The following is a 55,652-nucleotide window of genomic DNA, read 5'->3' on the forward strand; positions in this document are numbered from 1 at the left end:
TTAAAATTTGTTTTTAAACAGTTAATGAAGAGGTTCACATTTAACAAATAAATTGACAAACTTTGTGTACTTCACTTTCACCCTTTATCTTATCTCCCTTAGACAATATGTGAATCGTATGATAATACAGATAATAATATCACTATGTATTATGATATATCCTCGATTTGTATACAAACAATTAAAAGGGTAATTTCCCTAATTCTTTTTATTCGACTGTTTAATGAAAGTGTATTTCAGAGTTTTTAACCTTGAATATTCGATCATGATGTTTTAATCTTATGCTCAATCCATTTGAATTTCTTCCAACTTTTTTTTTCAGGAAGTTTAAAACAGCCATATAATTATCTTTACAAAAAATATGAATTACCAAATTAATAAGTACATGTAACTAGCGATTAGATTCAGTTCAGTTAAGTTTATAAAAAAGCAGGGTCAAAATGTCATAGCTGTCTTCATTAAAAGGGTGCACTTTTATTGCCTGGAGTATTATAGTTTACCATGTATTATTGAGTCCAGTTAATGTTTTAAAGGCTAGCATTTGTGACCATAAAAATACCATATATATTTTTGATAAAGTAAAATATTAATATGAATTGTAATAACATGAAAATATGTCAGCTTTCTTTAACGTTAATGCTTTAAACAAAGTTTTCTCTATATGTGGGAAAATAAACATCTATGGGCAGAATTTAATGTGCATACTTTACATTTAATTAAAAGCACACAAATCTTTTTTTAAGTCAAGTTTGCTTCAATATACATAAAGGAAATTCAATGGTATTTACTAGAATATCGAAATTATTTCCCTATAATGATTTATTACCTGTTTATATTTTATCACCGAAGACAAAATGTGAATCGAAAGAATTATTGATACAGATTAAAATTATCATGTCTTTCTATATCTTTCATGTGTATCAAAATGTAAATCCCCTGACTGTTTTTAAGTCTATCAGTGGTTTTGTGACACATTTAAAGGGAATAAATCTAATACAGAAAACTTACAATGTAAGCATAGAACAGAGTAAATTTTGTCCAATTTAAAGTATAACTCAAAGCATCCAACGCAACATTCGAGAAAAACACATTTTGATACTGTTTTTTTATAACCCCTCGCTTGGAAAATCGCCGTCTGTCTGTCTTTACGTCCGTCCGTTATGCCTTGAAGTACTCATCTCTTATCTGCACTTCATCCTTTACCACTGAATGAAATTTGATAAACTTTCACAGAATCGTTTTAACGTAGTGCCAATGTGCACCTCATATTTATCTTTCGGATTGGACATATATTTCAGGTTTTAAATGGCATTGACTTGATTCTTTTTTGTAATATTGCGGGGTATCCATCTCTTATCCCAACTCTTCCTATACCACTGAACAAAATTTAATGATACATGTACTTTCACAGATTCCTTATTCCACAATGTCATTATGCACCTCCTATTTGCTTTTTGATCTACCATTAATTTTGGGATTACTAGAGCATGACATGGACTTTACCATTATAATCATATGGGTGGCAGGAAGTATCATTTAGTGAGGCCAGTGCTCACAATATCTCTAGTTGCATCTGTGTTAATTTACTTTGCAGATATTTAATTTCCCTCATTTAATTGTAACGAGTAAGATATATTTAGAAAGCTTAAATACAAGGTAAGTATAGTTTATAAAAGAAAGCATGATCTGGCTTACCGGAAAAGAAATTTGAAGTCGTTTTATTAATTTTTATTTATGCATACAAATGCTTAAACGGGTTGTCTACAAAGCCATAGAAGGAAAAGATGTTGCAAATTAAAATGCATATTTCAATTTTTTTAATTAAATTGTATTTTAGTAAAACAATTTTTCACTCATTTTTCATTATTTTTGTCTTTGATCCATTGACAATATAAATTGCTGAAACTTTTATACATGACCTTCATATAAAATAGTTATCATGTTGTAAATCATGAATGATTCTATTTATTTTTTTAAGACAAAAGATATGGATTTGGCGAAATTTATGTTGAAAACTCTCTTTCATTATATATAAAAAAATTATTCTCTGCACTTGACATTTATTAAAAGGACATATAACTTAATAGATCCATAATCACTTCCGCCTTCTTACGATACCTTTAAATTATTTTTATTAAAAGTACTCTTTTTGAAATTTGTTTTTCCAGTATACATCAATGCCTTAATTGTAAGATACACAATACTTGCACGTTCTTAAGAACATTGGTAACGTAATTTTAATTTCAATACTTATTTCCAGTAGAATTTAAATGAAGAACCTTTATGAAAAATTCATAATGCTTCAGGGAGTTGAACATTTTTTCCAAATTAAGTCTTACGGAAAGAAATAGATAAACCTTTTTATCTTCGAATATCACAAGGGTTTAATGATCTGTTTATAATCCTTACTAATTAAAAATGATTTTTGTGTTGTATTTGAACGTTTGAGATATTATTTTAATTAAAGGATTTCTTGAAAGGTATTATATTTAAGGGAACATTATGTGTATAATTATAAAGATTAAAGAAATATATTGATAAAAAGATGAAAATTTTTTAAAAGAGGTAATAAATCAAAACTTCATTGGCATATATTGTACCTTCAAAATAAAACTACAGATAAAAATTGATAATCAAATTGTTATAAATTTATTTCTAAAAAATCTGAAATGTTTATTTAAGCAATACAAATAATTATTTCCTTTTGAAAAAATTCCCATGTTATTTTTTATGAGAGATATTTGATGTCTGAAAATATATTTTATTTTAAATAAAAGATATCTAACCTCAATGTGTACCTGGCTAGTTTGACTTGGTCCTCGTCCGAGCTATGAACGCGTAAACAATTATCGAATGTGCTCAACCTTACTTATACTGTATTGATGTGGCTATCAGCAGAAATCATAAGCTATGTTTTAAATTAAAATTGTTTAGTTTAGTTCAGAAACTTCGATTGATTACCGGTATATGTTTAAAATCAAACAGTTAAGTGGATTTAGAAGATTTGGTGACGTCAATTTTAATTGAATTGAAATTAATTGTATCAATTAGTGAGAATCAATAATGACTGCTATTCCTGATGTGTTACAATTGTAATACTCTTGCACAAAAATTTTATATTCCGCATGTCTTATTGTGTCCGGATTATTTTATCATCATTTCTTTCACTTGGAGAAAATAATATCATTCTGCAAGACAAAGAATTATAACTTAGATAACAAATTTCTTTAGTAAATAAATTATCATTAAATACTGTAGAAGTACTTTTTAAGTACGTGGTATTAAATTACGCTATGTACGCGGTCACAAATTTTCCGCGCAAAGAACGAGTGCACTTATGGGCCCCGGTAAAATGTGAAAAAATAAATAATCAAATTAAGCAAAAATTTTCATCTCAAATAATTAATTGATACCTAACCATACGATTCAACACGTTTTACCGCTGAAATCCACGAATATACAAAGAACAAAACTATACAATGTAGATGGGGTCAGCCGACATTTGTGGTTTTCTATAGTAAATCGAGAACGGTCATTCATTTCAAAGCTTTTGTTAACTGCAGACATTTGCACGTGATTAGGCTGGTACTTAAAATATTAAAAATGTACAAAAAAGAACAATGCTTTTCCTATAGCAAGTGAGAGCTATTTACCTGTATGTCCCACGTTGAACCCACGTGTGGAATAAATTATTTAAAATACTGATAGTCACGTGAGATCTACCCAGGTTTTAAACGTTCCTCAAATGTTCTCACTGTAAAACATAGGCAGGTTTTGTATCAGTAAGTCAAAGTTGTGCTTAGAGATATCTGTATGTACTTGTTTTTAAGAACACCGAAGGGTAAAGAGAGTTTAGTGTCGTTCATAAAAGTGTCAAACACGTTTAACCTTCATGCAAGACGATGAAAAAGTTATTGAAAGCCAACTAAACACTCCTTTATAATTTCGAATCCAATGAAACTTATTGTAATATTTCAAATGCAAGAGTACCAATTTCTTAGTTTAATCATTATAGCTACAGGCAACTATACAACCTCATTCAATACTTTTAGAAGTTAGTAACATTCTGTAAATGCGCCAGACTATGATCCACCATCAGATTGTACAAGTATCGATTTGAATATCTATTCACCTACTTGATTTACATAAACAAATCTAAAAGAAGGTTCGGTACGACTTTTCCGGATTTAAGGTATCCGTCGGCATTCAAAAATATTCATTTTTTTCAAATCGATGCTGCTTTAAGTGATATTTAACATGCTTTTTAATTAGAAATATCCACTAGTATCAAACTATGACCAAAAGAGAACGATTTCGTAATATATTCTAAAGTAAAATGGCACATAAAAAGGGCCCATTAAGTATTGCTTAAGTGCACTTGTCCTTTGTCCCATCGAACTTAATGCAAATATAATGCATATAAGGAGTCTAAAGATCTTCCAGCGGACTGAACTGAAAAAGAGATTCCGCGGAATTATGACCCCGTGGGAAAAAAAGTACGTCTACAGTATTTAATTTCAAATAAAGTGATTAAAAAATGAAGTTAAGTGAAGTATTCTTAACTGTAAATTTTGTCCTTAATAATGCATACAAGAGGATTAATTCAATTTACTTGAAGTAACTGTATGTACACATGTTCTGAGATATAAAATAGAGCCAACTTGCATCAAGATTAAATTTGTTCTCCAGTTCACGGGCTTATTCTTTAAAAAGCAATTCTAATATTATCATGTTTTAGTTGTCATCTGATATTTATAAATTTATAAAACAAAATGTGTTTGATTTTTATCATTCTAAGCCTTCCAAATTCTTCTTGATTTTAGATATTCGACAGATTCTATCAATTCTTTCAATAAAAATACTATTTTTTAGATAACTATTTTGAACTTTTTGGATTTAAATAAAAATAATGTACATTGTACTTCTTTATTTTTTATTCTCTAACTTTGTTGTTGTGGATGTCAAGCTTTACAACAGTTGACCACCATAGGAACTTTGAAGCATTAGCCTTTTAAAAATGTTAAAATAAGGTAACTTTACAAATTGACCTATAAATATTAATCATGTGAATTGCATAAAGTTTAATTTTTATTGGATATCCATTTTATGATTATAAGACATGCTTGCAAAACTATCATTTAGACATTGGAGGTGAATAGATCCTCCTTAGACATAAGAAGTGTGCACATCATTTGTTTTAAAAAATATTAAAAATGGAATATCCTGAAAATATTCTGCAGTTAAACCTCGTTATCTCGATGGGACTTGCTTCTTTTTTTAAATGTGTAACTACAAAAAAATCAAAACATTTAATCATCAGTTAACATTAATTTTTAGATTTTATGAAAAGATTTATCTACTTCAGCATGTTTTAAGTCGATACTCTTTGGCATTCTGATGATTGACGTTCTATTGTAATACTCATCTGTTTTATACTACTATTACAGATACAAAGTCCTTTTTTTGCAAACTCCACACAATCAAGATATCAAATCAACTTGGACAAATATATGTTGTTTTATATGGAATTCAGATATGTCCAAGTAGTTCACTATTGCATCATCAGTCAAAAAGAGAAATATTCCCGGGTTTGACATATTAAAAGAATACGGCCTTCGATATATTCATGACATTCGAGATATACGTTTTCAATATATAGTGAGGTTTAGGTGTTCTTCTCAGTCTAAAAAATGAAATAATCCTGTTGAAGATTTTACATTTAGTTTACATAAATCAACTCAAACGTTAGTATCCCTCAATGTTGCTCGAATATAATTTGATTACTTTAATAAGGATCCTCTTTAGGGATCAGAAATAGCATTGAGCATTATATATGATATGTTGCATTTAAGATTATTTTCAATGATAAGGTTTTTGTCTTTTATTTATAGAAAAGATTTGTAGTGATAAAATTTTAATTTTTTTCTCCATTCTTAAAATACATAACATATGACTGTAATCTGCTCTCGATGTATCCCTCAGAGCTGCCGTTTTCTGTTATAACATCAAACCGTTCTTCCCACCATTTTAACATCGATAGCAAGCCAATTACACGTGGTCTGTGTCAAAATATGCGAAGAGAGTCCAAGGATGAAGACCCAGGGAAAATATTGTACCAACATTTATTCGCGTGCGACAAATTTTCGCGAAGTTCGCGAGGGCTTCGTTATTGCGAATATTTTACGCCGCTAATTGGTGCTGAAGTAACTGTGTCTATTAACTACAAATTAAAAAAAGATAAATGAATAAAGTAGTAGCTGTAAAAAGTAGTAATTTTTCAGATTTTAAAAAAATCATCAATAGAATCTTTAAAAAAAAGTAATGATTGTCAGACTTCTTAATTTTATTAGTAAAAGGGTATTATTTAGATTTCTTAATTTTAGAAGTAGAATATGGAGATAACGAACAGTATTCAATCTCAAAATCCATAAAACAATACAAAATAAGAGCAGAGCAAACAAGGAGCCCTGAGACATAAGTGGTGGGATCAAGTGCCATGAAGGAGTGAAAGCTGTTAAAGGTAGTAAATTGTAGACTTTATTTCTATTTTATCAACAGTAACAGTAATCAAAGAAGTAATTTTCAGACTTCTCCATTTTATTAGTGATGGTTCCTCCTTCGATATCGCCGATGACCATAATAACATCTGGTTCTATGTTTTGTCATACGATGCTGTGTATATTTTTTTCAGTATAAGTTGAAAAAAGGTGGTTTTCAGATATCTCTTATTTATCAGGCCTTCTACTATCAGTAGTAAGTGTAAAATTGTAGTATATTTTAGACTTCTAAACATCATCAATTATAGCTGTAATAAGGGGTAGTTTTCAAACTTATAAATCTACTTTATCAGTAGAAGCTCTAAAAAAGTAGTAATTTTATCAGTTTTAGCCGTAAAAAGGTACTATTTTTCATACAATGTTCAATTTTAGTATTAGTCATTGTGTTCAAAGAAATAATTTTTAAACTCTCTTTTTTGTTAGTAGTAGGTTTAAAAAAAAAAGACAAGAGCTAAGACATAAAGTAACGTAATAAAAGTACAAAGAGCCTTAAATACCTTTCGTCAAAGAAAGCAAATTAATATAATTTTAAAATTTAAAACATATTAAGCTTGAAACATTTGAGTAAAAAGATACCCTTTAAATTAATTAAATTGACTTTTAATATTAGATGTCATGTAGAGAGTGTAGAAAAGAAGGGGGATGAAATATTTTAATAATAACATCGCTATAAAAGTAACTAATAAAAAATAAATATGAATTTCCATAATGAAACTGATTATAAAACCGACTTCTAGCGTAATGCTTGGCGTCACAGGCACTTGATATAAAATATATACAGCAACTATACGTTTAATATACTGAAAAAGGTTTGTATATAATTTCTCATTAATAATTTTCCCCTCATATTGAGAACACACCATTTGCCGCTAGATGTCTTTAAAATTTTGATTTGTACGTTGAACTTAAAGCTTCTTCTGCTACACTTGTATTAGATCAACTCATTAGATTGATGGTCCCGGTATCTCAGTGAATTTGAATATGATATAAAGTAAAGGGGTACCCGCGTGTCACAGTGGTTAGAACGTCTGCTCTACAGTCGCGAAGTAAGGAGTTGAATCTAACGTTGCGGATTCTGATGTATGTTTAACCTCTCCCAATTGTAAATTCTGGGGCATGATTAAAATGGGTACATTATTTCCTAAAATTATACAATAGAAGGAACCTTCAACAATGTCTTGCCAGTACTGAAATAAATGGAAAGCGACTTTATTTTGAATATCGTTTTTAATGGTGATGATTATACATTCGAGGTTGTTTCTCCAAAATCATTTGTTTCTCTGACGGAAAGGACCGAGATAATGCGATTGTCACCACCCCAAGTTCTCTATATTACAAGAAGCCTTTCCTAGGAATAGTTTCTCGCTAAGCTGATAAATAAATGTGGAATTTATGATAAAATCTTCTTCTCTACTTTGTATTGTTAATCTGTCAAAAATCCAAATAAACCGAATTGAGTTTTTCTATAAACACTAATTATTACTATCAATCATTTTCTGCATGCTTTTGAAATATAGTTTCAAACTAAAGTAGCCTCACCCTGTCTGCTCTACAAAGAGCACATATTGGTGCTTCTTTTATCTTTATTAGCACACCTATTTATGCACTAATATGAAGCAGAATTTGTTCTTAACTTATGCATGTCAAGAAACCGTCACGGTAGTTCAATCAGTTGGGCATTTCTTCGAATCCTTTAAAAGTAGAGAGTCAATTTCTTTTTAGCTCACCTGAGCCGAAGGCTCAAGTGAGCTTTTCTGATCAAAATTTGTCCGTCGTCTGTCGTCGTTGTCGTTGTCGTTGTCGTAAACTTTTCACATTTTCATCTTCTTCTCAAGAACCACTGGGCCAATTTCAACCAAACTTGCTACAAAGTATCCTTGGGTAAAGGGGATTCAAGTTTGTTCCAATGAAGGGCCACGCCCTTTTCCAAGGGGAGATAATTATGAATTAGAGAAAAATTAATGGCATTTTTAAAAAATCTTCTTCTCAAGAAACACTGGGCCAGGAAAGATGAAACTCATGTGGAATCATCCTCAGATAGAATAGATTCTAGTTTGTTCAAATCATGACCCCCCGGGCTAGGGTGGGGCCAAAATGGCCGACCAAAGATTTACATAGGAATATATAGGAAACATCTTTAAAAATCTTCTTCTCAAGAAGCACTGGACCAGGAAAGATGAAACTCATGTGGAATCATCCTTAAGTAGTGTTGATTCAAGTTTGTTCAAATCATGACCCCCCGGGCTAGGGTGGGGCCAAAATGGCCGACACAAGATTTACATAGGAATATATAGGAAAGATTTTTAAAAATCTTCTTCTCAAGAACCACAGGGCCAGGAAAGATGAAACTCATGTGGAATCATCCTCAGGTAGTGTAGATTCAAGTTTGTTCAAATCATGATCCCCGAGGCTAGGGTGAGGCCAAAATAGCCGACCCAAGATATCCATAGGAATATATAGGAAACATCTTTTAAAATCTTCTTCTCAAGAACCACTGGACCGGGAAAGATGAAACTCATGTGGAATTAACCTCAGGTAGTGAAGATTCATATTTGTTCAAATCATGACCTCCGGGGGACAAAGTGGCCGACCCAAGTTTTACATAGGAATATATATAGGAGAAATCTTTAAAAATCTTCTTCTCAAAAAACGCTGGGCCAGGAAAGATGAAACTCATGTGGAATCATCCTCAGGTAGTGTAGATTCAAGTTTATTCAAATCATGAACCCCTGGGTGGGGTGTAAGGTAAAATTCAAGCCCCCCCCCCCCCCCAGTGAACTTTCAGTTCTGATCTGATAAGTGCTTTTTCCTTGCCGATGCTCTCAGGTGAGCGCTGTGGCACCTGGGCCTCTTGTTTGGGTGATACCATATCCATCAAGAACGAAGTTAAAGAAAAGTATAAGATCAAAGTAAGTTTAAAAACAGCTAATTTTGTTTCCTTTCCTTTTTTCGTTTTTGTTTTATAATGATATTGTAGAGTCAACCTTCATGGCCGATTTCTAAATGTTTATTTTATTATTTATGCATATGATCCTGATGCTTAGCGTATTGATTTATTCGGAGTTTCATATTTTTGAAATATTAATACAGCGAATTTTGTAATTGTTGAGGCCGAACAATAGAAACTTTTTACTGGAAAAACAATTTGAATACATTAATACTTTAGCGAATAATGTTCTTGTTGAAGTAAAATAATTCAAATAAAGCAAATGAACCCTTATAATTTCACTAGAATTTATATCTGAATAATTTGAGTTTAATGAACTAAACAGAAGTCAAAAAGTAATATCTTTTTGGCGCTAGTACTGATACAGTGGAGAAGTCTAAAAATAACGTTAAGTAAATGATTAATTGATAATATTGCTAGGGTACTTATAAAATAAAAAGAATGTTTCAAAATACTACCGTTTTACGGCTAATACTGATCAAATTGAAAGTCTGAAAATGACTAAATTATACGCTTATTATTGATTAATTACACAAGTATAAAAACTACTACCCTTTTTCATATGATAAAACATTTAAGTATAAAATTACAATTTTTTTACAACTTATACGTAAACATAAGAAATGTCTGAATAATACTGCCTTTTTACACCTGCTACAAATAAAAAGAAGACACCTGAAAATTATTTCTTTAATTGATGATACAATATATTGATTAGATTAAACAATGTATGAATTTACTAGCTTTTTACCGCTATAACTGGCAAAATTACTAGCTTTTTAGATCTACTAATGACAAAATAGAGTAGGCTGAAAACTACCCCATTTTACAGCTATTAACTAATTATAAATTTTACGAGTCTAAAAATATTACCTTTTTACACTTAAAAGCTTACTACTGATAATTTTTTTAAAATGATAAATTAAAATCCTATGTCGGAGAAGTCTTTGTCAAGGGGACTTACTAACTTTTCATAATGATAAATGAACACTCGCTTATCAATCTGTTAAAAGCACATGACATGTTTTCTTGTTATTAAATGAAGTGCAGCCTATTTATAATGGAATGATAATTACATATTGCGACTTCACAATTTCAATCATGTCACGCAAAGAAGACACAAAAAGAAAGAAGAAAAAAATAGCACAAAATTTCTTCTTTAAACATAGTTGTTTTTATTGTTTATTTATTGAACAATATTACACATTATTTCCTGAGAAAAAATTCTTGTTTATTCAATTGACATAAAAGATAGCGACGACGTATTGTTAATTAACAATGGTCATTTCCATTCCTACGTCGATACGATATATCCGGGTGAGCTTGAGATAAAAGATACCACAGAGTCTGTCACATGCGTTTCATACTTGGATATTTTACTTGAAAAAAAGTTAATGTATAATTGTTTTATGGACTTTGATATTGAATACTGTTCGTTATCCCCATATCCTTCTTGTTTTAAGTAAAAAGAAATTTTAATAACGATAGAGAGATAAGAGTTTCTAATAAAAATTAACGTTTAATTAATTCTTTAGTCATATCAGAACCTAATAAGAAAATACAATTTTTCATTTGGTCGCCTTTCGTATCATTTATACGCTTTGTTTTCACACAAAGAATTTGACTAGTGATTATCTCACCTTAATTACCCTTAATTAATTCTTTAGTCATATCAGAACCTAATAAGAAAATACAATTTTTCATTTGGTCGCCTTTCCTATCATTTATACGCTTTGTTTTCACACAAAGAATTTGATCACTGATTATCTCCCCTTAATTACCCTTAATTATTTCTTTAGTCATATCAGAACCTAATAAGAAAATACAATTTTTCATTTGGTCGTCTTTCGTATCATTTATACGCTTTGTTTTCACACAAAGAATTTGATCACTGATTATCTCCCCTTAATTACCCTTAATTATTTCTTTAGTCATATCAGAACCTAATAAGAAAATACAATTTTTCATTTGGTCGTCTTTCCTATCATTTATACGCTTTGTTTTCACACAAAGAATTTGACTACTGATTATCTTCCCTTAATTACCCTTAATTAATTCTTTAGTCATATCAGAACCTAAAAAGAAAATACAATTTTTCATTTGGTCGTTTTTCGTAACATTTATACGCTTTGTTTTCACACAAAGAATTTGACTACTGGTTATCTTCCGGTCTAACATTAATAAAGTAGGTTTTGACTATACAACAGAGCATGTTTCCCCTGCTAGGTACATGATCCTAGCTATTGTTGGGGGTCCATTTTTGTTCTATACCCTAATAATAGATTTGTATAATTTAACGACTTTTTTATAGACTGACCACTGTTTGTTGTTTTCAGTATTTTTTCTCTGAAAATGTTTTCCTATTTTAATTACGTCAAATAAAATAAGTTGTTACTGACTACTTTCAAGGTTTTAAAGCATAAACAAAAGTTGAATCAGGAATTGGACAAATCCATATATTAAACTATTAAACTGTTGTTCCTATGACGTTTAAATATCTAAACTGTAATTTTTCAAGGAGAAGAAAAATGAATGAAAAAAATTAAAACTCGCTTATTTAAGGACAACTTATTCAAAACATATGACAACGATTAAATAATATATATACTATTAAGACGTGGACTATCCCTTTAAAAGAACCAAACATTTCAGTTTTATATTTGAAACATCAAACTAAACATTTATGGTAATTCATATCAAATCAATATTTTAATGAATTAAACATTCAGAGTACGTAAGAATTAGCCAATCACTCTTTAGCAGCTGGTATATGTTTTCCTATTTATATTTGGCGTTTGGTATTCCATTTGGCAAATTCATACAGGTACCCAGCAACGCAGCAAGTAGCTTTAAAGAACAAATTACGATATGGGCCCTCTTTGGACTATCTATTTAATGTTTGTCTCCTTTACCTTGTCTGAGTGTATCATTACTTCGCGTAAATATGTCGCAAAACTGGAACTAAATAATAAGATATCAAATGGCGAACTCTTAGGAGAATATGGATCTACATCGATGAGGGAGTGTGCAGCTCTCTGTCAAGGGGCGTGTAGAATCTACGGATTTAATCCCCAGATGAAGAAATGTCGTACACACAAGATTTTCACGTCTGAGCTGTCTGATGAGGCCGGCTGGATATACTACTCCTTTGACTGTATGTATAACTGTTATTTTTTATTTCCCTTAGATCTAAACATCATTAGTTTCTATCGCTGAACATTATTGGTTTTAAATTATAGTCCTGTCCATTTACTTATTATTTTAATTAATTGGATTTCGATTGAAAACTCATTTACTTTGAAGATATTATATATATTTAATTTATTTACTTCCTGTTGGAAAACCTTTGAGAAAAATGCAAGCAACATGTAGTAACCCTTCTGGAAGCTGAGATGGAAACCATGCGCCATGGACTACTATGCATTCTCTTTCGCCTATAGTGGGTTTTTTTTTTAAGAAATAGATCAAAACATAAGACACATCTACAAAGGAAAATTATTTTAGGTAGTGAAGAACAGTTAAACATAATCCATTTTGTAGTTCACAACATAAGGTAAGTTATTAAACTCAATTTATCTTCCAAGTATAATGAATATCTTCTTACTACCTGTAGTTATAAAAACAATATGATTCCATTATTTGGCTTTCTTCTGCCTTAGTTACTCCTAAGGACTGCAAAAACCTTCGAGATAATGGTCACAGTAATACAGGGGTGTATGAGATTTATCCTTTTGGGATCCGCTCCCGTGCTGTCAAGGTGTACTGCGATATGAAGACATTGGACGGGGGATGGACCGTATGTAGTTTATTTCAATAATTAAATGCTTTCTTTGTTTGTTAGTACGGGAATGAATGTCGCAGCTATTGCAGAAAAAAAAATAACCAGTTTAAGCAAGCAATTGCTGTGACGTTAATTCCCGTGCTAACAAACAAAGCATTTTTATTATTTATATTTACATCTGTATCAATAATCCTTCAAAGTAAATTTATTGTTTTTAAGATGTATATGTCTGTGTATGTTAAACTGATTGAACAAAGATTGGATCAGCCATTGTTCAAAAAATCTACACACTTGGCTAGCTCAGTGTTGTTCATGCACTGATTAATGGCAATGGTCTTGATACGAAATAAATTGAAAAATATTCGGGGATGTAAATATTCTACTCTTAGTGTACATTATAGAATTTGGACTCAGTGCCTGTTTTTTCTTTTTAAAATAAAGGATGATAAAATTGAATATTTTTATTTAATAATCTCAAATTTCTTAATCTCTTACTATCAAAACATATTGATCATACATTTGTTAATTACACTGATCTGTATTGCTATACATGTAAAATTTTATAGGCAATCCAAAAACGTGTCAATGGGTTCCTCAGTTTTGACAGAGGTTGGACGGAATATAAGAATGGTTTTGGTGACCCAGAACAAGATTTCTGGGTTGGTAAGTGTTTATCTCTTTTAATTTCAACCGCTTCAGAACTAACAATGTGTCTTTACTGTGGCAGATAACAAAATGAAAGAGTATAAAAGAAACATCTGATCTTATGATAGAATAATATGTTTTGACGATATCTACTTATATTATAGGATTAAACGTTCTTTTGTTCAGAATTTATCGATGTGTAAACTCTGCCTTTTTACTCACAAACTGAATAAAAGTGCGAAGCACTTTTATGTATAGTTTGTGAGTAAAAAGGGACAGAGTTTACACATCGATAAATTTTGAAAAAAGAACGTTTAATTCTTATAATTCCAATTACAATTTTTTAAAATTATTAAAATTATTTCCCTTTGAGGCCGCCATGCAATCCGTTATTATGTACGGCGTAGGAATACTTTATGCCGCAAAGAAACGTATACAAGGTGAATATCGATAAAATCCAACTGAAATTGTCAAAACAATCTATAAATAAACTTAGAAGGACTCATTGAATGGTGTTTAAGTCAACAAATATCGTAAATACACGTATTCTCCAGAATAATTCGTCCTTGACCATGGCCATGTTGACATTAACAACAACGTCATAACGAAAGATGCAGACCGACGACGTCCTCGATTTGCTCTAGCTTGTTCAAATATTTAGGGAGAATATGGGATCTGTAGGATGTAAACAAATGAATTTGATGCTAAAAAGGCAAGAGTCTGAGGTACGTTTCTTTTCCCTATCACAACGATACCAACTGAGCTGATATGGAACGTCGAGAAAATGACAGCATGATCAGCGATTTTTTTAAAATTCACACTCGTGATCCGACAGTGACATAAACATAATATTTCCGTCTGTCAGTCCTGATTATCTCCTTTTCATTCATTCATTCGATCATTCATTCGTTCATTCATTAATTCATTTTTTATTTCAAGTTTCTTGTAATCATAATTTAGCTAAAACGGACTAGAAGTATAGATCTGTTTTCATTGTTTTTACAACAGTCAAGAAAGTAGTTCTGATTGAAGAATTCATCGATGTGTAAACTTTTTCTTGAATTTGTTTTCGTCCAATCAAAACACAGGGAATCAATAAATAAAATTTAGATTGGAATTATATAGTTTTTAATTGGAAAATAATGAAAAAAGAGGTTAAAATAACTTATTTGCATGGTCTTATTGAAACCACAGTTAGCATCAATGTCTGCGTCAAAGAAAATAATCAGAGACTTTTCATTAAAGTATATTCATATTGAAAATAGAATTATTGTTTTGTAATAAACTTCACAATTGAATTTGAATATGTCTAAATTCAGGAAATGACGTAATACATCAGTTAACAAAAGAAAACAACTCGCTCCTCTATGTTTGTATCACTCTCCAGAATGGCTCAACGCTTTATGAAATGTACGATCGGTTCTCGGTCTCCGATGAAGCAGGAAAATATCAACTCTTTCTTGCTGGACCTGCCTCGGGATCACTAGGTAAGTGTGTTTGACCTAAGTTTGGTTCAAATCAAGTATATAATCATCTTCTTCTTTGCATAAAAGATCAACAGGTTGAAAAATGACAAATATTTTTATCTAATATTCCGTAAACGTCTTTGATTCAACGATTTCACTTTTTCCGGATTTCGCTGAAAATAATTTGACATCGCTAGGAATCTGGAATTTTTAATTAAATTATATAATTTAAACCATAGTAAAATATGTTAACTTATTCATTACTACCATAACTACTGTATTTAGTAACGACCTTTTGATCCGTCAATGTTATTTTTTCTTTTGGCTTCTTTTAGTGAATATCAATAATTCACATTTTAAACTACTACGAAATAGGAAGTGTTACGCATGTAATTAAGGTCTTCCGTCTTCAGCGGAAGACCTTATTGTTATTCTTAGGTTTCTTTTTCACTTTTATTATTAGGGTCTTCCGTCTTCAGCGGAAGACCCTTCTATTATTCTTCGGTTTCTTTTTCACTTTTATTATTATTATTATTATTCTTTTTTCTCCTTACCGATTTTGTGCAGAAGATTTCTCGGAGATGGCTCGATCGATTTGGTTCAAATTTTCGGTGTTGATGTGCTTCTATCTGAAGTTTGTACCGGCGCTTCGATTTTGAAAAATTCACTTCCGGTCGGAAGTTATCGCCCTTTAATCAAAATTTAGATGACCTCCATGTCTGTGATGGAACTCAAAAACGGGTCAAGCTAGAAAGCTGAAATTTTCAGGGATGGTAGAGGACATGTTGCCATATTGCACCTGGGTCAGGATATTTTCCGGAAGTGCCTAGTATTGGAGCTCGGTAGGGGTCAAAATTTAGGACACGAATCATGACCGATTTTTTGAGACATTTCGCATCATATCTTTTAAAGTATAAATATTTTGTTAAAACATACTGAACATCATTTGTGCAGAACATCGAGATCTTTCATATTATACCAAGAAAAAAGTGCTGACTCGTCACATTAAGGGCAAAAAGGGGCCAGAAGTCTTCAATCGATAACTCTTTAACAATCAATATTTTGGTATACTTTACTGAACAAAAAATGTTAAGCTTAACAATCTACAACTATATATTATGATTTTCATGTCGTATGGTACATAATTAGGGGCCACAAGGGGCCAGAATACAAAATTTTTGATGCTTTATATCTGGAAAGGGAGAAATATTTTGATAAGCAATAATGAACAAAAGATGTTTAAAATAATGTTCTGAACAATATGCAACCTTTCATTTTTTGCTAAACGTCCCCATTAAGGAGTTGAAGGGTTGGCCCCTAAATATTTCTTTTGCTAATAGCTCAAAAACGAAAAAGAATTTCTGAATAGTTATTGAACAAAAAATGTTTAAAATTTTAAGATCTTTAAGATGAGATCCCGAAAAAGGGGCTGGGCACTCAAATTAGGGGCCAAGAGGGGCCAAAAGTCTTTTTTCGATAACTCTTTATCACTTAATATTTTGTAATACATTACTGAAGCAAAGATGTTTATCTCAACCATCTACAACTATATATTATGGTTTTTATGTCGTATGTTACATAATTAGGGGCCACAAGGGGCCAGAATGCTAAATCTTTGATGCTTTATATCTCGAAAGGGAGAAATATTTTGATAAGCAATATTGAACAAAAGATGTTCAAAATAATGTTCTGAACAATATGCAACCTTTCATTTTTTGCTAAACGTCCCCATTAAGGAGTTGAAGGGTTGGTCCCTAAATATTTCTTTTGCTTATAGCTCAAAAACGAAAAAGAATTTCTGAAAAGTTATTGAACAAAAAATGTTAAAAATCTTAAGATCTTTAAGATGAGATGCCGAAAAAGGGGCTGGGCACTCAAATTAGGGGCCAAGAGGGGCCAAAAGTCTTTTTTCGATAACTCTTTATCACTTAATATTTCGTTATACATTACTGAAGCAAAGATGTTTATCTCAACCATTTTCAACTATGTATTATGGTTTTTATGTCGTATGTTACATAATTAGGGGACACAAGGGGCCAGAATGCTAAATCTTTGATGCTTTATATCTCGAAAGGGAGAAATATTTTGATAAGCAATATTGAACAAAAGATGTTCAAAATAATGTTCTGAACAATATGCAACCTTTCATTTTTTGCTAAACGTCCCCATTAAGGAGTTGAAGGGTTGGCCCCTAAATATTTCTTTTGCTAATAGCTCAAAAACGAAAAAGAATTTCTGAATAGTTGTTGAACAAAAAATGTTCAAAATCTTAAGAGCTCTAAGATGATATGAATAAAAAGGGCCGATTCCTAAAATTAGGGGCCGTTAGGGGCAAAAGGCCGATTTTTTAAGTCTTTAATGTTCAATGTCGTTTTACAGATTGTGGTAAATCATTATTTTAGAATGAAAATCTCAATCAAAATCTTATCTCATCTCATCAAGAATTGGACGGAAGACCCACTCGTTGCTCGCAACGAGATCGTATCTAGTTATTATTATTATTCTTTTTTTTCTTACCGATTTTGTGCACGCGATTTCTCGGAAATGGCTCGATGGATTTCCATCAAACTTTCAGGACTTATGTAACATTACTTGAACCTTATGCATTTTTTTTCGATTTGATGACGTCACTTCCGGTTTGGAGATATTGTCGATTTTGTGATTTTTGAAGGGTCAGGTTGTCCGCGAACGTTCTCAGAAATGGCTATAGATAGAAACGTGAAATTTTCTGGTATGATAGTCCTAAGTCTATAGATATGGGAAAATGATTTCATTTTTTCGGAAGTGCCGCACGTCGGCGCTGGTTATGGCCCAAAAATTGTCCTTTCGCGAATTTCAAAATTTTTGACACCTTTTCTACGATATCTTTTTACCTGGAAATATTTTGTTAAAAGATATAGAACAAAAGAAGTGTAGAATCCCAAGATCTTTCAAATGATATCTCGAAAAAAGGGCTTTCCCCTAAAATTAAGGGCCTAGAGGGGTCAAGCGTTTTTGCTTTATATCTCAAAAAGCATTGAGAATTTGCAATACATCAAAGAAGCAAAGTTGTTCATAATGTCAAGCTCAATTTACTGAGGGAGAGAAAATACGTCCGGTGTCGTCACTTCCGGCCAAACCGGAAGTAGTCATAAAACACGTTTTTTTGCCGTTCTCGACAAGTTTTTGGGTCACATTTGTCTCTGGGAGCATAAAAAGTATTTTTTCCGTCCGTCGTCGTCACTTCCGGTCAAACCGGAAGTAGCGAAAATGGCTTAGTTTTAAGGTTTTGATGCAAAATTGAAATTATAAAGTCACTGGAGACTATTTATCTCATTGCTTTCTTTTGTTCCGTCACTTCCTGCACTTCCGGTCAAAACCGGACGGAAGACCTACTCGTTGCTTTGCAACGAGCTCGGCTCTAGTTGATCTTTATTGTTTATATTCTCATAAAAGCTTGATGCTCAAAGAAAATTCATTTGATCCAAACATAGTCAAATTAAAACAAATTCAAATCATCATACATTTTAAAGGCACCGTCTCTAACAGATTTCAATTTTTCAATTATTAATTTTGTTCTAATATTTCCAGTGACCTTTATTACCGGTAATTATTTCATATTATATTTCATGTTCCTTAGTTCTCCTGCCAGACAACTGAGCTTGTTTTTTGGCTAAAGCAGGCAAAAACTAACAACATCATTGAAGTGAAAAATGTCATTTATTGAAGTAAATAACGTAAAAGTAGTAGAACATATTTACAATACAAAAAAGGGGGTCAGGATAGGGGACCTAAATATAAAATATTACATATCACAATATTGCACAATCTGACCCCCAGCACCATAATGTCATTGTAAATGATATACAATAGAAAAAAGGGGGATCAACCGGTAGACTTATTAAGAAATCAAAACCTGGAAAAACATTGTCATGTATAGTATACATATTTTATTTATCTACAGTTGACCCCCTATTAAAGATAAAAAATTCTAAACACACATGAAAATAAATGTGCTACATTGCTGCCTTCTATCAAAAAAGACGCCTGGGATTAGAAATGGTGCTTAATGAATTGCTCTTTGTACTGCAGTATGCTTTTTTTCACATTATCTTTCTTTACAGAAAACAGCATGAAACGTCGTCTATCTTAGACACACTTGAGTATTCAGAAGAGAAATGTGATATAAATCAATTAACATGGTGGTATATTTTCCTATGATTCTACAGGTGACTGTATGTTAGACACTGGTGTATCTACCACAGATCTATCTGGGATGTCCTTTTCCACCCCGGACAGGGATAACGACAGGTATAGTGGTGGTAACTGTGCTTCTATGTACCATGGAGGTTGGTGGTTTAATGCCTGTTACTGGGCCTTTCTAAATGGTCCCTGGTCCTCATCAAAGTGGAATTTTTTAGAAGGTGCTGGGACCTCTGTCAGAGAGACCACAATGTTAATTAAAGATCACTAGGTAAAAATATCATTAAATCTAAATAACCAGTTTTTTTTTTAATTTTGGTATATTGTATTCCCATGAACATTTACAACGGTAAGAGAGAAATATTTTGAGAAACTTGAATTTATCTTTTATTTTTTTACAGATGAAAGACCACCAATCAATCAGGTGATTTGTGAAAAAGGACACAATTTTTTGATAAATCTAGATAATGTTGATCGTTTTGAATAATGTTAGACATCAATGACTTGTAAATAAATATGTTTGTAGCATAAGTGCGGGCAGAGTTGAACTATTCTTTAAAGCATAAATTATTGTATTTTTTTTACTGAATGTATCTAGTAAACGATGCAAATGTGTTGAAATAAATTTGAATTTAGAAACACGTCGTTCTCATTTACAAACGCTGCCACATGAAGGAGTGTGGACGGATAATTAGGATGAAGATTGCTTTATTGTGAAACGTATGGCTTTACCTTACAAAACACCATAATACAGACCGGTGTCAAAAGGTTATCGTATGCGTCTATTTCGGCGTCATAAAGGTTCAATACCATGCAAGTAACATCAGCGAAAATCAAAATTCAAACTTCAATTCATTGTAACTTACTTGTACCTGAGATATAACACAAATATGTATTAAAAAAATCAAATTTGCCAAACAAGACAAGGAGTTGAAAATAAAAAAAAAGCATTCAATTTTTTGAAGATGCAGTATCATAGGTGATCGCGTGTCTTTCAATTTTTGCACATACCGTTGCAATTATGAGACTACGTTTTAAAATAAGGATTTAATGCTTGAGTGTGTGTTAAGTCAAGTAATTCTCTGATATGCGGTAAATAGACACTGAAACATATTTTACAACAAAAATATATAGACTGCATTTTTGTACTTGTAGCACAACTAAGAGTAAAAAATTTTTTAAAAGGCTGATGAAAAAAAAACAAGATGTAATTGTAAAACAATGATGCTCTCTTATAAATGCATATTTGCATAGGTTGTCATTTGTTGCAAGTCAAACTCTAAGGTCAAGAGAGATAGAACATCGTCATTGGTACTCAATGAAAGGTCTTGTCACAAAAAAAAATAACCATTGTTACAACGCACTTTGAAAAATTGCGCACTTTGAAAAAAATTTCAAAGTGCGTTATATTTAGAACCAAACCAACGCACTTTGAAAAAATAAAATTTCTTTTCAAAGTGCGTTAATATCGACCATATTAACGCACTTTGAAAAAATGTGTATGGATTAGTCAATATTCTTGCAAATCTTAATTAAATAAATAATTGAACCTGTTTGATAACTCTTCTGTGATGAGCAATTTTGATTTTTCCATACTTTGAAAATTCGTTCTCGCTTAAATGCTTTACTTTACTTAATTTTTTTCCAGTTTGCATGCATTCTATGTAAACTTAAATTTAAATTTATTGAAATTTGTCAACGTCATATGAATTATGTAAATACATATATTTGGGTGTAGCATAGGCAACAGTACCGGGAAGGGGGGGGGGAGGGTCACATGTAGGCACATAAATGTTTTGCAAAGATATGCATAATATATGTATGCATTAAAAATTGGGGCTTACCTGGGGGGTCAACTTTCAATTCGCTACCGACGGCTATGTACTATGTTTTAGAAAATAGAATTGGGATGAGAGACCTTCTACTCGTTTTCTCCTTGTTCTCAATGAGGTTAAATGAGTAAATGTAAATTAAAAAGGTTTTCGAAAAATATAATTATTACAAATTGATTCTCTCTTTTTCTAAAAACTAAATCTAATTTTTTTTTGTTTCATACATTTTTTTCAAAGTGCGTTAAATGCCTCTATGGTAAAAATGTTTATGTAAACACTTAACGCACTTTGAAAAATTTTTCGAACTGCGTTGATTTTGTCCCAATCTTAACGCACTTTGGATTTTTTTTAAAGTGCGTATTTTTTTCAAAGTGCACTGCCACAAACCATTAAATTATAATAACCATCAAAGAAACAAAATGTTTAGCAATGATGGCCAAAATTAATTTTTTTTAAAAAGAAAGTCAAAACTTATCAAGGTCAATGAGCCAAAATTAAAAGTACAAGAAGTAATTCAAAAAGAAATGCACTTGTGAAATTTGAATATTTCAGAATCAGTCATTTAAAAGTTCTGAACAAAGTTTTTGAAAGAAGGTCAAAGTCTAAGGTCAAGGTCAAAGAGTTAAAAATGTTGTTATTAAAGAAAAGATCTTGTACATATATGAACTAAACCGTGAAAATACATTTGAAATTTTGAAACCCTACGACAAACCACTCAGAATTTATTACTTAGTTTAATGATTTTTCAAACGTAGGTCAAATTCATAAGGTCAACAATATAGACAATTTGACCTTGACCTTATGAATTTGACCTACGTTTGAAAAATCGTTAAATTAAGTAATACATTCTGAGTGGTTTGTTGTAGGATTTCAAAATTTCACGGTTTTGTTCATGTATGTACAAGAGCTTTTCCTTAATAACAACTTTTTTAACTCTTTGACCTTGACCTTAGATTTTGACTTTTGAAGTTTATAGTCCTTCAAGACAGCAAATATTGTCAGAGGCGCGGCCGAAATAGTTGCTGTCGAGAGGGGGGGGGGTTATAAGCGTCCTATTGTCCGAATAGTCAGTAAAGAGGTGTTTCATTATACCGAAGACAACTCTATTTGTGTAAGGTCACAATCCACGTAAAACAAGAGGAGTTCTGAGATGAAAAGGGAAACGGAATGGCCCGGTTAACTTTTTCACCATGGGCAAATAGCACTTAAACAATTCCAATTGTTGAGGCTCAAAAATTCAAAAAGGTATAATAAAATGTTCTGAAGTCCATTCATATACTGTGAAATCACTTATTTTTGTACAGGTTTAATTTTATTTGTTTTTGAGATATGGAGAGACCCACAAACATATGTCTACCACGAAATGTACATTTTTTAAGCAATACCACTCAACACTTCTCAAACATCGAAAATTTGACTCCACGATAATATTTTTACTGATATGTTTGATACCCTTCAAAAACTTATAAATAGTTAAAATTGAATTTATTTTCTACAGCTAACAAATATGCAAAAGGGACGTATTCAATATGTGACCTAGGTAAAAAGAAAATAAGTTTTGATAATCATAAGCAGACATAGGCATAACTAAAATTTAATTTGAAGAACAAACGAAAATAAGTATTGTTGGGTTGTTTCAAACCATATCCATTGTCTTTCAAATGAATAAAATAAGTGTAAAATTACAAAATGTATACAATGCAATAATATCTGTTTCCAAGATTTCGGACGAAGTCTGTTATCTAAAGACAACGTCACATAAAGTTGCGTTTACACGGAGCGTAGGTGATATTGTGTGACATACAGAGCATCAATCTGAGAAGGAGGTGAGGCAAAGAGAAAATTTCAAAAATCAAGAGTTTTTAAAACAAAACCTAAGTGCGTTCTGTTGTAGCAAAGGTTCTTACTAGATCCCTGAAAGCAATCAGAGAATTACTTTCTTGTAACTTAATTAAGGATAACGTTTACTCAGGTTTCAGAAAACAGAAAGGGAATATTATGAAATATAATAATGTTAAATCAATATTTGTTCTAAATGGATAAAATTATCAAGTTTTAACTTAAGGTATATCACTCGTGAAATTTGTTAAATCAAGGATCATTTAAGAAGAATATTTGGATAGTGTGACAAAAAATCGCAGAGAAAATAGGGGGTCAGTGTGCATCTTACTGATCTAAAGTACAATGAAGTTGACCCTTTTGCACCTGTATCAGATGTAACCATGGCAATTAATTTTATTTTACATAAAATAGTTTGAATAATATTTATCAATGAACAAATCTTGCAAATTAATCGCGTATATTATTGTGTGACATTTTTGCACTAAAAAGTAACATATTTGGGGGTATTAAAAACTAAATAAGTAATAAAACATTTTATTGAATCAAACTTTTTACGGCTTAAGTACTGATAAGACGAAAGTATCAATTTTTTTAAATAACGAGAAAAAAAAGTTCGTGTCATTGATGTTAATTTTGAAGTATTGTTCAAAATATGTGATTTTCAGGCGAAAAATGGTATGAACGTATCTAGACCTATTTGATATATCTTTATTTTTTGGCAAAGTTTGTTGAAGGAAGGCGTAAAACTTGTTCTAAAAATATAAGTTAAGACCAATATTAAATATTCCTAGCAATATCATAGCGGAAAATGTTCTCCGGGTAAAAGCAAGTGAGACTAAAGTTCCAAGATATAAAATATAATTTTTTTGAGCAGTTTTTTTTTTTAAATGTTTAAACATTAACATTGTCGAATTCAAATATGTTATAAAACTTGAATTTAAATAGATAGTTTTGAAGCAAGAGGATCTGCGTGAATTTTTTTTTTTAAAGCTGATTAGTTACATACCTTAAAATCAATATGAAAAATTAATATCTTATTATTTGAAGAAAATATACGGGAACAAAAGTCAACGTATAGAATGCAGAGGAAATTTGGTCTTTTATTAAATTTTTCAATTTCATTTTCAATTTTTTTAATGAAAATTTTCAAAAACATCGATCCATTTTTTTTTACTTTATAGCAGGAAGACAAATGATAAAACCGTAATGAAAGTATTTCACATAAATTAGGACGCACAAGACGCACAAGAAAGATATTTTAAAAGAAGAAAAAAGAAATTGTTTGCAAAGCAATCTAGCTTAGTGTCCATCAGCGTGATTCCTGTAAAATATAATGAAAATAGTGTCATTAATGCAGTGTGTATATTATTACTTTTTTGCCTCGATGTAGATCTGCTTCAATTTGAAGAAGAAGAGTCTTTGATTACCAAAATCTATTGAGGAGTTTGATTGTAGCATTCTAGAAGACTTCATTCAGTTTGGAACATGTGAGAATTGTGAAGTTTTGGATCATGGTTGTAGTGTTGGCAGGTATGACAAAAAGTCATCGGATTCCTTGAGATTCTTTGCACGGAAACCATCATCTTCTTCTCCTACATGTACTATATGTTCTGCCAAAGTAGATAATTTCAAATAAAAGTTGATTTTAAGTACAATTCGACAGTTTCTTTTGATTTGCTGAACTTCATTTTGTTATAGATATGACATTTTCTATTTGTAAGCAAAAACAGGGTAATAGCCTTGTTTACATTTTATATCTTGTTTGTTAATCAACAAATGATGTTCAATTTTTTGCTTATCAATAGATTATGCCTTGGGTAGGAATTGTAAACATAAAATCGGTTTTAAAAAAAACAGTTGAAACTGTGTCCATGCCCCTTTAAGGTTTGAAGAGGACGTAATTTCTCCAGCAAAGCTTTGTAACTTAAAGGATAGATATTTATTTTTAGAGCAAATTTTTCATTAAGACTGAGATTAGATTTCGATCATAAATGTAAAGTATTATTCATGCGGTCCAAGCTTAATGCACTGCAAGCGCTAAGCAAATTAATTACATCACTTTAAATGAATCAATTTATTATTTGAACATAATTAACATAAATTCAGATATCGATGGTTCTTTGACTTCAAACTTGATGGGAGCTGAATCTGATTTTTTTTAAAAACGGTACGTGTAATATTACTTCCATTTTGATTCTTCTAAGTCAATATTAGTGTCAGAATTTCAAGCAATTGCAAATTGTTTATCCTGTTTATGTTTGACTCTATTTGCTCAGGTTAATTCTGTTCATATCCTTATACGGCTTAATGAAATACATACAAAGACCCAAACACACGAATCTAAGTCCCTAGTTTGTCAACAATTTTCTGCTAGAATAGAAACGCCAATAGAGCCTACTATGGTGTGATAATGTATTGTGTCAAAATGATTTTTGGTGATATTCTCAAATTTCTATTGTTTTAAATTTCAAGAGCGTATGTTTATTACTTTTTCTTTACAAATATTTTTATTATCCCTTTCTTTAAGAGCTACAGATTATCATAACGTCAAAAACACACTGCAACGACGTCAACCTACCTATCAATTGCAAAATCGGTAAAAAATCAGAAATATTAAATGTTATTACATTTTTATACCTATAATTTCTAAATTTTGTTTAATTTTAATAACTAAGCGAAAAAAGTTGCATTAAAACAGTAACTACGCTTCATTTTACTATGATGCGCGAAATATTGCGCAATGAAATCTATAGTCCGCCCCCTTAAGTTTGCATAATTAGTACTAACCTAGTTCTAACCAAATTTTGCTTGCTTGAATTAAACATATGGAGATAACGAACCGTATATTCAAGATCAATAAAACAATTCAAAAATAGGAGAAGAGAAAAACACGGATCTCGAAAACATCAGCGGTGGGATCAGGTGCCATGGTGGAGTGAGCATTCCGAGCAGTTCGGTCTAACCCATCGTCTGCTCTTTCTCATGATCGGGAAATGACGGATAAATCTGTTGTCATTTAGTGTATAATTAATGGACTAACAATTGATATGAAAAACGTCAGCATTTCACTCAAAAAGAAACTGTATTTGCTGACAAGGTCATTGTATTGATCTTATGAAATGATGACTGTAAACGAGACTGCTGATGTTCTTGTTTCATCAATTTGGTTTTTAGAAATTAAACTCTTTAAAAAAATCATGCGTAGAACATGCTCTTTCTTATGAATCAACAGAGATAACTAAATACCGTATGCGTTTTCTATATTGTTTTCCGTTTATCGTGTTTTGTGTTTATCGTGTAGATCGTTTATCAGGTTCTATCGTGTATCGTGTATTGAGTTTATCGTGTATATTCGAAAACCCTCGCTTCTTATCTTTACTTTAGGAAGAAACTATCGAGGAATTCAAAGTTTCTATTTCGTTTTGTTAACTAAAATATGATAATTTTGACCAAGAAAGAAAAAAAAGATAGTTTTATCTCTTAGTTTTCCATCATTAACAGAAATATTAAAGCGTAGAAGGAAAAGAATAAATGAATAGCGTAACTAATTAATTAATTCATTATAAATAAATAAAATAAATCAATAAATAATTATATCATGGCCAAGCAGAGAGTGGTTATCAAAATCTAAATTATATGTTTCGGAAATGAAATAATCGATCCCCTGTTATTTTTTTTTTAATTCATCAAATTATATGATTTCTTTGGTTCAAAATTAAATATAAATATGGTTTTCTTGAATAAGTTAAAGCTACTAGAGGAAATTTTTTGGTAAGACAGGGTGGATGCGTACCACACCAAAAAAAAATTATAAGCAGTTGATTAATATGTATGTTTTTTTAATGCAATATTTATTGTTTCCCGATTTTTCGTCTGATAATATAAGGAATCTGTTCTGCATGTATGCATAATTATTTAAAGTCTTGATATTGCAAAATATCATAGAGCATAAGACATTGATCCATGTGACTTTAACACCGATTTTGTCCGTATACCCCCCAAATTTTTATATTATTTTATATTTTTGATCATTATTTAAATAGCTAAATTCCTTGATATATCTTAATTTAAAAAATCAAAATTATAAAATATAATGCATGGAAATGCTCTTCCCAATTTACAACACCATAGCATTTACTAGAAATAGAAGTTTTTCATAAATTTTATCTGGCATTTGATAATCCAAAAATATACAGGAAAAACATGACTTTCAACAGCTTACCTTTTAGATGTGGAAATAAAATGAAAATAACTGAGTGTCAAATCGAAAGCTTTCTTTACCAGAAAACTGGCACGTATATTTTCTTCTCTAATCAGCACACCAGCTTCCTGTGCGGTCACTCCCTTCTCCCCTAAACGAAACCTCGGCCCGTATGTATTCACCATCAACAAACAGTGTACATGTACTTCTCTCTCACCTGGTGTCAAATAGTAACATTGAAGACTACCAAATACGAATGAAACGCATCTTCTTATTTTCGGGATTTTGTTCACAACTTGTGTGAACATAAGGGGACGACCATTTAATTCTGAGGGGGGGGGGGCTGGCAGATTTTGGAAATAAATAATCTGTCCCTGAAAATATTGAAAATAAATAATCTTTCCTCCACTACAGAGAAAATAAATAATCTGGCCTTGACTTATGATATTCAAATATTGTGAAAAATACCTTTTTTATTTCCGTGTAATTTAATCTCAAAAGTCTTCCAATTCAAAACATTTTTTGGCTCGCTTCGCTCGCCATTTTAGAACCAAATAGTATTTAAAATCAGATTACCAGACTGGATACTTAAGTCGCTTTGTCAACATGACAATGTGCACTTCGTAGGTGTGATGAATAACAGTACACTTTTAATAAATACAAGTCAATTCTTATACACCACAAAAGATAAATTTTCTTGTCAAAGAATTACACTTCCCCAATAAATTAATACAAAATATACACTGGTGGATTCAAGTGGGACGTACATGTGTACAACACTCCCCTAAAATTTCAAAGTATGATACGAATAATAATAATAATGCCATACTTAGGGACAATACCAATATTTTTGTGCCTAGTTTTACTCTTAAAATACACAAAAACCCAAGAGCTTCAGGGGGCTTTGCCCCCTGGGCCCTTTTCATTCAAAGTATGATATGACTAGTATTAATAATGTCATACTTTGGTACATATCTAACCAATTCCTACACAAGGAATGGTTTATCGATTTGTTAGTGTTATTGTCTGGTTTTACTCTTTTACATACAGAAAAACCCAAGAGCTTCATTCAAAGTATGGTATGACCAGTATTAATTATGTCATACTCTGGTTCATAATAACCAATACCACCATGATAGTGCCTGGTTTTACTCATAAATACAACCCAAGAGCTTCGGAGGGGGGATGTTACTCCCTTGGCCTCCACCATGGCTTCGCCCAGGACCTGGGGGCCTTACGGCGGCCCCAGACCTCTCGCCTAAACGAAGTTATACACGCCCCTCCCCAAATCCTGTATGTGCCTATGGTATATACTTTAGTAACTGATTAGTCTTTTAGAATCAATTGATCACGGTATGGGAAGACAAAGAAGAAAATAAATAATCTGTCCTTGATAATCTTGAAAATAAATAATCTGTCCTCGACAGGCATGAAAATAAATAATCCGTCTCAAAAAAATTTGCCAGCCCCCCCCCCCCCCCCCTCAGGATCAAATGGTCGTCCCCTAACTCATTAAAGATTTTATTCTAAATAAATTATATAATTGTACAATTTACGGATTTCAAAAAAATTACTTGCTCGCTGGAATTTTAGGTAAAATTTCATATAAAATTATATAAGTCAATTAAATTAAACAAAGTCCCAAAACTCAATCTGCTGATTTATTTCATTTGTACAACGTTGTGCAGAGTTTATTATATCTCTCAGTTGATTCGATATGCTAGAGCATATTCTACGTATGAACAACTTTTAAAACGAGGTCAGTTATTGAAAAACAAGTTGATGGAGCAAATATATTAGCAAGCCCGGTTTAAATTATCATTTCGAAAGTTTTATGGTTGATACAAGGACCTTGTCAGCAAATACAATATATCATAAATAAAACATATGGAGATAACGAAAAGTATTCAAAATTATAAGTCCATAAAACAATACAAAATAGGAGCAGAGCAAACACGGACTTCCAAAACATCAGAAGTGGGACCAGGTGCCATAGAGGAGTAATAGCACCACCTGTCGACCGGTCACACCCGCCGTATGCTCCTTGTCATGATCGGGAAATAACAGAAAAATAGATCGTCAATTAAGTGTATATATAATGGACTAACAAGTAGTATGAAAAACGACTGTCAGCATTTGACTCAATGATAAATTGTATTTGCTGACAAGGTCATTGTATCGACAACAGAACTTACGAAATGATGACTTTAAACGAGACAGCTGAAATTCTTATTTCATCAACTTGTTTGTCAATAATTTATGTACGTCGTTTTGTAAATTGTTTATACGTAGAGCATGCTCTAGCATATCAAATCAAATTAGAGATATAAACTCCGTATGCAGGTGACAACGGTATATTGCTGCACATCTAAGGGAAGTTGAAGATAGAAAAGTAAAAGTCATCATGTTTATCAAAGAGCTTGGTTGTTAGATAACTATTAACGTTTTTTTCAAATAAAATATCCAAATATGAAACAGATGTTTCAAACTCTGTGGTATCTTTTATCTCAATGTTCACAGAGATATATTGTATGGACATAAGTATGGTAATTACCATTGTTAATTAACAATACGTCATCGATACATCTAAATGTCGAGTTGAAGGCCACAACAAGTGTTTTCTTCTTTTCATGCATAAGATGGGTGGATCCAATTTGCAATTGGATTGTGGCTGTGTTTTATGTTATTTTACCCACCTTTTTTGATAATAGGCAGCAATGTAACACATTTATTTTCATGTATGTTTAGAACTTTTTATGTTTAATAGGGGGTCAACTGAAGATATATAATATGTATACTATACATTACAATGTTTTTCCAGGTTTTTATTTCTTAATTAGTCTGCTGGTTGATCCCCCTTTTTTCTATTGTATATCATTTACAATGACATTATGGTGCTGGGGGTCAGATTGTGCAATATTGTGATAAAGATATGCAATATTTTTTCTTGTATTGTAAATATGTTTTACTACTTTTACGTCATTTACTTCAATAAATGACATTTTTCACTTCAATGATGTTGTTTGTTTTTGCCTGCTTTAGCCAAAAAACAAGCTCAGTTGTCTGGCAGGAGAACTAAGGAACATAAATAAGATTTTGCACAAATTCTGCTTCATATGGATACAAAAATAATCTGCTAATGCTAAGTCAAATGCTGACTGAATTTTTCATACTGATTATAAGGCCATTATTTACACACTGAATTGTCGACGGAATTTTCCGAGTTTTTTTTTCCGAACTCGACTTCCGAACTTTGAGTTCGAATTATTTTCATTATCTCTGCATACACGTATTTTATGAAAAAAAAAACAATCAAGATTAAATCTATTTACCGGATCAAGTGTGCAGTCTGTGAAATTATATTTTTGTTTTGTTATATTCAGAAAAAAATAGTCCTTATTTTCTCTTTGTAGAAAAACAGTCAAAAAAGTTGTTGTTATACGGATGAAGCTAATCCAAAAAATATTGAAGGTCATTTTACAAGACCCAATCAGTTGAAAATTACGAATATAGACGAATATAGACGGGCAAATATTTTTCAATTTTCGATATATATTTAAAAGTACCACGATAAGAAAAAAAGAAATAGATTAGAATTTTGTTTGTTTGTAGTCGAATTGGGGCAATTTCAAAATAAAGACAATTATTTATTGTTTTACACATACTCATTTGCTAAAACTACACTAAATAATGGTTTTGATAATTTAAAAAAAAAAACTAAATGGTTAAATGTTTCATCACACTTAATCTATATCCATATAATGGTCTATTCGAACACGCAAGCAAAATTCCTGTCCTGAGCCTGCGTTTTTTACAATGAACAATTTTATCCCTTTTCATGCCTCGCACCTTAAAACTAATGATAAGTCCATGATGTGAGTAAAGCTCGCTACTAGTAACAAGCTACTATATTACTTTCTTATGCTGTGACTTAATGGATAAAATTCTTTTGTCTATCAGTTTGATAACTTGTCTTGCTTCAAACAAAGTGATTAGAGTATTGTTATTAAGGCCATTGAACCAAAACAATCTTTACATTGTGAACAACTTGTATTTAAAGATATACTTCAGATCCGATTTAATGACTTTGTCTTTCATCTTGATATATTGTATTAGGGCGTCAGACAGGTTTAAGATCGATTTTACGTGATGGGAAACTGAGTGGAAAGCTACAGTACATGCAGCAAGCTATATATCGTGCCAGCAAAACTCATCGAAATACGATACTTGAGTTTTAACAAAAATCCTACGAAGAAGACATGATTGTATTTCTAGATTAAAAAACATTGATGAGTTTATTACTTTTTATAATTTTTTTTGTCTTATTGTTGAAACTGGATAAGACAAGTGGTTTTATCTTGTCGAGTCTGTCCGTCTTTCTGTCTGTCAGTCAATCTGTTCTGTCTGAGTCTTTCTCCGTACGTTTCCTCCCAGATACTGATTTAGGTATATGCGTTTACCATGTTTTTTTTCTAAATGCATTACAGATCATGTTTCCACATCGTTGATTGCTTTTAGTCAGGCAAGCTTTTAGGACAGCTGTTACTTGTAAAGTTCAAGATCCTGTCTATGACGGTAAGAGTTTTGACATATAGGATTGATATTTCAGATTCTTATTTTTATTAAAAGACTGCAAGATATAAACAAAACATTAAGAAAATTTTCATTTCACAATCCTTCTCTTCCATTTTGCAAAAGATTACTTTAAAAAAACATTTCATCATCTTATAACAATGAGTTATTAACAAGATTTAATTTTCTTTTCTCAAAATATCAATTTTTTGCCATACTGTATCTTTGAAGTATTCATTATTTTTTAACTCAAGCTCAGAATCATGCAAAAATGCAATAAATTAATTCCAGACGCATGGAATAAAAGTTTTTGCAAGTTTAATATTTTGCAATTATGTAAATCGCAACATAAAAAGTAATCCTTGATTAGGAACGTACATGTTAGCAATTGATATCATCTTTAGGAGGATGTAAAGGTATCCTTTTATTTCTATCTCTCAGTTTAATTTATTATTCAATTTTTCACAAACTATATGATAAACGTGATGACTTTTCTTTCGTCAACTTTCCTTACTCATGCAGCAATATACCTTCATCACCTGCATACGGAGTATATATCTCAGTTGATTCGATACGCAAGATCATGCTCGACGTATGAACAATTTTTAAAACGGGGTAAATTATGAACAAGCAAGTTGATGAAACAAGAATATCAACAGTCTTGTTTAAAGTCATCATTTCGTAAGTTCAATGATCGAAACAATGACATTGTCAGCAAATACAATTAATCATTCAGTCAAATGCTGACTGACGTTTTTCAGACTAATTGTTAGTACATTATTCATACACTGAATTGACGATGAATTTTTCCGTTATTTCTCGACAAGGAGCACGCGGCTGGTGTGACAAGTCAGCGGGGGTTGCTCACTCCTTCACGGCACCTGATCCCACCTCTGATGTTTCGGAGGTCCGTGTTTGCTCTGCTCCTATTTTGTATTGTGTTATGGACTTTGAAATTGAATACTGTTCGTTATCTCCATATCTTTACTTTAAATTGTGCATGTGCTTTATTTTTGTTTTCTTATACACTGCGTCTGTTCAAATTAAAAGCTATAGTATTTTTTGTAGGAAAAATGAATTGTTTTGCGTGTATAACGTTTATTTTTTACATCTGTTTAATGTGGACCAATGCATGGTGGAATCGATATAAGGGTAATTATTTTCACAGTATCCTAAAGTAACATTTGTAATAAATTATCAATAACTTTATATAATCGTCAACTAGATGCTGTCATGAGACAGTAATACCCGCACTATGGTGTTTGCCTCTAAATACACACTCCTTAATATTGGACTTTCCAAGGAAGAAGTCAAAATAATTCTATAATTATCACCGTACATGTATTCGTCAAATTGAACATAAAATTTTCAGGTGACCATATGATCTATGAGCCTAACATATGTATTTTGAATACTTAATTCATTACCAGTCTGAAATAACAGAATTTAATTAATGATTGAAGTAAATTACTTAATTAGATTCAGATAAATATTTTGCCCAAAATTTGGAACTTTTTAAATTTACTTTCTCAACGACATAAAATATTATTTTAGTACAAAGCGTTTTTGATGAATTTATCAAAATGTGCAAACTGATTTTAGTACTCGGTCGGGAAAAAACCCCATTGAAAATACAACCCGATTAATTTGTCAATGCCTATCTCTCCCCCCCCCCCCCCCACACACACTCTCTCTCTCACTCTCACATTTTTTTAAAATAGACCTAGATGGCAATGTTACCGGTATGTTAAAACATAGTTTATTATGATAGTTTGAAATTTGTTCCTGTACTAAACAGTTTTACGTGTGAACATCTTATTTTCTACATTCACATTGGGTTTGCGTCACCCATTATCATATTTATAGATATCACCTCTCGGCACACCTCGGCCGATTCATACTGGCAACGGAATCAGCAAAGGTTTGTCGAATGAGATTATTTAGCACATGAATATTGACGATGCAGTGTGGTCAGTTAAAATCATTTGTGTTTTAATTGGATTATATGGATTATATTTCATGAATTCGTTGTCACGACCTATGACATTCGGTAAGTACAAGATTTAGTATAGACTGCATAAAAATAAATAAATGCAAATGGTTAGGTTGAAGTTCAAAAAGGGTCAAAGATCATCGCATGCCACAGTCGACAAATTTCACATTGTCAAGTTATCTCCCGTTGCGTACATTCAGCATATACAGGCGCAGATCCAGAATTTTTTTTTCAGAAAGGGGGGGGGGTGTCACACCTCAGTCAAAAAAATCAGCCCAAGATTTCCTGAGAAGCAAATAAAAAATAATAATAAAAACTATGATGGTGGAGTCCCTGTTTTCTAAGGGGGAGGATGTCCAAAGTCATTTTTATTCTCTACAGTACATAGTCTTATTTAAATAACTGCTAATTCCAGGGGGGGGGGGGTGTCTGATCTCCCTAGCCACTGACTCCCTGTACCTGAAATGACAATTGATCTTATGACTCCATAATAGTAGAAAATTTTTTCATTTGACTATATATACATATTTTGTTTCCTATGTTTATGTATGTTTGTCTGTCCATAGAAACTTTAACCTTGCCCATAAGTTTTAAGTGGATTGGGCTTTACACATGGCTTCAATATTTCATAGGTAAATTTCTTTTGGCAAAACCTTTTAATGGGTACCACCAATTTTGACCTCTTCATCTCTTGACCTTGGAGTTTGACCCACTTTTACAAGAAAAATACCTTAAACTTGGCCTAAGTTTTGAACAGGTGGTGCTAGGACTTTCATGCTCTAACATGTGTAATCATTGTGAACTTAGATCTACAACAGGTATAATTATTTTTTACCTAGACCTTAGAGTTGAACCCAATTTAACTTTAACCTTGGCAATAACTTTTGAACAGGTGAGGAAGTTCTAGGGATTTCTCACTTTTTTCACATGTGTATTCCTTGTGACAAGACTTTCCCTTTGATACCAACAATTTTGACCCTTTGACCTTGACCTTGGAGTTTGACTTACATTTGAGAAACTTCAACCTTTGCCAAAAGCTACCATAACAGTTGCTGTCACAACAAACAAACAAATTACTAAAAAAAACACAGTATACATGTACATATTTTATATTAAACAGATATACATCTGGTCATATCTCAAGTTCTCCCTTGAATGAGACATGGTGATATAAATTTTAAAAAATAATTATGATAAGAGTTGAAAAGGTTGTGCATATTAAAATATACTAAGCTCTGCGGATGAATTAGATATACCAGTTTAGCTTTATTTTGCTACCAAAAGCACCTTGATTAACTATTTATAAGCTTACTGTTTTCTGAAATGTACTGATTTCTGTTGTCCATATGTTTGTCTGCAAACTTTTCACATTAACTTCTTAAGAACCACTGGGCCAATTTCAACCAATTTACATTTAAATATGCAGGGGACTTTTTCCAACATAAATCTTCTTCTCAAGAACAGCAAAGACATTTATTGTCCCCCATTTTCACTACAGGTAGGGTACATTAAATCTCATTTGTTTGTCAATCTGCCCATCTGTCACAATAAATTTAACCTTGGTCATCATGGTCGTATATTTTGAATGAGAAGAGACAGGAATTTTTTATTAAACATGTGTATTAGTATTAAATTGGACAATACCATTCTAAATACACTATGATTTTTATTACCCATGACCTTGAAGTTTGACCTAATTTCATAAACAAATTAATTGCTTTAAATTGATCATTTTGAAAGATAAATGAAAGGGCATTCATATTACCTGTGATAAGACCTTTCCAAATGTATCATGACTTTTTGACTCTGTGACCTTGACCTTGAAGTTTAACTTAGTTTTCATTAATGTTGTATTTCCTTTTCATTGAGAAGAGATTCGACTTTCACATTTCAAGTGAACATTACCCTTAGCAAGATGTTTCCCAACATGCTATGATTTTTTACCCCTTGACCTTGATGTTTTAACAAAATTTCAAAAGAGTGAACTCTCCCAAAAGAGGATAAGACCACTGTTTAAGGGAAGACTGGGCTTTTTCCATAAAAAACGTCATTTTTCGACCCTCATTTGACCCCCCGGGGCAAAATCAAAATTCCGAAACCTAACTGCACATCTACATGACCCCACCAACCATCTCCCAAAAGATGATTAGGCTGCTGAATAAAATGTAAGAGGAGTTCAGGGAAAATGGGGCTTTTAGCATAAAAAACGTCATTTTTCGACCCCCATTTGAACCCCTGGGGCAAAATCAAAATTCAGAAACCTTACTACACATCTGCATGACCCCACCAATCATCTCCCAAAAGATGATTAGGCTGCTGAGTAAAATGTAAGAGGAGTTCAGGGAAAATGGGGCTTTTTGCATTAAAAAAAGTCATTTTTCGACACCCATTTGACCCCCCATGGCAAAATCAAAATTCCGAAACCTTACTGCACATCTACATGACACCACCAACCATCTCCCAAAAGATGATTAGGCTCCTGAGTAAAATGTAAGAGGAGTTCAGGGAAGACGGAGCTTTTTGCTTAAAAAACGTCATTTTTCGACCCCCATTTGATCCCCTGGGGCAAAATCAAAATTCCGAAACCTTACTGCACATCTACATGACCCCACCAACCATCTCCCAAAAGCTGGTTAGGCTGCTGAGTAAAATGTAGAAGGAGTTCAGGGAAGACGGGGCTTTTTGCATAAAAAAAACGTCATTTTTCGACTCCCATTTGACCCCCCGGGGCAAAATCAAAATTCTAAAACCTTACTGCACATCTACATGACCCCATCAACCATCTCCCAAAAGATGATTAGGCTCCTGAGTAAAATGTAAGAGGAGTTCAGGGAAGACGGAGCTATTTGCATAAAAAACATCATTTTTCGACCCCCATTTGACCCCCCGGGGCAAAATCAAAATTCCAAAACCTTACTGCACATCTACATGACCCCACCAACCATCTTCCAAAAAGATGATTAGGCTGCTGAATAAAATGTAAGAGGTGTTCAGGGAAGATGGAGCTTTTTGCTTAAAAAACGTCATTTTTCGACCCCCATTTGATCCCCTGGGGCAAAATCAAAATTCCGAAAGATTACTGCACATCTACATGACCCCACCAACCATCTCCCAAAAGCTGGTTAGGCTGCTGAGTAAAATGTAGAAGGAGTTCAGGGAAGACGGGGCTTTTTGCATAAAAAACGTCATTTTTCGACCCCCATTTGACCCCCCGGGGCAAAATCAAAATTCCAAAACCTTACTGCACATCTACATGACCCCACCAACCATCTCCCAAAAGATGATTAAGCTACTGTGTAAAATGTAGGACGAGTTCAGGGAAGAAAAGTGTGACAGACGGACGGACGGACGGACATGAGTAACAACAATATACCCGAACTTTCTTTAGAAAGTGCGGGTATAATAAGAGAGTAAGAATACGTGACATGAATTATTAGACATGAACTATTAGACATGAATAATTAGACATGAATTATTGGACATGAACTACCGTAAATCTGGAAATTTTTACTGTAGATAATTTTTTAGCAAATTTGTGCGTGTATTACATTCGCAGAAATATTTTCCTTAGAAATAAATCAACATTTAAACAAAAAATTGGCTGAAAACTTTTCTATTTTAAAGTCAGTGAACAGGTGTTCGTAAACACTGGTCATTTTAAGAAACCTGTTTACACTACAAGCTAATTACCCGTGCATGTAAATTGCAAATATATGGTAAATATATTACATTCAATATCGTCCGATTGTTTGACAGGCACTGAGGCAGTATGTTTCTATTTAATTATATTGCCAAGAAAGAAAATCAGTTATTTTAAATAAGCATGTAATAAATGAACGTACACGGTCCATAACAGAAACTCAGTGCATTAAGTGGAGAGTTCCAAATGTAAACATGGCGTGTAAATTTTAGATAAGAATAAACGTTGAGAAAATTGGGCTTAGTTTTCATTTAGATAATATATTAGGTTGAAACACATGCACAACCTCAAAAAGGATTGTTATAATTAATAATTTGGACGTTTTTTTTTTCAGTGCATATCCTTTTATATTCTTCAAAATTGTTTCCGAGCGATTCTGCAATTCTTTGCCACGTTGCGACTGTAAATAGACATATATTGGTGGTATTCTAACAGTGCAAACTGAAACAGAAACTGATTTGAAAATCTTAATTGCTTTTTATTTTAAGTGCCAATGACAATTCGCAAAATTTTGAAACGTAAAAATTAATCGACAGCTTTTTGACCTAAATTCGCAAAAAGAAATCGACATAAAAATTTCCAGATTTATGGTAGAAGACATGAATTATTAGACAGATCTAGTGCGATTCTGGAAAACTTGAATTTCAATACAAATTTTTATCACACAAAAACAATTAATTGGCATATTTTTTATTAAAACATGTATATTTTTTGAGGAATGAGACATAATAAAAACAGGTGTTGTGTGATTTTCAATGCTCTGATGACTGAACGACGATTTTTTTATTTTAGTTTGCAAACTTTGGGCAACTTTTTCACCCTAAATATTGAACTTTAATTATTTTCCCGATTATGACAAGGAGCACATGATTAATATGACTAATCAATAGAAGATACTTACTCCCATGGCACCTGATCTATAATCTCTGTCTTCAAAAGTCCGTGTTTGCTCTGCTCCTGATTTTTAAATTTGACTTTTGAGAATGAAATCTGTTTATTGTATTCACATTTCATGTAGTTTGATTTAGCTCTTTACATAAAAAAATCTTCATTTTTGAATTGGTTCAGGAAAATTAAAAACAAAAAAAGTAATTTTGAACTTTTATCGAGTTTATATTATACCTTTGTTGTTATATGTACAAAAGTTAGTCCGCAAACATAAATATATATTTGAACCAATAAAATTACGTTTGCGCATTCTTACAATAGTTTTTCTCCACAGGTTTCTGTTCACTGCCTGAAACTTGCTTTCTCCCAAGGGATTGTAGCGACATTCATAAGATGTTGCCATACAAACCTAGTGGGATTTACCGGATTTATCCAATAGGAGGTCAAGGTTACAAAGTTTTTTTGTGACATGACGTTGGATGGGGGCGGATGGACGGTATGTTCTTACATTTAAAAAAAATGATTTAAGTTTTTTTTTTAAATAAATATATTGAATTAAAAAATGTTTCAAATCTTGTGTTATAATCCTTAAAACCTTTGTGGTTACAAAGACAGGGAACAAAATTACGCAAGACATAATCTGATAAGGTAATAAAAATGCAACAAAATATTATATAATGTAATTAAATAAAAATTATTTTTTTCTCTGCTGAGATATGAGTCCCTTGGAACATAAACAATTAAAATATCGCAAAGCGCCTTCATTTATTTATTTAATTACTGATTTTGAAACAGAACTTTTTTTCCAGTTCTATGAAACAAATGTCATTCTTATTGAAACAAAGTCATGATAAGGTTATGCAATTTTTCCTTTTTCCACGTGGCACTGTAGATAAATCATTTGCTATAGAGTCTTGATGTAAGGAGGCGATCGAATCGAAGTGATATATGATTGAAAAATTCTCTAAAGTGGCTTTAAATAACAACCGAACAAACGCATTTCCAAAGATGTGCAGCTTTTGTTTCAAGATCTTTGTTGACCAGTTATGATCATATATAGTGTCCGGCTTACCTTTATGAAAAAAGGCCATTTTGAGTCTTCGTGGTTTTATAGACATTCAAGGAACATAAAACAAAATCATTCATAATAAATAAGGCATCAAATATTACAGGAATTGTCGTACGTAGAGCATGTTTTTGCATATCGAATCAACTGAGAGATATCCCGGTATGCAGGTGATAAGGGTATATTTCTACATAAGTAAAGGAATTTTGACAATGGAAAAGTTGAAGTCATGGCGTTTATCATAAAGTTTTATTGTTAGGGTACCATTAGTGTCTTTTTTTAGTAAAATATTAAAATATGAAACATATTTGTATTTGTGTGGTATTTTTAATTCAAGCGCGCACTTGCATATATCGAGTCGATATAGGAATGGAATAGCTATTTTTAATTTACAATCTGTTGTCAATATATCTACATATCTATCTGTTGAGGTTAAGGTAACAGCATCTAACACTGTTACATGAAAAGCTATACAAACATGAATTTTGTTTTGGTGTTCTGGACACTAGAGTTCGGCCTAGGCAAACTAACATCCCAACCCTGAGGGTAATCTCCTAAAATATGCCGTCTTTCATCACATATTTTAACCTTGCTAGATAAGCATATAAATGTGCAATGGCGTGAGGTCACATTGCTATCTATATTCATCTTTAGATGCAATGGCGTAAAGTCACCTTGCTAGATAATCATATAAAGGTGCAATGGCGTGAATTCACCCTGCTAGATATTCATCTTTAAATGCAATGGCGTGAAGTCACCTTGCTAGATAAGCATATAAAGATGCTATGGCATAAAATCACCTTACTAGATAATCATATAAAGGTGCAATGGCATGAAGTCATCATATAAAGGTGCAATGGCGTGTAGCCACCTTGCTAGATAAGCATATAAAGGTGCAATAGCGTGAAGTCGCCTTGCTAGATAAACTTATAAAGGTGCGATGGCGTGAAGTAACCTTGCTAGATATTCCTATTTGGATGCAATGGCGTGATTGATTGATTGATTGTATATTGTTTAACGTCCCTCTCGAGAATTTTGTTATATGGAGACGTCAACGTATGCCGGTGAACTGCTTCAAATTTTGACCTTTATTCGGCACTCAGGGCCATTGAGCAGCGAGAGATCTTTAAAGTGCCAACGACTGCCGCTGACACGGGGTCTCGGTTTTTAAGGTCTCATCCGAAGGACCCGCAACTTTCACTTTAAAGTGCCGAGCGCATGGCGAAGGAACAGTTGCTACCCACTTTTACGACTAGGTCAGTCGCGGCCGAGATACGAACTCACGACCTCCCGATCACGGAGTGAGCGCTCTACCAACTGAGATACCGTGAACGGTGCAATGGCGTGAAGTCACCTGAGAAGAAATCAATCTTAAAAAATCAAAGACTGAATCATTTAATATGAGGAAGATAAGAGGTACAGTTTACTGGGCCTTTATGCAGCACCCTTTCTGGATTAACATTACAGGGTATATGAAATGTTTTTTTCTAAAGTTTCCTTATGTTACTTTGTACGATTATTTTTTTAGGTCTTTCCACCTTCCTTTATATCAAGGTCAAAGGTCAAGGTCATTCGAAATAATTTTTTTTAGCTTTTTCCACAACAAAATTTTGTTTTTTAACATATATAACATATCTTTGCATTATAGATAAGTACTGTTAAATCTGCTAGGTACATTTTATTCATATCCCCTATGATTGACCCGTTTGAAAGTTGCCCGTCGTTTGAAAAACATTGTTATTGCTACTCCTCTGAAACCGTTAAATGTAAAGACACAAAACATTCACTAACATCTGAAGGGTATTTAGAAACAGCTTTAATTTATTCGGTGCAAAAGATCTGATGACCCATTGTATAAGTTATTGCCCTTTAAAGTCTTTGCGCTTACTACAAAACCTTATTACTTTAAAACTATAAGTCGTAGAAGCATGGGGTCAATTGCATAATGACTCATGAGCTTTGACATTTAATATTTGTCAAGGTCAAAGTAGTTTGAAAATTATTAAAGTTTTTTTTTCAAACCATTTTTGGACTCTTTTTTGTATTGAATTAACTTTAGAGAGTAAAAAAAACAAAAATTTAGAAAGAGCTAGGTTCACTTTATGCATAAATTGGCCTTGCTTTTATATCAATTAATAAACTATCACCCTTTTTCCCATTTCATATATCAAAAAAAAGTAGAGACTGGGTGCTTTCATTTCCTAAAAAAAAAAAAAATTCTTTTCTAGAATCTGAGTATTGGGAAACAGGCTTTGAGAAAATGCAGTGATCTTGAATATTGAAGGAATTATTCATATTTGACTACCTTCAGCAAAGAATTAAAATGTTAGCACAGCCCACGATCCAAAATTTTAAACATATTTTTTTCAATCTTCATAAAAAGAGATTTTTCATTATTTAATTGCATATTTTGGATTAGAGGTTGTACTGTATATGAAATATTGAATAAATACTTCAACTTAAGGCCTTTTCCAAAAGAATTAACAGGAAATGGGGAAAACAACGCATTTTATGACGTGATAATACTCTGACTAATGGGAAAATTACTTCATGTTCAATAGATACATGGTCACCAACAGTCAGAGTGATAAATATTGCATTTTCCACCTAAACTGAGCAGATTTTATTTTTCAGAAATTCTCAGGGCCAAAAAAGGCCCTTAGTGGATCTTGCTCTTTAAAGAAGGTGGAAAAACCTCTTACTGTTCGAGAACAATTAGTTTACTAGTTTTTTTTCTGTAGTTAAGGTTTATGATGACTTTACCTAATGAATCACCAACTCTCCTTACTTATGAAGCAATATACCATCATGACCTGCATAAGGGGTTTATATCTCCCAGTTAATTCGATACGCAAGAGATTGCTCTACGTATTAACAATTTTGGAAACGAGCTAAATTACTGACAACAAATTAAAGAAACAATAATACCAACAATCTTGTTTAAAGTTATTTTTTCGTACTTTTTTGTCGATACAATGACCTCGTCCGCAAACACATTCTATAATTAATTCGAATGATGACTGACGTTCTTCATTCTAATTTTTGGTCACTACTTACAAACTGAATTGTCGACGGATTTTTAAAGTTATTTTCCGACCAGGACAATGGAGCAAACGGCGGGTGTGATCAATCGACATGAGATGTTTCCTCCTCCATGGCACCTGATCCAACCTCTGATGTTTTGGAGTGCCGTGTTTGCTTCGCTTCTATTAATGTTTAATGGTGTTTTGAGCTCGAATACTGTTTGTTATCTCCACATACATCATTTTAACTTAAACTAGATGTCACATCAAATTTTAGAAATAAAATGAAGCTTGAATCAATATTACATAGTGCATTACATTCAGGTTTTTCAACGGAGAATAGACGGGTACGTGAATTTCTACCGCACGTGGTTGGAGTATAAAAGAGGTTTTGGAAATGTTTGGAGAGAGCACTGGCTAGGATGGATGTCACTGAGATATTTTAAGTGAGATTTTAAATTGACCGTGAAAAAAAAATTAATTGTGTTGTTTGCTGTTACTTTTTAATGGTTTGAAGGAAACGAAGCATTGCATGAAATAACAAGCCATGGATACTATGAGTTGAGGATAAACCTAGAAGACTTCAATGGTAACAAAAGATTCGCAAAGTACAGCCACGTTCAGATAAGTAGCGAAGCTAACGGATATCGACTGACGGTCTCTGGATACACAGGAACTGCAGGTTGGGTCAGGAATTTCTGGAATTATAATAAATTATTATTCGATAAATTTTCTTACCTAGTATATTGCGTAAGAAGCATTCTTATCTTTTTTTGTCCATTATGAAACTAGGTTTTGGATAAAGTCATGTGCACTGTATTTTATTTTAGCTACACTGTATTTTATATTAAATGAATTGCATACATGCCAATGTACATGTATCTGAAGCCAAGTTCCTTGTATCTATATTTATAGTATTGATGTTTTTCGTAAAGAGAATTTTTTTTAGGAGATTCCTTGGCGTATTCGCAAGGGGCCAGGTTTTCAACGTATGACCGTGACCAAGACTATCACAGTGTCAACTGTGCTAAATTAAACAAGGGAGCTTGGTGGTATAAGGGCTGTTCTGATAGTCTTCTGAACAGTGTTTATTACAGAAATCCAACAGGTCATGCTCCCTGGAAGGGTATAATATGGTATCACTGGAAAGGAGAAAAATACTCTCTCAAGTCAACAACCATGATGATAAGAAAGCACCAACAAACGAAATAAAAAAGAAGTTTGATTTTGTACATTGTTTCATGTTTGGTCAGCTTTAGTAAGAGACGAAAATTTTAACAAACACCATTTTTACGAAGATCTATATGTTCCCCTCAAACGAGGTTTGACTTTAACTTTGACGTGACTATTACAGATATACCTACTGATGCTTTATTCTTCTTCTAAAATAACTTTGGAGGATATAAAACACTAAAATTTTGTCATTTGCATTGTTGAATGGACTTTTGAGCTTGAATACTGTTCGTTATCTCCATACATTTTTATTGATACATGTTTCTTTACAATGTCTAGTGGAAAAAAATGTTGAAGTTTTTTCTATGTATGTCTGAGTGTTCTATGACTTTAATTAAAGATTATATCAGATTCCTTATAAATCAAACAAACAATATGGGTGTTATTTTGCTTGTTTAAAATGGCGCTTCTTTCCGCGGTGATCAGTTTGCTGGAGTAACCAAAGGGCTGCTCCACAATAAAGAATCAATACAACAAATGTGATGACCCAAATCGGGCGGATCATGCACTGGGTAGGTCACAAGTGCATGAACATCACCAATGCAAAAACAAATTAAATTCAATCAATAAATTATTAATCAATCAGTCAATAAATGAATTCAAATATCAATCAAGTCAATTACTTGTCAATCAATCAATCATTATTCATTCAATTTATCAATTGAATATCAATCATGTCAATAAACAATGTAATTAGCGTAAGAATATGTGTTGCACTCATCCAGTTGCGTTGAGGTGCGACGGAATACGATATGATATGAAGTCGGTCACGTGATCAAATATAGTACATTTGATCATGTACTGACTTCATGTCATTCCCAAGGAAATTCTTAAAAAATATTTTATTTCTTATAATTTCATTTTTTATTCCTCTGACAAGGAAAAATTGGCACTATTTAGACTCTGTTGGGGAATTGCAAAAGTCAAAGTGCTAACCATGAAAATGCTTTCTCAAGGTTAACGTATTTGTGAGTGAGCAGCTAGACAGAAGGACATACAGGACAAAACTAAATTACCTCTGAATTTTTTTTCTACGGGGGTCAACAGGTCACACCCTTTGTCATAAATGGGCAAAGGAGACAAGAGGCTTAAAACGTTAAGCCCTTTGCTTTCTTCACAAACGTGTATTCCTACGATTTTTTTTCTGTTGCCTTAGCTCATACACAGGGTTAGTGATTAAGGGTAAAAGTAGAAGACGCTTGCACATAATCATTTCTCAAATAAAATAAGTTTGCTGACTACGGGGCGCAATTGATTCCCATGATAATTCCGATATATTGTTGGAAGTTCTTGTCTCCGAAAATGACATGAATACAATGTAACGTCAATCATAAACTCAACAATCTCTAAATGTCAACTTCAGAGAACTTGCAATCATTCTTTGTATAAAACTAATGCTATAAATGACCAGTCATAAAGTAAGTAAATGAACGAGGTCCATTATTATATGCTGCCAGTGATGAAAAAGCCTGTACTTTAATTCATTGTAGGGAATGGTTGTATATAAAGTGTTGAAGGTGTTAATGGCATGGCTTTGGCATTTTGCTTTTATTAATTTCATTTTTTTAAAAAACAGTTTTGTTTTTAAATTTCAAAGTAGATATATCAACATCTGATCCTTATTTCAACCATTTCTATAATATATAGTTGTACAGTACTCCTGAGGTTTCTACTTCATTGCTGTTTTTGGAACCCGCTATGTATTTTTGTTTGTAAGGGATTTTATGAGCGCAGTTTGGTGTGATAATTGATTTTTTTTTAATATTGGGGATATTAAAACGATTCAAATTATCAAGTGCTAAAGTACATGTACAGTGAAGGTAAGCTGATAACAAGATTTTTAGGCCAATGACGACAAGGCACAACACCGTTCAGATTTGTTATGAAGAAATCAACTAAATAAATGACTAAAATAAGTACACGTATATATAGGGATAAGTTTATTCCACATCAAATCTAATTTTTGTATTAAAACTATTGAATTATCACATGACTTACATGTAATTGCAAAAAAAAAACAACGCTGTATTTTATTAAGTTTGGTCAATAATTTAACAGTCGTGTTACATAGGCATTGAATAAATACCACATGGAGGTTATAAACTAATTCAATATTGCAAGGTTATAAACTATATATGAGCAACAAATACAAACATAAGAGTAAAGTCATCTTCATATCTTGTATTTGTTTTAAATTGTGATTGCTTTTGGAAGATATTGTATATTTTCTTATAAATTCAAGTTTACAGGCGTAAGTTGAAATATGTTTGACATTTACAAAGTATTTTGCATGTACCTCATCAAATAATTCTATCGAATTAAAAAAAAGCAGCGGCCCATTTCAAGTGAAATATATGGAGATAAGGAACAGTATTAAAATTCGAAAATTTATTGAAAAATCCAAAATAGTAGCAGAGGAAAAATGGACCTCCAAAACATCGGAGGTTGGATCAGGAGCCATGGAGAAGTGAGCATCCCCTGTCTACCTGTCAAACCCGCCGTATGCTCTTAAACGTAAAAAGAGACTGCTGATATTCTTGTTTCAGCAACATGTACGTATGTCAATAATTTACCACGCTTCAAAATGTGTACATATGTAGGGCAGGTTCTTGCATATCGAATCAGCTGGAAGCAGGTAATAAAGGATTATTCATAAATCTTCTCTTTTTTTCATAAAGCTTCGTTGTTAGAATAACATTAGCGTCTTTTACAAGTAAAATATCCGCATATGAAACAAACGCGTCATACTCTTTGGTATCTTTTTTCACAACCTCACCGGGATATATCGTGCTAGCATAAAATTTAAATAACCGTTGTTAACTGACAATATGTCGCCGATATATCAAAATGGCGAGTTGAAGGCCACAGCAAGCGTATTCTTCTTTTCACGTACAAGATATTTTGAACAAATTTTGCTTTATATGAATACAAAAATAGATATGTTCATAACAGCAAACAATTGGTACCCTTTGCATTTCAAGTAGGTTGTTTGAAGACCTGGTTTTCAAAAACCGCATTGATATTGTCAATCAGAGACTCAAGCATCTCTTTGATGTCAACTTCAGAGTACCTGTGTCTACAATCAGAATGTTTTAAACAGAATAACATTTGAAGTGATCAATATAATTCATTGTAAAATTACTGCGCCAGAAACTACGTGACGACCTAGGGAGATTGAACATAGTTCAATTCCCAAAAGGCCTGGACTTTAATTTATCGTAGGAAATGGTTGTGTGTAAAGCTTAAAAATTTTAAATTTTCAAGCTGTTGATTTTGATAAAGTCTTGTGATTTCAATTTTTCAAAAGTTCCTTAGAATTTTTAAGTATATGCATCTGATTATCGACACTTTTCGAACATAAATTGTTGTACAGTAATCATGAAGTTTCTCCTTCGCTTCTGTTAACATCTAAGTGAGGAGTAAAGAAAAAAAGGTTTGGTTGAACATGTAGCAGAACCCGTACATACTGATAAAAGGGGGAAAAAAGTTCTGAAAAGCAGAGGAAACTCTGACCGATAGTCGAACTACTTAACATTTTTGAAAGTAGATTTGCCGTGTTTATTTATCATGTTTCTTGATCGAGTTACCGCATTACAAACAAGATGTGTTTGTGAAACACTATGCGCCCGGTGGCACCAAAGTTCGAAAAAAGCTATTTTTTGCATATAGGTCAAGGTCATTAACCTTGGTATCATTTGAAAGAACTTGTTTTGTAGAGTATGCATACCAAATACCAAGTCTCTATCTTCTATGGTTCAAAAGTTATGGTGAAAGTTCAAAAAATCTCTTTTTAGTATATTCACTGTATGTCACAGTCAAGGTCACAAGGTCATTGATCTTTGTGTCATCTGAAAGAGCTTAATGAGTGAACTAGGCATACCACATATGAAGTCTCTATCTTTCATGGTTCAAAAGTTATGGTGAAGGTTAAAGTTTGAGGACAAAAAAGCTATTTTAAGCGTATAGGTCACAGTCAAGGTCACAAGGTCACATGGTCATTCACATTGGCATCATTGGAAAGAGCTAAATTAGTTAAGTATGCATACCAAATATGAAGTCTCTATCTTTCATGACTCAAAAGTTACGGCAAAGGTTAAAGTTAGCAGAAAAAGTTTATTTTCAGCATATAGGTCGCAGTCAAGGTCACAAGGTCACTGATCATGGTGTCATTTGGAAAAACTTCACTAGTGAAGTATGCATACTAAATATGAAGTCTCTATCTTTCATGGTTCAAAAGTCAAAGGTTGAAGTTTGCAGACAAACAGACAGACAGACAGGACAAAAACAATATACGCCTCGGATCTTTCGATACGGGCGCATAAAAAGGAACTTCAGAACAATATAGTATTTTAAAGACTTCCTTGAACATGCTATAATTTCCAAATTTTCGGCAATTTATTTACATTAATTAAATGACTTCGATACGATGTTATGTTTGACTTACAGTGCTTACATATTTCTAGAGCCGTGCCTCTATAGGAAATTATGACATATTTAAATATTTTTCATAAATAATACAATGTATTTTATTGCAACTACCAATTAACCGGTACATTGAATTGTGAAAACAATATATTTGTCTTTGTTCCGTCTTGCGTAAAGTCCGGCGAGGGTCTAGGAGATAATTGATTGATTACTCGAGGTAAAACCCTAGTAATTAAGTGTCATAACTTTTTGAATTGAAAGACGGTAGAAGTGTTTGATTAAAGTTTCAGTTAGAGAGAATTTGAGTGTTCAGATTTTCTAATTATCACAACTCTTACTGTGTCGGCAAAATTTTTACTGTGTCGCATGCATGAAATTTGAATCGTTACTGTGTCGGAGAAAATTTTACCGTGTCGGGAGCAACACAGTAAAACAGCTCATGGAGAACCCTGCACCTATTGTCAAATAATAAAGCGAAGTGTTAAATATCAAGGACAAAGTCAAAAATCAAATTATGCTTTGCTTTTTAGTGCAGATTACAGCATCGATTTCCACTCTGGTGTTCAAGACGTGATGCGATATATGCTGTGTTAGATTTCTATAGCAGATAAGTTCTGTGATACATGCCTCGTGAGATTGTGCACGAACTGTATCGATACACATATCCTACATGATGAATTCAGGCATCACAGACTTGTTAAATTTCAGACAGGACAATCCGCTCTTCTCCACGCCAGTTGTGAAATTCATAAGGGAAAACCACGTGTCATGTCTATTGCCATACGTGCAATATTCGCTTTTGTCCAAGGTGCATATTATCCAATCATCGGGATCATAAAAACTGGACTTTCTAGAAAGAACTCGCCAGTAAATGTCCAAAACTTTCAAGCTTTTAAGTTCTAAAATTTTAAATCTCGTGCATCGATTTCCTTTCAGGGGCAATTTCCAAAGATTTTAAGTTTTCCAAATGAAGAAATCCAACATTTTCCAGACGTCCTTCTGTTCGAAGAAACCTCTTTCAAATACACTCCTGATAATGACCTAGCTTGCAGAATCCTGAAATATTTGCACGTTGACGAATTTGTAAGCAAAATTCAAATTCTGCAGAGCAGAGTTGTCTTAGTAGAAGGCAGTGACCTTTGTTATGGAAATTTGGTGGAAGGTTTAATTTTGTTTGCATAAACAGAGTGAGAGTGAGACAAAGCAGAAACACCTTTCTGGTGCAAGAGGTAGAGTAGATAATTCCCTTAGTGATGACTTTATTCAAGATCCATTTTTTTCACTTGCACTCGTCACAATATCCTTGCTGGCATTACAATAAACAGACAATTGATATCAAATTACTTCATAATAGTTACAATATGCTATTCTTGCACAGACTTGCAATCTCAATGAAATAATAAAGATTCCCTTACTTATGCAGAGTACAACTTCATCATCTGCATACGGATTATATGCATATGTCAGTTGATTCGATACGCAAGAGCATGCTTTACGTATGAACAATTGCAATTGCTGACACGAGATAAAATTTGACAGATAAATTGATGATACAAGAATATCAGCAGTCTCATTTAAATTCATCGTTTCATTCTATGGTCGATATGATGACCTTGTGAGCAAATGCAATTTATCATTGAGGCGAATGCTGAGTGATGTTTTCGTCCATTATTCATACACCTGATCCCACCTCTGACTTTTTGAAGGTCCGTGTTTGCTCTGCTCCTATTTTATTTTGTTTTATGGACTTTGATATTGAATACTGTTCGTTATCTCCATATCTTTTATTGATAAGATTTGGAAGGATGTTTTTTTTTGGGGGGGGGGGGGATTTAAACTGTTTGCATTTTTAAGAGTAGGGGGTATTATAAATAGTGTGAAATTGAAGGCACTGTGTCAAAGCCACATCGGCAAAGAACATGAAAGTCTCAACAGCATTTTATTAATATATTTTTTCCTTTTTTATCTAGCCTGAAACACCTTTGGATCAGTTTACTAGCATATGCCATATGCCAAAAGCCTTTCTTGTGTCAAGTAATCCTGAAAGTATCAAAAATGCAAAATTACCCGTCAACAGGGAATACAGAAATATATTTTAAAACAGACACACCAGAATTTTCATGAACTCGACTCTCCTGGGGAATATCTATTATTCAGTGCATATTATACTATTGACACCTTTACTGACTTGTTGGTAAAGGTAATCAGAACAGAATATTATATTGCCGTTATAGTGGAAATACAGCCAATGAAGTTTTCACTAGAGAGGTAATTTTATCAAGAAGTCAGATCATTCAGATTAATACGGGATCCATATCTGAAAGGAAGTTTTCGTCCCGTGCTCGGAGAAAAATTCGACTAACTGAAAACCTTTCAGGGGCATCTAAATACGTAAAAGAAGATTTGAGGAATGATGCTTTGGGGTATCTGAAGGAAATACTTGATATTGAACTTAGGAGGGAGATAAAAGAAATTTTCTTACATGAAATTTTTAGTAACTCAATTCTTTATAAGACATTTGTCGCCTATAAATTGGGCCCTTTTGACCATTATTACATTCGGTGGTTATCTGTTAACATTTTTTAAACAACCTAAAATCAATGCCACTCAATGGCAGATCCAAATTTTAGAGACATTATATAAAAATATATTAGATAAGAAGGATTATATTGTGTGGAGGGCTACCAAAAAATTAAGGGCATTTTCGATCAGACTTTTGCCGAATTGAAGGTGATAATTAGTATGCTTGAAGATGTGAAAAGTAAAATTCCATTAGGTGACCAAACTGAGAGTAAGTGAAATTGGAAAAGTACTATGTTTTCTTTATTTAAATTTTGACAAAGATAAGCCGATTGATTGTTTCATAAATCCGATTTAAATGAACTAGATTGATAAAAATTCATTTGACTACTTTAAGTCTTTGTTTTTTTCTAAGTATTTTGAGTAAATATGTTGTTTTTTTTTCAATTTAGTTTTTAATAAGTTGATGCTTCGAGACTCCCAAGCAAGTGTTAGTCGTCCATCGATTCTTTACACCAGAAGTCAAATCTGAATTAATGCAGCTTCAACAGACATAATGATCCATGTAGGTGAGGCGCTTGAAAAAATAATTTTGAAGTTATCTTTCCAAACTCATTTATCTAAAGTAAAAATAAATGATTAAATGTGTTTCCTTTAAAAAGGTCACAATTGTTCTTCATCATTTTTAAGCATTATGTAGGTGATGATAATATACCAGGTATTAATGCAAAGGTAATTGGAGAGAAAAATAAAGGCAGACGACGACTCCTTAAAGCCTCATTCCATCTTTTTTATTCGATGTTGTACCGTCTTCAAAGACATGTAATATTACTTACGATTTTTTATTGATTGATTTTTTTATGAATAATAAACAAGAAGGTAATTAGTTATGTTTATTTGTTAGTTGTAGTCTAAATCACATTTTATTGCACTTAGTTTCAGATATTAGATGGTACTATAGCTACGGATCGTTGTTTACTTTTTTTTCATTCCCGAGATTAAAGAGTCAGGATGCGCAAATATCGTCATTTATAAAAACAAACACTGATTTGGTCGAAGATTGATAGATTTATTGATATTCAATTGGTATACTGCATATACATTGTTACAATGCATTTTCTGATAATATTATTTTATGATATATTTATAAAAGTTTGGCATTAAAAATTGTCTGTTAGGGACTGAATTGGGAAAATACGAGGGGTGATCAAAAAGTTCGAGAACTATCTCTATATTTACAAAACCACATTTCTGAATATAGAAAAAAATTGTACACACATAGCCATACACAGGGTCTATAAACAGAATATACTGAATAAGGTTTTGCTCCTTGATTGTGACGTCACAGTGTGAAAATAACGTCACTATGTAGGTTTATTGTGACGAAAAATGGTTGTCTCGCTCGAACACGTTCAACAAACGACTGTAGAATTTATGGTATATCTTAGAAATCCCGTAGAACTAGAAAATAATAATTTGTACACAGTTTATTAAGATAAATGTCTTCCTATAAATTTAATAAATTATTGGATTAGTCGTGTAAGTGAAGGAATGCAGATGGTTAAAAATGACACTTGTTTTGTTTCCCAGTGAAAGCAAGTTTGAAGAGAGATGTGTTTTTAATCAAGCAATTTGCTATCAAAGACCTCCAATTTACACTTTGAAAAATACTTGAATATTTCAACTATAATATACTTATTAAATACCCAATATATCGTTAACTTTAGATTTTAAACATCATAGATATAATAAAAATGAAGCACCCATTCACTATCCACCTTAAAAAAACTTCTCTCCTAAAACGGAAGATTTTGGTTTTGATTGTCGCCATGCTTACTAATTTTGGAAAGGAAATTCTTATCCATCCCTTCTGTTGCCGAGATTTGACCATTTCTAACAAATGAACTATTTTTGTTATAAAAATTAAATTACATGGAAAGAAATATATGACTCAGAAAAATCTTTCAGCTTTTGTGACAAAACGCTACGGAGTGGGTCACGTGACCGCCTATATCACGTGATTCGCGCATGAGCAGAACGGTGGCAGATTTGCATTAAAATCGGAGAGGATTAATTTTAAATACAATCAACATTGAAACCAAATATTGTTTCTTTTATGGAAGTTATTCAATTAGTTCGCGATTTTTTTGATCACCCCTCGTATTATGTTTTTGTTTTGTGAATACATGTAAGTGAACCAAGAGCATCTTATTCATATTAATAAAGATTTTATTTTGTTAAATAATTCTTGATTATTGTGAATGCTATAAAAATGTCATTCTTTTTATTTTTCCCCATTATCATCTTTATGTCATACTATCATTTCTTAATTTGATAACGTATTAAAGAATTGTTTTTAAATAATTACGAGAGAGAGAGAGAGAGAGAGAGAGAGAGAGAGAGACAGAGAGAGAGAGAGTTTGTTTGTCATTTGATTTTACAATCTAAGTTTGGGTTGCAAAAATATAAATAACTTTATCTGAATTTTTTTTTCAAGCAAACGTTTTCTTTTCACTAGATAATAAATAATGTCTATAGATCTTAAAGATGTTGTAATGATTGTTTCCTAGATGATATCTGTATCAAAGTGTGCAATACCTGAGATATCGTACACTTTCGTCTTTTTTTCCAAATCTATAAAAGAATTCACTGTTCTGTGTTTTGATGATTCGATCAATATTAAATACATGTATATATACCAGATGTCAATCACTGCATCCGCAAGCATAATTTTAAATTACAACATCATTTTATCTATAGAGAGCCCATTTTGTCTCAGCAATGAATGAAGGGACACAAATTTAAGGAAAAGTCTACAATAGATAAATCAAAGAAAACTTTCAAGCAAAAATATGACATCCTCATTGAAATTTCCTGAAAGATTTCTAAAATAGTCCTCAAATGCATGGTAAAATTTAGCAAATAAAACAAAATTGTTAAAACCATAAAACAATGCAACATTTTCGTTAACAATTGTCATCTCAAAATTGATCAAAAGAGGTTATCGAATGTACCTTATTTGTAATGATCTTAAAATAAAGGTACGTGAAACATGAAAAGGTACGTTAACCAGAGGTTAAAACAGGTTTCTAGAATCGTTAATTCAGCAAAAATACTTCCACTGGAAAACCAGTGGTGGAATCAGGTTCCTAGGAGAATTTTGTATTCCCTGCAGACCATTCACTCCCATTGTGAGCCCTATCAAATCCCACTGTGGGACGTAGAGACCGGTCCTTTGGATGAGGCAGTTTAAACCTACGTCGCAGTAGGTGCTAGCACGACAAAGATCCCTCCATGCTCAAGGGCCCTGAGTGTTGAGTATGGGACAAAATATACAGCTCTTCACAGGCAAGTGTTTGCGACTCCGTATAAGTGAAAAATTCTCGAGAGGGACATTAAACAAAAAGCAATCAGTCAATCTTATTTTGTGTTCTTATGTTAAGTTTTAATCAAAGAAAATTGTTTTTTTTCCAAATGAAGATTTTGTTTTTATTTCAAAACAAGATCATTACAATGTGAAGTTGACTATTTCCCGAAAATAAGATTGAGGTAGATGTTTACAATGATTGAGACAATGTTCTACCTGTATATTTATTACCATGCTTTGTCCAGAAAAAAAAATTCATGGTTCAATGTGACGATTGCGTCAATAAATACCTTTTTACACAAAAGCCAATCATCAGATACACAAAAGGAAACAATAAATTTCAACATCATTTTTCATACACAAATCGTATTCGTTATGCGTACATCAGTGCGCTAGGGGAGCAGCATTTTATAAAAATACCTTTTGAAAAATATAACACTGCAGGAAAATATATTAAAAAAATTACCTAACATTTTCTTTGTTGGGAATTTTTTCTATGGATATTAGATTAATATTTCATCTGTACAGAGAATTGAATTAATGAACCATGGAAAAAAATGATAACTATGAATAACATGACAGTCACTGTTAATCGTACGATCCTTATCTTTTGCTATATGGTTTAAAAAGGGGATAATTTACATACATATAATATGTGTATTAGATATATTTAAAACCTTGCACAATAAAAGGGAACACATTTTGAATTTTCAATAGTATTTTTAAAAATAAAAAGAAGAGAATATTGTATTTCTAAAGAACATGATAAATGAAAACAGAAATTAACCCAAAAAGAAATGTATCAAAGAGATTAACATAAAAAACTAATTAAAAGACAAAGAAAAAAACATGAAAAAAATGAACACTACAACAGATTTGCTTGCAAATTTTCTTCCTTTTTTTGTTTTGTTTTGTTTTGTTTCGAGCAATCTGGAACATTTATGAAATTTATATTCGCAGATATGTTAAGGTTGTTGAGACTTTACATCAAAATAAATCAAAATAACAATTTTATGGCAAGCCAAGTTTTGATTTCAATTCTAACCTACTCATATACATGATTGTATGTAGGTCAATATAAAAAGAAAGATTTAATAGTTATTCTGATTAAAATAAAAGGTATTTTTCATTTCCCATGACTAGCATGTTCACTACTGTTTAAAAAGCAATTTGATTAAGATGTCATTTTATATATAAAGTTTACCGAAATTTGCAAGGGTAAAAAATGCACCAAGTTATTTGCACACATTTTTTGTATTCACAGGAAGAAGAATTTATCCGAATTCGCTCTGTGATCGGTCAATACGAATAGTTATCAACTGTAAACTGTAAGAAAAACTTTGAAAGTAGAGATCGAGCAAAGCAAAGTCAATTTTCTTTATTGTTCATTTTAGTTGATACCTTGTCCTTAA

General features: G+C 32.3%; 1 protein-coding gene and 1 pseudogene across 1 annotated transcript; both read left to right on the forward strand.

Annotated features, from left to right (window-relative positions):
- The first annotated feature begins 15,338 nt into the window (after nucleotides 1-15,338).
- On the forward strand, nucleotides 15,339-19,849 carry LOC134238169 (fibroleukin-like). Its single transcript, XM_062720285.1, has 2 exons — nucleotides 15,339-15,417; nucleotides 19,605-19,849. The coding sequence occupies exons 1-2, from the start codon at nucleotides 15,339-15,341 to the stop codon at nucleotides 19,847-19,849; spliced, it is 324 nt and encodes a 107-aa protein (XP_062576269.1).
- A 12,138-nt stretch (nucleotides 19,850-31,987) lies between these two features.
- On the forward strand, nucleotides 31,988-44,100 carry LOC134238137 (microfibril-associated glycoprotein 4-like; annotated as a pseudogene).
- Nucleotides 44,101-55,652: the final 11,552 nt, after the last annotated feature.

Source organism: Saccostrea cucullata, unplaced genomic scaffold, assembly GCF_032062105.1.
Source record: "Saccostrea cucullata isolate Sc308-1 unplaced genomic scaffold, CSIRO_AGI_Scuc_v1 ctg591, whole genome shotgun sequence".
Lineage (NCBI taxonomy): Eukaryota > Metazoa > Mollusca > Bivalvia > Ostreida > Ostreidae > Saccostrea > Saccostrea cuccullata.

What these genes read in the sequence shown, in the direction of transcription:
- LOC134238169 (XM_062720285.1), top strand. Translation starts at nt 15,339, where the DNA reads ATGTACGATCGGTTCTCGGTCTCCGATGAAGCAGGAAAATATCAACTC. An exon ending in ACCTGCCTCGGGATCACTAG is followed by an intron (nt 15,418 to 19,604) that starts GTAAGTGTGTTT and finishes ATGATTCTACAG; the next exon opens with GTGACTGTATGTTAGACACT.